Below are 72,089 nucleotides of genomic sequence, written 5' to 3' on the forward strand. Positions count from 1 at the left end.
AGTCATGTTTTGAGGATCCTGGTTTATTATGCAAGTGAAAATGGAGTTATGTTTTGTAATTCGATTATGAATGAGACTTTCAGCAAAGTGTTTTTTTAGAATTAAACGATTATTTTAAAATGAAAAATTGTTTTGAAAATTTCGGTGTTACATTCATGGCCTCCCACCATGGTTTAGAGGTAACCGCCTCTTTAAAATTCAAGGGTTGATCCGCTGCAATCATCAACAACTCACTGGGTTCTAGGATCACATTTCCAGCATCATCATATATATCAGCAAGCGAAAGGAATCCTCTTGGCCCAACTTCATTTCGAGAGGTTTCCGTTTCGGTCAAACTAGAAGAAAATGGGGTTGAAGTCGGTATATTTGGGGTTGTTTCCAGCTGGATAGATTCGAGATGGGGGTTGTCCGGATTTTTCGAGTTGACTGCGGGGCTGTTCGGATTCGCCGAGTTGACTTCATCGATGTCCAGATCGATTATTGTGAAGGTTTTAGAAGTCGTGTCTTCCTCTTCCTTGTTTTTGTACAAATTCCATCCTTTATTTTAGTCAAAAACAACATCGCGACTGACCCGCAATTTCCGACTCTCTAGATCAAATAATCAATTCCCTTTAGTTCCGTCTTCTACTGCATAAATACATCTTTTTTGCTTTGGTCTTCAAGTTTCTTCAAGTGACCACCTATAGTTTTGGCAAAGACAACACTGTTGGATTAGTGTCTAAGTCCATAACTATTTTTGTATGTACTTGACCCGATGGTGCATGGTCCTTTTGGGTTGCCTTCACCAAAGCAACTTGATAGGATGAATTATGGAGAGAAAGGATTAAATATGATTTATTAATATATTATGAGAATAATATATTAAAGGAGAAATCATATTGTTTAATTAATATTAGTCCAGAATTTATTGGTAATTAGTTTTGTGACTAAAAGAGATTAATTAAACTTAAGGGACTGGAATTGTAATTATAAGATAATTGCAATTTGGGCTATGGATTGCCTTATATTAAGGAGTGGACGAATTCTATGGGGAAACCCATTAGAAATCGTCGAAGGCTTTTAAGGAAAGGAGTCCATGGGTTGCTTAGGGCTTAAGCATCCAAATTAGGGTTTCCTTGTTAGATAACCCTAATGGCCTCACTATATATAGAGCCCTTATGCCCCAAAAATGTGAACAAGCTTCTTTCTAGGGTTTCCACATGTTTTGGGCAGCCTCCTTCTCTTCTCCTCTTCATCCTCTTGCTCTTGGTGTTTATGAACCATTAGAGGAGTGACATTTGTGACTCTAAGCTTTCTAAAGTCAATACAAGGAGGACTTGAGATTGTTATTGCTACATAACAATCAAGGTATGATCTAAACCCTAATTATATGTTGTATTGATTATCATATGCTAGATCTAGGGTTTATAGTCTTGGATGAATTGCATGTACAATAGAGAAACCTAGATCCAAGCATTAGGGTTTGTATGAGCACATAGGATGTTCTTATGACCAAAACCCATTAGTGGTATCAGAGCCTTGATTGGTTTCTATTGTATTGATGCCTTGTATGTTTGTTCAAGTTGAAAAATTCGATTTTTGTGAATCTGTCTGATGGACTCGGCGAGTCCCATAGTGGACTCGGCGAGTAGGCTCGACTCGGCGAGTCCAAGCGTCAGAAAGAGTAAATATCGGGATTTCTTGCTGTTTATCTTTGAGATACTTGCCTTTATCATATTAGATCAATATAAATCCAATTTTATGATATATATGAGTATATTCTTGATCTAATTGAAGATATTTATCAATTAATAAAATATTTATTTCCTTATGTGATAATTGATTAATTATTTTGATTAAATTGGTAAATTGTTTTGCAAGAAATTATTAAATTAATCAAATATGGATAATTATGTGATTAAATGTTGATTTAGATTATTTGTTATTTGATCCCCAATGTTTTGAAATGTTTCAAAACTTGCCCTCAAGTTTTGGAATTTAAAAGTTGATTAAAAGTTTAATTTAGGAATGTTAAATTCTAATACCCTAGTATTGTTTTGAAAAGTTCAAATCACACCCTTATGGTTTTATTAATTAATTAAGGTGTATAATTAAAAGAGGTTTAATAAATCCATAAAAATTTAGGTTTACAATTTAATTGAATTAAAAGTATAATTGTTAAATTTGACCACCTAGTATTTTAAAAAGTGTAAAATACACCCTATACTATATATAACATTAAAAGTCTAACATTATATATATGTATGGGTAAAAGTCAGTCTTACCGTTAGTAGGCCTCATTCACGAAGCTGGTCTATAAGGGGTGTTTAAGGAAATTGCCTATAAAATGGCGATTGAATAGGTATCCACTCTTACCCACCGCACTCTTGACTAGTGGAGGGTCGTTAGCCAAACGGGTAGGATAGGACAAAACCTTCCATTATAAGTATAATGAAGTACAAAAGTAACTAAATGTTTTACAAATTCCCAATCTTAGTTACTTAGGCAAAAGTGAATTGATGCAATTCCATGAAATTACACTTTGTGCCCTTGCGAAGACGTTAGTGGAGCGTGTGTGGTTTACCGGCACACTAAATGGTTCTAAGCAAAGGTAGAAAAGGGTGACTCAATGTTTGTCATAGTTCGGTGGAGCGTGTGTGGTTTACCGGCACATCGAATAGGTGACTGTAACATGTGAGGGCACCATGTAAGTTTGCATGGTTATTCACACCCGCTTTGTGATCCTCGGCATCCCAGTCACAAACTAGAGGGGCATGTCGACATTTAAACATGTCATTGAAACATTCAATGAATCTCAAAGGATCTAGGAGTTTTCATAGATTTAAAACTTAAATTTCTTTTTCGTTTTTCGTGGTGGAAATTAGTGAATCGTCATTCACTTACCTTCAAATATTCTACAACTAGATTACGACATCCCTTTTCTAGGTTGTAGCATATTGTGTTGGGTCCTAGCCTTAGTATCTCATTTGGGTGATTTACTAAGGACTCAATCAATCAACTAACTCGAATTCGTTTTCTCCCGTTTTGTAGATGTCAAAGTTCGACAACTATGGTCTTCCCAAATCCCATGGAACAAGCTTTCCACATGAAGATGATATTCCACGATTCGATCGAGGAACAAGAAATCATGCTTCACTTCCTCCACCTCCTCCAATTATTCTCCCTAACCCACATGTTCGAAGACTTGAAAAGTTCAAACTCACTCAAGCCCTTTTGGCAAGTAAACATAAAGAAGGAAAGTCGGTGTGTGCACACGTCCTAGAGATAAAGTCACATACTGATAGGTTAAGAATGTTGGGATCCGTTGTCTGTGAGGAAATGGTTGTTGATTGGGTTCTTCAGTCACTTCCTAACTCGTATAGTGAGTTCGTAAGAGAGTACTATATGATGAACTGAGACGTGACCCTTATAGATCTCACTTATATGCTTATTGCTGCTGAATCAGCAATGGTTTGGCACAATAGAAAAGCAAAGTTGATTGGTGAATCTACCTTCTAGACCTCTATGGATATAGGCAATGGCAACGAAAGACATGCTATGATCAAAAAGTTTGATCATAAGGTTAAGGCAATGTCTGAAGTAGTTCCATGTCCTGTTCCAAAAGAGTCTATTTGCTTTTATTGCCAAGAGAAGGGGCATTGGAGACGAAGCTGCCTTATTTACCTAAGATATCTAAGAGATGGGAGAGTCAAAACGTATGGCTTTGCTTTAGGTAAAATCCATTGACTAACTCTTTTAAGATCCTATTCAAGATTCTTAATACATAATGTGATAAGATTACAATTGATGTTTTGTAGGATCGAAGAAAAGAAAGGAAGCTTAAGGGAAGAAGTGACCAAAATCTAACCGTGAAGAAATGGATTTCGATCGCATTACTTGAAGATTAGATTCTTGAGCTACTACTTAGAGTTAGTATTAGATTGCTAAGAAATATGTATTAGCATAGTTTTTCAATGAATTGCATTGTAAGGACAAATTTTTCCGCAATAAAATAAATTTTCATTTTTATATTATTTATTTATCCTTGCAATGGCGTAAATGAAAAATTGATGTTAGAATGTTTCTAACATTAGCAATAATGCATTTGATTCTTAATTACGGAAATGTCGAGAATTTACCAAATAGGGAGAGTTTCTCATCGCCCAAGTTTCAATTGGACAGAAACTTGGAATCGTTCAACTTGGTTGCACGATGAATGAGAAATTTCATATTTGGAAATTAGACTAATTCATTGACAAAGTGCCAAGTAAAGGACTAGGAGATCGAGTACACAAAGTTGCGTGTTGATCAAGTTCACCATAAGAGTAACAAAGATATTCGTCATGATTTACTAAAGGCTTAGTAAATATGATTATACTTATAAGACTAAGTGTAATTCTGAATTGATTGAAAAAGGTTAAATCAATAGCAGAAAGAATAAGAAGAATCAAGTAGGCAGAAAGATAAAAGTTTCTCCATTCTAAGAAGAAGGGAGAGTACCTTTTATGCTTTATGATAGGTCTTAATGATTAAGAACCATATCTCAATTGATCCTTTAAGTGAGTCTTAGTACAATTGCATGTCTAAGAAGAGGAATCAAGAATTGAAGAAATGGTTAAAATCAAGAAGTCAATCATACTTCGTTCCAAACAAGTCTTAGAGTTAAGATTGTGACAATGAGTGACAAGTATTAAGAAGGTTTATAACATTCATCAAATGAGGAAAGTTGTGATGTCTTGGATAAGACAAAGACCAACTAGGACCTATTTATGAAGTGTTTTGATAAAAACTACACTAACTCTTAAATATTTGTTTGTCAAGAAATGTTTATTGACAAGAGGATCTTATATGTCAAGGAGTCAGTGGGAGTCTTAATGATCTTGAAAGGTTTCAAGAACAAATCAAAATAGACCTTATTGATCATCACTAGCACACGAGTTGAGGTTTACAACCTATCGTGTTGACACTATTTTGTTTCTGTGCCATTCCAATTGAGTTAATTATGCATATGAGCCCTATGAGTTCTTATTTGAATGCATAAAAGGCAAGGACCTTGATCAATGAAAAGTACATTGATAAGAAAAGGTGAGCTGCTTAACTACTTGGAAGACATGGTGGTAAGCTGTGTTACCATAAGGGAAGAAATCAAGATTAAGAAAGTTCGGTCCATATGAGTTTGAATTTGTCGTAAACTTTGGTTTTGAAAAATTCATATGAATAGGAACACATACACCATTAAAATCTAAGTGTCATAAGATTCCCTTCTTCATGAAAATGACTGTGAGGAAATGCTTTCACTAAAAGAGATTTTAAAAGGATAGTGATTGTGAAATTGTATTCTCGAATTCGATTATGGTTACGGTATCCCTTTCCATGATTCGAATTGTGAGATTTGACAATTAGTCTGAATTGTTTAGACACACATATGAGCTATCTAAGGGAAAGGTGCATAAGCTTAGATAAAGGATTATCAAAGCATTAGGTATTAGAAACATGAACTTAAGAAATTCAACAAGTATTGTTTTTCTGGAAGTTAAGCTGTTTCTGAATACATGTCAAAGCTAGTGGGAGCATAAGTGTTATGTTTATAATAATCATCATCATAGTGGGAGCATAAATGTTATGATTGTATGATTATTAAGGCAAGTATTGCAAGTTAGCAATATTAATTATAGAAAAACAAGAGTTACACCTTGCAAATTCGTAAGGGTTGTAAAGTTGTTTTGCTATAATTAAGGGAGAGAATATTATGCTTCATTTCAAATCTAAAGGCTTAGGTTGTAGATTGTTAATAATTTAGTCAAGGAAACATAGTGTGTTCACAAATTTCGATTATGATTACAACATTCCTCTTCATAGTTCGAATTTTGAGAACATAGCACATAAAATATTATGGCAGAAGATTGATAAAGTATCGAATCTTCATGTAAGACATTATGCATCGTGTCCCATACGCTTCGGGAATAGGATTGATTGCAAATGCTATAATATTTGACCATTCTAAAATTTTCCAAATGTCTAGCGCATTTAGAGGGAAAAAGACAAGAATCGGTTTTGAATAAGATAATTAAACAACTATCTAAGGACCATCCAAAGTTCGCCGAGGATTGGTCGCTTGTGAGTAGTTGGAAGTATAGTATTGAATGGACCATATCGACATTATTATGAATAGATAAGATTCTATTAAGAATGAGTTGTCATATGGAAAATATGGAAACTTGTCCATATTGGGAATTGAATATTGAAAATCTATGTCTAGATTAGAAACTTTTATGCAAAAGGATGTTCAAAGGAATGTACTTTGAGTGAGAGACATCATATCTAAGGAATTGTATTGTAACAATCTCCGATAAAGGACTTTGTAATATCGTTGGCAATAGTCTTTATGACTTTTTGTGCTATGACATTACGAAAAGGATCATTGCATAAAATGTTAGAATCTAACATATTCTATAAGTGGCAAGAATTTGATATTCTTTCATTTATGAAAAAGGATTTGGAGTTGTGAAATGAGTATGATTGGAAATGTGCTCATTTGATCTATTTCACAAAGTAAAAACCATAGGTAAACATTGTGTGCATGATAAGAGCATGGGACAAGTGTAATAATTCAAAGTAAGAAGTTGATTACCCGAAACAACAAATAATGAGTAATCGATATGGTGATAAATAAAAGGTGTTTTATTTATACTCAAAGGTTTGAGGCCATATGGGATTAGTATTATCCTTGTGTTTCACTTTGCATGTTTTGACTTCCTGAATAATTTAATTGGTTTAGAACAATCAAATTATTCAAACGGGCCACAGTCGTTCATATGTTGGAAGTAGGTATGAATAAAGACTGTCGTGAATTGGTGTGTGGATTGTCTAAAGAGTATTAGACATAAGCAAATCTTTGCTGCAACGTTCATGAGTGCTTATGAATGTGATTTGAGCATTGGATTAAACCCACGCTCACTTGGATCACTCCATGAATTGTATCACGAGTGATTGGTGAAACGATAACATCTTATATTCTTGAAACCGAGATGTGTGAGTTGTATCTTGCAAATCGGTTGCACATTGATAATATGTAAACGCACCAGTAACTTGGTGTTATAAAACATATTGTTGTGTGTGATTCAGTGAGTAAGTGCAAGCAAGCATTGAATCAAAGTTTATCCGTTCCTTTTATCCAAAGTAGGATAAAAACGATATCTTTGGGCCCCTCGATGATTTAGTGATGACAAACGTAAATGCTCGGCCGGGCTAGGGCTAATTTGATTTGTTCAATTAGTCAGTCATCATAAATCGGAAGTCGAGAAATAGTACAGAGAGAATGATTAGAAATCACGTCTTACGATATCTAGAATGGAGGAATATATGATCCCTTATCTAAAGGACACGCGTATCTGATAGGATCAGAGTTGACAGCGGCTTTGGAAAGCTACGATTGCAGATCAGGATCTAAAGTCATACGCAAAATAGTTATTAGACTTATCCAAGTGGGAGACTATTGGATTAGTGTCAAAGTCCATAACTATTTTGGTATGTACTTGACCCGATGGTGCATGGTCCTTTTGGGTTGCCTTCACCAAAGCAACTTGATTGGATGAATTATGGAGAGAAAGGATTAAATATGATTTATTAATATATTATGAGAATAATATATTAAAGGAGAAATCATATTTTTTAATTAATATTAGTCCAGAATTTATTGGTAATTAGTTTTGTGACTAAAAGAGATTAATTAAACTTAAGGGACTGGAATTGTAATTATTAGATAATTGCAATTTGGGCTATGGATTGCCTTATATTAAGGAGTGGACGAATTCTATGGGGAAACCCATTAGAAATCATCCAAGGCTTTTAAGGAAAGGAGTCCATGGGTTGCTTAGGGGTTAAGCATCCAAATTAGGATTTCCTTGTTAGATAACCCTAATGGCCTCACTATATATAGAGCCCTTATGCCCCAAAAACGTGAACAAGCTTCTTTCTAGGGTTTCCACATGTTTTGGGCAGCCTCCTTCTCTTCTCCTCTTCATCCTCTTGCTCTTGGTGTTTATGAACCATTAGAGGAGTGACATTTGTGACTCTAAGCTTTCTAAAGTCAATACAAGGAGGACTTGAGATTGTTATTGCTACATAACAATCAAGGTATGATCTAAACCCTAATTATATGTTGTATTGATTATCATATGCTAGATCTAGGGTTTATAGTCTTGGATGAATTGCATGTACAATAGAGAAACCTAGATCCAAGCATTAGGGTTTGTATGAGCACATAGGATGTTCTTATGACCAAAACCCATCAAACACAACCAAAAACCTTTAAGTGTTGAAGGTTTGTTTTTTTTCAAACCAGGATTCATACGGTGTGATGTCAGGAAGCGCTTTTGTAGGTAGGCGATTGAGAAGATAAACCACATGTCTAACAGCTTCTCCCTAAAATTCACCTGGTACATTTCATCATTTAAGTAGACTTCTTTCCATATCCATAACGGTATGATTTTGTCTTTCGACAATGCCATTTTGTTGAGGCGAGTATGGTGTCGTAAGATGCCTTTTTACTCCATTTTCTTCACAAAATAATGAGAATTCTTTTGACGTAAACTCTCCCCCTCGATCCGTGTGAAGTGTCTTTAATTCATAACCCATACTTTTTCGACCAACAACTTGAATCGTTTGAAAGGATCCATGGCTTTAAACTTCCTGGATAACATATAAACCCACATCCACCGACTATAATCGTCAACCAAAAGAATCAAATATTTGCTTCCTCCAATAAAGGTGGGTGTGATCAGACCAACAGGTCCACATGAACAAGTGGGAGTGGTTTTTGAGCTCAAAAAATTCTTTGATTTGGGAGAGAGATTCAGGATTCTTTTGCAAGAACACACACACACTTGATTCGAATGTTCGATCCTTCGAACTCCGGTTGCCATATTCCTTTCGGACAACTTTTTCAATGTGGGAAAGTTAACGTGACCAAGTCTAGAGTACCATATCCAATTCGGCTCGTCCTTCATGGCTAAGAGGCATGTTGGTCTACCGGTTCTTAATGGAGTTTTGTATAACCGGTTTGTGGATCTTGGAACTCTTAAAAGTCGATCTTTATTTTTATCATATAACATCAAGTTGGACCCATCCATAATTACCCGACTTCCTTCCTCCGTCATTTGTCCAAGAATAATGATGTTATTTTGAGGCTTGGAATGTAGTATACTTCATTTAGAAGTCTTTGGTTGCTATTTTTACAATCGAATAAAGTCGACCCTTTTCCAAAATAGCAATAGTAAAACCGTAGCAAAATCTCACATGAATCGTCACATTTCCATCTAGCTCATGGAGCTTTGAGCAGTCTCCCATCATATGGTTGCTAGCACTATTATTGAGATACCAAACTTTGGAATTAACTTGACAAGTGGTTGTGGGTGAAGGGGGCACACCCTGGTTCCCGATGGATGGACCCCAAAGAACTGGCAGGATAAGTGGTTGTGGGTGAATTACGACTTTTCGTATTATCTCCCCTTATTCTTCCTCTTCCCCCCCCCCCCTTCTTCCTCCTATTAGGGTTAGGGTTTTGGTCTGCTTGATCCTTACATTTGGTTATGTTTTTTCCTCATGTCTCACCGTTTGCAGGTGTTGAGTCTTCTCTGTCCATGGACAAGGTTCTACGGAAGCATTACCAGGGGAAGCTAGAGCACCGAAAGGTGGATTTGGTCGATCGTCTTCCTCCCTTGCGATGCCTTGACCAGCTTTCCTGAAAAGTGCTGCTTCTGCTTCTCCTATGGTTGGTGGGACGTTGACATCACTTGGGGGAGCCGCTTTGGCCGCTTGTCCAATTTCAACCGTCGTACCCTTGACTGGTGCTTGTTCCAATTCGGCTGAGGTGGATGAGGACAACAAGGATGGTATTATCTCTTATGTATGCCGCATGCAGGTCAAGAGGAAGGCCATCTTAGCTATGGGTGAGACGGTTACTGGTGCACCTAACATCGCTAAACGAGTTCAGACAAGGCGTGGTTTCGCCCGCCTCCTGAATTCGATATCCTCAACAACAGCGGCGATTGTCGTGATCTCCAATGATGACGTTCAACAGTCCGAGGGGATCCATGGGGAGTTTGAGCAGCCCAATATTCTTGTTCAAGCTGTTTCTCAAGTTCCTTCTAACTTTTCTCCATTTAAAGATTTTGGTAGTGTGGAGCGGGCCCCAACTCCTCCTAGTGGGGGCACTTGCGGAGGTTCTTCCGAGCCTTCCACTTTGGTCCCTACCTGGAGTCTCAAAAATGAATCTCGCCTTTCTGTGTGCACCAACGCCATGAAGTTTGCTCGGCACGCATTTCCTCCTGTTGCGGTTGCTGACATGGAGGCCATGGGCAGCTCCGCTCTTTCTCATAATATGTCTTATGTCGCAGCACAAGCTATGTTTTACCTTGTTGCAGGTGCTCGGCTAATCCAGCTGCTCAACGAAATGGAGACTGTTCATGCAGAATGTGATTCTCGTGAAGCTGGGTTAAAGCGCCAAGTGTCTGAGCTTGGAAGTGACATGCAGGGTTTGGAGCAGAAGTGTTAGCTGCTTGTTGCTGAGAAGGATGTTGTGGAGGAAATCAGATCCGCATTGGAGGCCAAGGTGGATTCCCTTACTCAAGTGAATGAAGGGTTGATGATTTAGGTTGAAATTCTGGATTGAGATGTTGTTGACCGTGACAGATTGATTGTCGTCGTTCAAGCAGGTGCTGAAGCTACCCAACATGATTTGGACTGGCTACTGCACATGGGTTTTGTGCGGATTGTGGATAAGCTGATTGAACACCCATACTTTACAAGTGTTGTGAGTCTCATCCGCCATTCTGCTTTCGTCGCTGGGGCGGAATCCAGTCATAGTGCCTTGGGTTCTGAGTCAGTTAAACCTGGTGTTGGCGTCCCCCCATCCTAGTCCCGATGTGAGTGTAAATGAGGCCCTACTTGCATTTGCTAGTATGGACCATGCATCCTTACTAGGATTGGGGGATTTGGATATCTAAGGGGCCCAGGAGCTTTGTGCTTTCACAGGTTCTGAAGGTACTCCTGAGGGTATGATGGTCGATGTTGTAGGTGATCTTGGTGTTGAAGGTAGTGTTGACGATTTCGTTGGTGATGATGATGAAGGCACTGCGGTGGCAAGGGTGCTAGTAATGTTGATAAGTGGGTTGGTGATGATGTTGGCAACGAGGGTGTTGGCAGTGGTGGTGGTGGTCCTATTGGTGGGGTTGACGAGGATGTGAGTGAACATGCTGGTGGGCTCGTTGTTGATGCTGGTAAAGGTACTCATGCACCGTGTGCTACCCCTTCTAGGGTGTGAAAATCATTTATTTACTTGTCTCTTTGTCTTTTGAACAAACAATTTGTAGATTTGGCTTTGTTGGCCTCCTTCTGTGTTTTTTTGTATTGTTGTTGTGGCCCTTAGGCCATGTTGCACTGGGTATGCTTGTTTAATATACATTGGGCCTTGTTAGTTTTTGTTTTTGTATTGCTCTAAGCACCCTTAATTTAGTATGCCAATTTTATGAATGGGAGCATCCTTTTAGTGCTCTGTATGCCAATTCGAGGTTGGTACACTAAGTATGGGAGTTTCTTGCTTAATACACTAAGTATTTAAAATCAATACACTGAGTATGAGAGTTTTTGCGCTTAATACACTAAGTATTTAATCATCAATACACTGAGTATGAGAGTTTTCGCGCTTAATACACTAAGTATTTAACATCAATACACTGAGTATGCACTTAATACACTAAGTATTTAATCATCAATACATTGAGTATGAGAGTTTCCGCGCTTAATACACTAAGTATTTAAGCATGGGAAGTTTTCTCTTTAATACACTGAGTATTACACCGAGCATTACAATTATATAATCTGCCCTTAACATGTTAGGTGGAGGAATCTGGACTTGCTGACTTAAGCGCTAAACAAAGCTGCTTGTCTGGGTGTTTCGAGCCCTTGGTGCTGCTCGTCCAACCTAGTGGGGCTTGTCAGAAGTAAAATTTCCTTAAGTTCCTCGCATTCCAGGACCTTTTTTCCTTTGCCTAGTGGTGAAAACAGGAGGCAAACCTCACACAAGCTAACGAAGACGAACCCATTACTTTGGTTCTGACAAGCCCCACTATCCTGACGTATTTCTCCATCCTTTTGTCCTTTACCTCGAAGCTCCCATTAATTTGGTTGGCGTCCAACCTCGAATCTGTTAACATCATTACTGCTTCCGCCCCAATTTCTTTGGCCAACCGTAAGCCGACAAGTAAAGCTTCATACTCCGATTCGTTGTTTGAGGTGTGGAAGTCGAACCGGAGGGCGTACGTGACCTCCTCTCCTTCCGTGTTGGTTAGGATCAATCCCACCCCTGAGCCTTCTCTATTGGACACCCCATCCATATATATTGTCCATTTCTGGTTATCCTTTGGGGTTTTCCCTGCCACAGGTACCTCTTCTTGGGTCATACCTTCCCCTCCCCCGGGGATTTTGAGCAAAAAATTCGCAAGTGCCTGGCCCTTGATGCTTGTTCGTGGGCGATAGTTGATGTCGTGCTTGCCCATCTCGATTGCCCATTTTGCGAGTCGACCTGAAGTCTTCGGCTTGAGCAATATTTTCTTGAACAGGCAGTTCGCCAAGACCTCGATCTGATGTGCCTGAAAAAAGGGCCTTAGTCGTCGTGCGGCATAAATGAGCGCGAGCACCAACTTTTCGAGAGCGGGGTAGTTGAGTTCAGGACCCTGTAGTGCCTGACTAACGAAGTAAATTGGCCTTTTCTTTCCTTCCCTTTCTACAACCTGCACAGATAAGATGGCTTCGATTGAAGTTGAGAGGTATACCTATAACGTCTCACCCGGGATAGGGCTGGCCAGCATGGGCAACTTATGCAAAGCTTATTTGATCTTCTAGAGGGCCGCCTCTATTGCTGCTATCCATTGAAAGTTGTTTTTTTCAATGCATCCCTTAAGCGTGTGAAAAAGTGTCATGGCCTTGTCAGCTGCTTTTGAGATGAATCGACTGATCGCGGTTAACTTTCCGTTTAGGCCTTGTGCATCTCTTAGGGTGTTCGGTAGTGGGGTCTCCATGAATTCATCTACTTTGACCAGGCTAGGCTGTATTCCTTGCCTAGTCACGTAATATCCTAAAAATTGCCCCTCTTCTACTCCAAAGGTGCACTTGCCTGGGTTCAATTTCATCTTTACTTTCTCCAACGTCTTGAAGGTTTCTTCGATGTCTTCTAGCAGTTTCGCGTCATCTGGGCTTTTGATGACCATGTCATCAACGTATACCTCGATGTTCCTTCCGATATTCTTGGAGAATATGGAATCGACTAGTCGCTGGTATGTCGCCCCCACATTTTTTAATTCGAATGGCATCTTGGTATAGCAGAAAGCGCCATGATCTATGTAGAAGGTTGTCATCTCCTCATCCTCCTTGCTTATCAGGATTTCGTGGTACCCCTTGTATGTGTCCAAGAAGCATTTTAGTTTAAAACCCTATAATGACTCCACCTTTTGGTCGATCTCTGGTAAGGGATAACAATCTTTGGGGAATGCTTTATTTAAGTTAGAATAGTCGATACACATGCGCCATGATCCGTCATGCTTCTTTACAGTGACGGGGTTGGTGATCCATGTTGGGAAAACTACCTCTCTCAAGATTCCTACCCTCTTTAGCTTGGCTACTTATGTATTGATCGCCCTGTTGCGGTCCCCACCTTGGGCTCTCTTCTTTTGTTTAACCACCTTTGTGCCCGGTTTGATCATTAGCTTGTGCTCTATGACTTTCCTATTTATGCCTACCATGTCGGTGGGAGTCCATACGAACACATGCTTGTATTGTTTTAGTAGGCTTACCAGCGCTCTCCTGATGCGTTATGGGAGGTTACAGCCAATGCTGATCGGCTGATCCAGGTATTCGTCATTAATTACCTCTTTCTTGTTTGCCGTCTCGACTCTTGCCTTCTTGGTCTCATGTGCTATTTCGCATGACCTCGAAGCATTGCAACTCCTTTGGTGGTGTGGAGAGGACTGTGGCCGGTCCTTCAGTGGTACTGAACTTTACGATTCCATGCATTGTTGACGGGATCAACCCAAGCTTAAGCATGGAAGTCCTTCCTAGTATGATGTTGTGCTCTGCAGGGTGTCAGATCACCACAAAATCGATCAAGGTTGTCTTCCTTTGTTGTTTGTCATGGCTAGTCAGTGTGAGAGGCAGGTGGATTGTGCCTAAGGGCCATATGATGTGCCCCGTGAAACCCACTAGCCTTCTTGGTGGTGGGTCTGAGTTTCTCCTTCCATCTATCGGGGAGGAGGCGGAAACAATGTTCGTAGATTATGTCTGACGAGCTGCTTGTGTCAATGTATACCTTGTGATTGGTTACATTATGTATGGATGCTTGGATTATGAGTGGGTTATCGCCCTTCCAACCTTTAGGCCTGGGATCTCTTGCTGAAAACGTGAGTCCTTGGGTTGTCGTCGTGAGGCTTATCGGATTACCTTGTTCGTCCCATCGTTCCCTTTTAACACACACCATGAGTATTTCCTTAGGCTGGGCGTATTCCCTTTAACTTTTTTCCTCCATTTCCTTCTTCAGGACCGAGCAATTAACAGTGTCGTGTGTTTTTCTCTTGTGGTACTCGTAGTACCGTCCCTTTGTTGCTTTCGCCGGCTGTGACTTGTCTGCAACTACGTAGACGTCTGGCCGGCAACTCCACCTGTCATCTCTAGCAAATGTCCTGAAGCGTCCCTGCAAGCGCTTTCCTCGCCCAAAGTGCCTACTTCCACCCAACGTTTCTATGCGGGTTGGACTATAGCGTTGCGCGGGGGACGCCATGACGTTGAAGTATGCCTGCTTCGTCGCCTCTCCTTCCTCTTGCCTAAAGTACTGCTTTACCTTCTCCTTTAACTCGGCTCGCATTTGTAGTTTCTAGCCCATGAGTTTTTGGGTTAGGGGCCCGAAAAGAGTCCCCATGTGAAGGCCCCATCTATCAGACCTTCTTCGTGCCCTGAGACGTCTAGCATGGTATTCGTGAACCTCATGAAGTTTTCTCTCACCGTTTTCCCTTCTTTCTGCTTGCAACCAATGATTGAGTGGGAGTCACCTTTGTATTTTTGTAGTTGCATGAAGTCTGTGAGGAACAAATACTTTAGTTGGCCGAAGTTGTATATGCTGCCTGGGCGGAACATTTTGAACCATATGTTTGTGTTGCCATCGAGGGTTGTTGGGAAGTACATACACTAAAATCGCTTATCCAGCTTAAGTGACGTCATTGTCCACTCGTAGGTATCGATGTGGCTATCTGGGTTTGTGGTTCCATTGTATGTTTTTAAGTTGGGGAGTTTGGCCATGTTTGGAATCTCGTAGTCTAGCAGTTCTTTGGCGAATGGTGATGTAACACTTCGTAACAGACAATCTTGATTCGGTATGGCTAGTGGTCCATGCATGTTGTATGGGTGAAACGTGTTGTACGGCTACGCACCTGGTTACCGTAGGATGCATGATAGCCTGGATTAGGACCGTAGAACGCTTGTTGCTGGAATGGAAGTTGAAGCAAATGACTAGAGAATATGGGTTGGCTTTAGGCTTGAAGGTTGTTCATGGTGGTTTGTGGTAAGAACGAGTTCGCCCGTCATACACGACGGAGAGAAGAAAACAGGTGATTGGGTTTCCATGGATTAACCCAATGGTGGCAGGGAGAGTGTTGGTTGCATGCCTATCGGTGCTTGGTTTATTAGTGGTGCTTGGAGTAACGGCTGAGCACAGGTGGTTTGGTTTAATGGCAATATCATCTGAGGGATTGGTGGTTGCCCTTGCGTCATCGGGTTGAAAAATGGTGGCATTTGGGATATTGCAGGTTGTGTCGTCGCTACCTGGCCTAATGGCGGTGTTTGGGGGAAAGTGATTAGTGGCATCGTCATCTGAACTGGTATCTATTGTTGAAGTGGTGTCGACGTTGTGGTATAGGCGCTCGCTCCCAACAACATGAGCGACGGCTGGGGTGGGTGTGTCGAGATGATTGCCATTGAAGCGATTGTTAGCGGGAAATGTCCTCCGAGATTTGGTGATTTTTGGACACCCGGTGGTTCGACTGTTATTGCTGAACGACACTATTTATCGAATCGGACTAGCTGGTGTCCTGTCGGTTCTGACGATGCCGCCAAATGCTATTTTTTTCATTAAACTGTGTGCTTTTGCTTTCGTTCTTTGTCACACGGAAGGATGGCTCCAAATGATGCAACCTTGCTTTTGTTCTTGCTAGATTATGGCAACAATTTTTGAGCTGCTCCTACAAGATCACAGAGAAAGAAGGTCGTCAGCCGTTTCTCCGGAGGAGGCTCCTGAAAAGATGCTCCGACGGTCAAGTTAGTAGGGTTCTATGAGTGTGTATGAGTGTATCTTGGGAAAGACGACCTACTTTCCGGGGTCGTGAGCGTTTCCTTTTATACACAACATTCCTGCTCGTCCGTACGAGACAGTATCGCCTGGGCCGACAGGATCCGGGGCGCTGATTGGAGGATCGTGCTCTTCTATCTGACAGAGCGCTGCCATTGGTCCTGCCGGTAATGCTCTAATCCCTTGCTTTGTCACCTGACCGTATCATTTGTCTTGGAGCTGAGGGCGCCCTTGGCGGGCGCGAGCCTCTGGCGGGCGCTTATCCTTTTGCCAGAGCGCCCTGCCTTAGGGCGCTAGCGGGCGCTAAGCCAGCTAGGTCTGGTCTGCCGGGTGCGCCAGGCTTCTGAGCTGGGCACGAATCTTTCGCACCGGCTAGGGCACGTTATCATTCTCCATAACCTCGAAGACTCTCTTCATGTGTTTTTAAACAACCCACAACCACTTTCACAATCATGTTTTATAAATCACTGAATTGTTCGATAAATGTTACGATTTATATAAATCGTAAAGGGATAGCTTGAAGGAACTTCTTCACCACCATGGTCTTCTCAATTTTCTCTCCTAGAGATCGAATACCGGTCACTATGGTATTTAATCTCATGAAAAAATCATCCACCAACTCGTTGTATTTCATTTGGATAACCTCAAAGTCACTTCTCAAGGTTTGTACTTTAGCCTCCTTTACCTGATCGGCGCCCATGTGCATCATCTTACGTGTTTCCCATGCTTCTCTAGTCGTGTCCTTCTCGGCTAACACAAGTAACACATCCTTCAGAATCGCTTGATAAATAGCCGCAAGTGCCATCCGATCTTTCCATTCTTCCACATCTTCCTTTTGAGTTGCATCCCACACTCCCTATGCTTGTAAATTTACTCGCATTTTTATAGCCCACACCAAGTAATTTAACTTCATAAGCATCGGATAGTGCAACGTAACTTAACCATTCTTCCAGGTTCTTTGAGCTCTTTCTACTTCGAGTTGAGAATTTGACGTAGTCGGTGTTGACAGTCTTGACATATACTTTGGCATACACACCCTCACACAACCTCTATCTAATAGAAATTGTTGGCAATTAGAAAACACAATATGTATGCAATTTTAGATGGCAAAAGATGGTGAGTAAAGATGGGTTTTGCTACTATCCAAAACAGAAAAAGAAAGAAGGGTAGAGGAGCTGCCAAAGGCTTTTTCTTAGATTAAAATGAAAGACAAATTACAAGGTGAAAAGAGATATTAAAATCTGCTACGTTTCATCTTCTATTTAAGCTTACAAATACTAACTACCTAGCATTAAAAGTCAAGGATCATCTAATGCAAATACCACACTTATTAGTCTAGTAGAGGTATAAGGTATTTTTCAAACATAGGGGAACAGAAGTCAAGTTTGTATGGAGGTGAATTAATGTTGCTGAATTTTGTGGCCAGGTTTAATAATCACAATATCCACAAATTAAGTCATGAGTTCAAGTGGTACATGAAAAAGGTTCCTTTATTTTCTATTGTAACCTCAAGTCAAAAGGTCGTTGTGACGCGGCAAAAAGGTAACCACAATGCGGTTATGAGACAGATGAAAGGCTATTAAGCCCTCCAAGCCATATAAGCTGAGATCCGACGATTCCGAGGAAGGTATGCGATCAAGAGGCGATGTTGGGTGTTTACGGCTTGGATTGAAGGTAGATAATGCATGAGGTATTCACCTTCTCCTTAATTAAGCTAGTTAGGGCTTAATAGTGTTTTGATGAATTGATTAAATTGGTTGGCTTGATTGGTCTATAGATGAAGCCAAAACTTAGAAAGTGATTTCCATGTTGGAACCAATGTATGTGAAGTTAGGGATTGAAACCCTAACTAATGTGGCTAACAATTGATGCATTAGATTGATAGATTGTAATGAATTAGGAATTATGGGATACTTAATTCATTAATTGATTAAGAATAAGAAATAGGGAATGAAGAGATAGAAAATTGATCCATTAAGTGGTTATGTTGACTTTAAGAGTCAAAAGCTCTTAATAGGCTAAGACAAGTAATAAGACACTTGAATGCATGTATGATTAGGCCTAAGAGAGAGGAAAATGGATCAAGATGCATCAATGACAGAGTAGAGGAAGATGGGACAATTAGTCATCACTAACTGACAAGGTGAGTTATTACTCTCTCTTTATCTCTCTCTCTCTCTCTCTCTCTCTATATATATATATATATATATATATATATATATGTTGGAGCTTGGGGCACTAAGTGAGTGCCCCAAAGTATTGGGATGAAGATAGATGAAGAATATGTGTGTAAGAGCATGTATCAGAGCATAGGGGTTAATGGTATTTAAATACCCTAAAAAATCTGACATGTGGGCTGGGTCGTAAAGCGCCTTGCTCTCTTTAGTTGTGCTCCTTACTCTAGTTGAATTCCGAATTTAAGTCTCCAGCTTCAAACAATTATAACTTCGTCGCTCTAACTCCGTTTTCGGTGATCTTTATATGCACGTGAAGGTATTGACAAACCCCACAACCCCATTTAATTATTTTTGACTTAAAACATACCAAACTAAACTCATTAATTCATGCAAGAAACCCGAAATATCATCACCATTTTACCCTTTGCTTCACGGCACAATTCAAGGGTTTTAATCACCTAACCAACATTATCAATATCCGATTGGGTTTAAACTCTATTCCTTTGAAGCCTAAAACCTTTAATCGATTAAATTACAGCCCACTATCCCGAAATTAGAAACATCATGGAAACTAGGTGTTACATTTATTTTATCAGTTTGATTTTATTTTTAAGGGAAATCAATTTCTGTTGGTTTGTATTTTTTGTGGTTGTATAAATGTATAATATATTGTTTTGGAAATCTTTGACTGTAGCCTGTACGATTTTTGTTGTGGAAATCATTGGCTGTAGGATTTTTATAGTTGTATTGGAAATCATTTGTTGGAAGTGGTATGGGTTTATAAACGTATAATGTATTGTTACCATATGGGTTGTTCTAGAGTAAAAGATAAATATAAAATTTTCATAAAAATCTCACTCCCTTGTTAATTATTTTCTTTTTAATTTTGTAAAGCCTTTGAACTTGATATGTTCTTGTCGAGATCTACATGTTCTTGTTCATTGTTAAGTTTTATATATCAAGGAATAATGAATTTTTATTTCTATTACCAGAAAATGGAAAGATTTTTAAAAAGTCAAAGGTCGAAGGTAATAGGTTGAGGGACTAAGAACAAAGGTCAACGGTTAACGTTCGATGGTCACCGGTCAACTATGCACCCCACTTGACTTTCGGACTGATCCACCACTCGCCATTGGTCACACATTGATTGAGTTGTAGGCTTTGAAATTATTTTTGTTTCAACATTATGCATAATTTGTACTTCTTTAAATTGTCATAACTTTTTCACTTTGAAGTCAAAATGACATTATTTTTAATTCAAGTGTGGTTTAACATTTGTATTTCAGTTTAGACTATATAAAAATCTTATTTTGTTACATATTAATTAAGTTACAGGTCATATAATATAAAATATCAGAACTGAAATCATCGTGTAAACATTTTTTTATGTATTGGGTTATTTTTTATTGGTTGATTAGGTATTATTATAATCATTTGGGTTTAAAGCATTAATTAGTTATACCAAGTGTATCTCATTTTAACCTGATATTTGACCAAAAAACTAGGATCAGCACTGACATTCCGACACCAGCACCTTTGTAGTCTAACTAGTCCAGTTATAGATTCTCATCTCTTCTCTATGTATATTAAAAAAGAAACTTGATGACATCATCTTCAATAATCATGACCATTCATTGTGTTTTCATGATTAATTTCAATCATTGGCTCATTTTGATGATATAATCATAAAATAAAATAAAATTAATATGAGCTAAATTAAGTTGACTATGTTTGAAAAGTTGAAAACTTTTTAATGGTGACTGAAATTTTTAATTGGAATGTATTCAAGTGAAATAAATGTCAGCATAATTGTCAAAACATAAATATGGTTCTTTTCTTTTTAAAATCAAGTACTTTGTATATACATTTCATAATTATAGAATTTGAAATCAAAGAATTTAAAATAGTATGATATGAATCACAATATTAATTTCTTCAGGTCATTTCCAAAATCCTTGTTCAAAATTATGTATAAGTATAATCTCATTTAGTTGTTATCATAATTTCATGAAATCTGGACTTTGCAGCATCACGTTAGAATACCAACTTCATAAGGTTAGCATTTTTTTTATTTACTGATTAATTTTTTACATCTAATTATAGTTTATGTCTTTAGTATATTTATCAATGGCTTATTAGTGGGTTTTTGATAAACGGGGTTTTCTATTCTCTCTCTCTCTCTCTCTCTCTCTCTCTCTATATATATATATATATATATATATATATATATATATATATATATATATATATATCACTCACTCTCTCTCTCTCTCTCTCTCTCTCTCTATATATATATATATATATATATATATATATATATATATATATATATATATCACTCACTCTCTCTCTCTCTCTCTTTGTATGTGTGTGTTTGTGTGTGTGTGTGTGTTTGGATTGTATTAAGTAAAATTCAATCTAATTAGTTATGTGTTAATTAGATTGGATTATGTGTTTTGATTGGATGAAAAAATAAATAAATAAAAGAAAAAATGGAGTACCTTCCGTTTTAGTGTCTACATATGTTATTTCTTCAGAATGAATTATTTTGGCTTGCTGTAAAACTACATATAATTGGAATGATTCGTATATTCTTTAATATATATGTATGTCTGTGTTTCTCAATCAGCATATGCATTTTTATCCAAAGGTAAAAAAAAAAATCAAATGTAATTTTGATATTGTCATATTATACATACTTGTTGTAAAATGATCCATTTACCTTTCTTGTGTGTGTCTGTTTGTGTTTCAGTGTGTGTTTGGATTGGATTCTGTGTTTGTATTTGATGATGTAAAATTGAGTTTAATTAGTTATGTGTTTGGATTTGATTTTGTGTTTGGATCGGATGGAAATAGAAATAAAGAAAAGTAAAAGTGGAATACCTTCCCGAAAGGTTTCGTATCTACATATATTATTTCTTCAAAATGACTTATTTACCCTTGTAGTAAAAACTATTTTTTTGGGAATGATTCATATATTTGTTTAATATATGTTTGTGTGTGTGTTTCTCAATCGGCATATGTTTTTTTGTCCAAGGCCATATACTTTTGATATTGCCTTATAATACATACTTGTTGCAAAATGCTTTGTTTACATCAAAATGGTAATGCATGTGTTATCATCCACCTACGAATGGCAAAGCTCAAAACTTTAGATGGTAAAAATATTTTTTATTATAAATGTCCATGTCATTACATTAATATTTTATTTATAAGATAAATTAATTTATAACTTTAATTGTTATATATATATATATATATATATATATATATATATATATATATATGATTTTTTTTATATATTTTTAAAATTTTATGATATAGTAAATTGGTTTGTCCATCATTGCTACTGTTATTGGTTTTGATTTAGATGAAGGCTAGTATTTTTTTTATTGTCGTGACTGTTAAAAAAAAAAGGAAGAATGATGATGATACTAAAGTTGAACCATTTAATTGTGATGGTTGTGGTGGAGTTTCTGATGTTTACAGCAAGTAAATTCATAAGTTACATTTGTAAAGTTCTTGTATCATTAATCTGTATCTGAATGTTTCCAATTTTATTTCATTGTCCATTAAAGTGTCATTTTGTAATTTTTAGGTTGAGGGTCTTAATTCATGTTCAATATGAAACTAAGTCTACTTCTTTTGTATTATTTGAAGATGTTATTCAGCGTGGTAATTAGTGGCTGATGGAAAAGATATCAAAGGTAACGTTAATTTTTTTTAATGGTTAACTTGTCTCTTATTTTGTTTTATGATAAGGTTAATCTTCTAAACCGTTCCGGTTCCAAACCGAGGTTAGGCCGGACCACATTTGAATTGATTCATTTTTTTCTTAAGTTGCCTAGATTCATGTAGTACACATTTAATTCAATTCTTTCCATTATTCCATAAGAAAAAAAACTTGCTCAAATCCACATACATGTATAAAATCAACCATATAAGTACACATTAACCATAAAGATTCAACAGATTCACAATACAAAACGGAAGCTACAGCTATAGACCTATAGATCACGAAGTTCCTTGAGATTCATCGGAGACACATATTTTGGGTCACCTGCAATCAACTGCTTGGCGATTAGCACATTTGCAGCCTCGCTAGGGTGGTAAGGATCCCAAAACACATGTTTATCTCTGTCTGTACACAAAGTCGACGTCGGACCACAAGGAATTATCCCTGCATATTGACCTCCGTTCCCGCAGCATGCTTTGCTCGCAGTTTTAAATCCTACAACATTCAAACAATTCCATGTAATTTAGATCTGAAGAATACTTGATGCATTGATTATTTGATTTGATTCTCACCGTATTTGGCGTAGTTTGTAATGAGCTCCATCACTAAGTCGTAGACGTTGGCATGAACAAAAGTAGCTCCGGGGAGATTATCGTTGAGTTGTGCAATCAAATCTTTCAATTTAGAGTTGTATTGAAGTGCGAGTTGATTTGGTAATGCCACACATTCATCCTCCTTCAACTGATTAATCGTCCTCTGATATGGAATGCATCCAATTGGCCCGACGTTTCCGAGGATGAATTTCCTTGCGTCCAATTGATAAAGTCTCTGTAATAATTGGAGTCAAATTTCAACTACGTACATATTCTTCCAATCAAATACAATGTATGTGTGTGTGATGGATGATTGTAACTGTAGACTGAGACTTACAGTAAGCTGGGCTTTGAGGTGACTAAGGAGATCATCGACAAAAGAATCGGGGGTCTGAGTAACCCTAGCTCCAATCGATAGAACAGGGAGCAAATAATTGTTGAGGAAGTCGTTAGATCCGATCGTGATTGAGAAGATTGATTTCTTCATGATGTGTTCTTTTGCTTTTGATGCACCGATGAGTTTATCGATCTGTTTTCTCGTGATGTTGAAGTAATCAATCTGGATGTCCATGGATAATCGATTAACCTGTAACAACAAATTCAGAATAATTGTCATGAACAGAATGATATCCTTTTGTGATTTCAGTAAACTTAAAACTTACAAAAATTCTCCCGGTGGCGTTCATGATTCCTCCACCGCCGGAGGCGTAATTCACACCGTATAATAATGCTTGTCCAGTGGAATTCGGATCCAGAAACGGCACCGCATAGTGCTTTTGTCCTAGCTCCTCCCCTGTAAACAATGTATAATATTTCGTTAGTTCACCATTGATGAAAAAAAAAAAAAAGGAGTAGATATGAGTTGAGGATCATACCAATGATGTCTCCGATGGTTCTACCATTGGTGTAGCGGCCGGTAGGTTTTCCTCCGGAAGCTTTGAAATCAATTCCGTTGGGCTTGATGTTAGCTTTAGATAAGGTAGGCAAAAAGTTATTATTTCCGGCATCTACCAAAGAATCGCCGAATATATAAGAAGCTCCCAACGCCGTGCCTTCATCACCTCCATCAGTAGCAGCAGCAGTGTAAGCAATGAAGAGAAGGAAAGCTGAAGCCAAGGAAGATAGAAAATCCTTAGGAGCCATTGAAGGTGGTGAATGAAGTGAGAATGAAGGAGTAGCAGAGGTGGAGGTTTATATTTGTGGAAGGTCGTTGTAGTAAAAATGGATGTGTGTTTGGTACGACCTGGCGGAGGAGGTTGTTGATCCACCATGGGAATTGTTTGTTGTTGTTGTCTTCACCTGTTTTGACTAATTGGAATGCCAGGTTTTAGGACATCTCGATGGGCGTTATGGACATGGCAACCGTCTGCAGGGTAGTTGTAAGTTCGATCGGTATTCTCTTTTGGTCGAATCCATTTGATTGTTTTCATCTGTAATAATGAAATTGCGAAATAAAAACCATAATAAGAAGATTGTCCTAGATGTGTACGATTTTTAAATATTTCATTTTGTGAAAGTCGATCAAGGATTTTCATGGAAATTTTAAAATTACAATTATTATTATTTTTAGACAAAACAGTAAAAATGTCCCTGTATTTTGCATTTTTTCTAGTTTTGGTCCAAACCTTAATAAACTTATATAAATGATCCTTTTAACCATCTTTAGTTGTAGATTTTTTTTGGAGAACTTCCCAAATGAGGGTTCCAAACTAACTTTCCCGAACCGACTAATCCTTAGTGCAAACATGAAGGTATGTCTCATGTCCTATAGTCATTGCAGACGAACATCCCATGGTCACACGGGTTGAATAGTATCAGGATTTGAACATAGATCAATAGTTTATTCACCATATCTTACACATGTAACACCAAGTCACCACAACCCAAGTGGTTATCTTTAGTTGTAGATTCTCTCTCTCTCTCTCTCTATCTATCTCTCTCTCTCTCTCTCTCTCTCTCTCTCTCTCTCTCTCTCTCTCTCCATATTTCAAGGTTCATTTGTCAAAAATCAAGAACATATACATATACACTCTAGGGGTCTTCGTCGGTTCAAATCCAATGGATTTCGATGGAACCTATCCAATCCAATCATCCATTAGATGTTGAATTTTGTCAAGTGATCCAATCCAATTCAATATACAAAACAGAACCAAATCGATCAAATTGGATGTTGGATTGAATCGATCTTATCCATTAGATATTTTGTATTGGTTTAATCCATTGGTTATCCGTTATCCAACCAATTATAATCCCTTTCTACTGAATAACCAAATACACTTATGATAACTAAAAATAAACCACATACAATTACGCTAAATAAGACTAACAAAGTAACATTAACTTCAAGCATTCAACTTATATTTTTATTGAATAATAATATTAATTGGATTTGGATAATAATCTTGGATATTTATTGGATTAAAATTGGATTGGATTGGTTCGGTTATCCATTGAATTTTCAGGACGATCCAATAACCGATCCAATCCAATTGGATTTTGAAATTTCGCATCCAATCCAATCCAATTGGTCGGTTCGCAATTGGATCGGTCGGTTCTAATTGGATTAGGTAATTTCTGCACACCCCTAACACACTCCATATTTTCTAAGGTTCTTCAAAAAAAACATACACACACACACAAAGCAAGCACACTCATAAATCTAAAACATTAATTCGTAAAATCAAATCTGGAACTCCAAAAAAAACCTAGAAAATGAATATGAAATCATTTGTTCTTCAAAATTGTTTCTGGAACTAAAAGAAGTCCAGAAAACAAATATGGAATCGATTTGTGAGTGTGGTTTTTGTTTATGGAAATTGATTCGTGCTTGTGGTTTTTGTTTATGGGAATCGATTTGTGTGTGTGCTTTTGTTTCTGGAAATCAATTTGTGTATAACATCCCAAAAATAGTAGTAAAATTTTTATTTTTCAAACACCCAAAAGATATAACCAATTGTTCCAAACCAATCATAGTATAAACATTCTCAACATCATAGTGAAACCAATTAAAAATGAGGAATAAAATCAAGGGGATGTCTTGCGATCATGTCAGACCCTTTCCTTTGGAACTGGAAGTACCTGAAAATTTTTAAAACACAAATCGTAAGCGCAAAGCTTAGTGAGTTCCCAAAAATACCACATACACCATATATAACAACAAGTAGCCATAACGGGTTGGTAAAACTCTAAGTCTGTATTCACTCTGAGTCCAAACCAACTCCATCGGGTTCGTATCAACCACGGGTTAGTATCAACCTCGATTTCGTATTGAATCCGAGTCCATATCGACTCCATCGGGTCCGTATCAACCCATATGCATATAACATACAAGCATACCGACAATAGTCACGAAGACTAGGGATGCCAACGGGGGTAAACAGGACGGTGATTGCATCCCCCGCCCCCACCCCCAAAATTTTCCTGTTCCCCCGCCCCCGACCCCGAAATCTCCAACCTTTCCACCCTCGCCCCCGCCCCCGAATTCCCCTTATGACCCATGCCCCTGCCCGTGTTCCCCCGCCTCCGATTGATTTTGGGCTACCTTATTTGGGCTAAAAGAAGTTCTTGTTTGGGCTAAAAAAAACTATTTTTTGGATAACAAATAGATATTTATAACATAATTTTACATGTTACAAACAACTTAAAAACATGTTTTTTGTTGTATTTTTGTACGTAAAAATCATTTTAATGTTTATTATATTTATATAATTAATATATGTTAATTTATATAATTTATTAACGGGGCCCCCATGAGGGTTTCAGGACGGGACTACCAATTCCCGCCCCCGCCCCTGAAATTAAAACGAGGGTTAACCTTGCCCCCGCCCCTGCCCCAGTCCCTGATTTTTTTCAACAAATGCATCCATACGGGACGAGGCCCCTACGGGATCGGGGTCCCACGGGACTTTTTGAAATCCCTAACGAAGACAACATGCACAAAACGACACCTAGTATCTTATAGTATAATAAGAAGAATCACCTTATTCAAGAAGTCAGCTAAACCACTACTCAATGCCATGCAACGGGTGCTACAACACACCTATCAAATCATATAAGGTCGAACCTTAGACTATACCCTAAATCCAACCATTTGACCAAAAGTCAACCATAGCAAAAATTCAATGGTCAAAGTCAACATCAACATCCAACAATACCAATAGTTGACCCTCACGCCATGACCATCCCTTGGTCACGTCGTGAGAACTCACTTAACTCGATTCCAAACTTGGTTTTGCACCGACTCGGCCAACTTGGTCATGGATAACCCACTTAGTAGGTACCACGACGTGAATGCTCCTTGGTCACATCGTGAACACAACAGGACAAGACAATCGAAGAATCCTCCATCGTCATGTCGTGGCACTCTCCATGTCACATCGTGACCACCGTATGAGGTAACATCTCAATGATTTGAGTCCTTAATCCATTAAGTCTTCAACTCCAACTTTCCAGAAATCCTTAAGGGACTCCATAGGTTCATAAAAATTGGCAACTTTATGGACATGCATGCTCCATACATGTCCTCTACCCAACCTAGGTCAAAAGGCAAGAAAATTGCCTACACTCATGCAAGGTTCACAATCCACAACCAAACCTTAGATCCATTATGATGCTCTAAGAACTCTAGAAGACAATAAAGTTGCCAAATTTATTTCATCCATTCAGTCAAATAAAAACTATGAACCAAAAGGGACTAAAACAACTTAGATCTAAGAGAATAAACCATAAAGGTAGAATCTTGAATCCTTACAAATGGTCCAGAAGGTGTTATTAAAGATGGGAAAGTGTTGCTTGCTTGATACTTGCACTAATTCTCCTTCTACTTCAAAGAGCATCAAACCCACTAAAATGAGCCAAAACCACCAAAAAGGACTAAGGTTAGGGTTTATGAGGTCTGAGTGATATGGAGACTGAGAAATGAACCCTAAATCCAAGTTTAGAGTGCTTAAAAACGAAGGAAGCCCTAAAAGATCATAGACTTGGGTTGCAGCCCTTGTTACTTCGTGACCATCATCCATATACGCATTCTTCATTTGGTTGGTCACGTCAGGACCTCCCTATGGTCACATAGTGTCCTTCAGTTTCCCCCCAAAACCAAGTTTTTGACTCCTTAATGCCCTAAATTGATCCAATCTGGAAAATAGGTGTTACGTTGTGTGTGTGTATTCATCCTTGAATTTTGATTTGTGTGTGTGTTTGTGTGTGTGTGTGTGTGTTTGTGTGAGTTTTTTCATTTTTGAAATCGATTTGTATATAAATATGAAAGTGTTTCAAGAAGGTGTGTGTATGTGTGTATGAATATGAAATTGTTCCCTTGTCCTCTAGTCACCGCCCCACCCTCATCCTTCAGTAACATGTGATTTGTGGGTGTCGATGAATGAAGGAATGAGAGATGCCATCAATAGAGACAACGAAGAAGGAAGCACACATCAGTTTTCACTTTTTGGAGCTCTTCCTTCGTAGAACACCAAGGTTTTTCTCATTCCAAATATCATCCTCCTTAAAAATCTCAAAGAGATTGTTGTCCTTCGTCATGTGAAACTTTTCCTTTTAAATTAAAAAAAAGCTTACACCTTTTGAGTAAAACCCAACGACTTTACAACTTATGGACAAAAACCTGCAACTTTAATCTGTAAACACTTGAAAATAGCAAATGGTTTTTTAATGATGGTTTTGAGAGAGAAAGGGAGCTTATTTAAAACCAAGAAAAAAGAAGTCGGTGAGAAAAGAGGGTTAAATTATAATGAATAAATTGGGGTTGCTATAACTATGAGCTAAAAACCAAGGAACATGAGTAATTATCTGAATGGGGTTTTACTCTACGATCTCGAGTGAATTATTGATAAATACCGAAGGAAAATGATTGAAAGAATGGAGAGCGAGAGAGAGAGAGAGAGAGAGAGAGAGAGAGAGAGAGAGATGTGGGGCCCTTTCTTTTTAATGTTTAATAAATATTATAAAAATCATTAAAATATAAGGAATAATTGTATAATAGTAGTTTAGATAGAGACTAAAACCACAAACAAACTTGTTGAAATGACCATTCATCCAATTTTGAAAGGGTTTGGACATGTTTCCGAAAAAAAAATGCATACCATAAGGAGCATTTTTGCACTTTTGTCGTATTTTTATAAGACAATATATTTGATCATTTGGTATAGCCTTTTGATTATAAAGTATATAGGTTGAAGGACTAACCAAATTTAAATAAAATAAATTTTAAATCTACAGTTTTGTTTTATAAACTATAGGCAAAGCAATATGGACTAACCATATTTAAATAAAATAAAATTTAACATTTACAGTTTTGTTTTATAGACTATAGTCAAAGCAATATTCATAATACACACGACCAATCATGGGCATGTGTCGGATGTGCGATTGCATCATACATGTGTCGTTCAGGAGACCGGGAATATTTTTACATACACCAGTACATGAGACACATCAATGACATAAAAAATCATGTTTCCACAAATAGACAAGCATTCCACGACTCAATGGAATTGGGATACCCTCCGTGGAATGACAATTAGGTAAATTAAGGAGGGGAATATGCATAAAAATGACAGATCGATTCCTCGGAGCGAGCTCTACGGAACTGTTCTTCAAATTATTTTTTTGACGGATCGATTCCTCGGTGGGAGCTTTGAGGAACTGTTCTTCAACGTTCATTCCTCGGACGGAGCTCTGCAGAACTGTTCTTCAGCTTTTTTACGGATCGATTCCTCGGAGCATAAGTTCATTCCGCGGAGCCATCGAAGGTAGCTCTGAGAAATCCGTAGCTATATGTGGAAAGAACATTTTTTATGTTTATGTTTTGGAAAATACCCCCAAAATATGTCTATTTTGGTCATAATCTCATTTATTTATCACATTATTGTGGATTTATCTTATATAAAATAATTATGTTTGTGAACGCACATAAATAATAATATAGTCAATATAAATTTAAAGAAAAATTATTGACAAAGGGAATTTTATGATGATGAGTGTAGTGTTATCAAATCATTTTAAGTAATTATATAATAACTTTTTCTAGAACATCAGTGATTTTATTGAAAGCTAACAAGAAACTAGACAAAACAACCAATTACAAGGAGGAAATAGACATAATAGGATCTTGTAGTTAGGAAACCCAATTAATATTAGTTTCCTGACATTTACCTTATCAAACAATAAACATTTTTTTGGTTTTATTTTACCAAAAACCAAAGAATTTCGAAAACACCAAATAAACCACCACATAGTGTAGAAAACGACCTCCAATAACTCCTTACAAACCGAAGACAAACGCGGAGAAGTAAACCAGTCAATCCAATCTTGAAAAGAAAGAATAATAGGAGTTGAAATTTTCCACCATCTACAAAGAAATGTAGTAAATCAAACGCTAAATCACACCCAAGAAAAAGATAACGAACGCTCTCCACTTCCTTGTTGCATATAGGCATAAAATCGAATTCATCTCCAAACCTCTAGAAGAAAGGTTATTTCAAGTAGGAATTTTCTTCAAAAGAAGACACCAAACAAAAACATTCATTTTTATAGGAGTAAGCCACCACCATCTCATACCAATAAGAGCACCAATAAGAAAATGCTTATCAATTTCCGATCTAGCAAAGCCCACTAAATATAACCCCGTGCCATCAAGAGACCAACTCCGTCTGTCAGAAGAAGAGAGCAAAACCGAAGACAATAAGGTGCAAAAGTCGGCCCATTGCTCCACTTCTACCCGTCCTCTCGGACTTCCTCTAAAAGAAATGTTCCACCCTGGTTGTTGCATCTTCAAGGAAACTGTAATTTGCTTATCCACCACAAGAGAATACAACCTATGAAAGGTTAACTTCAATGCCCCCATTACCAATCTATTTATCATCCTAGAAAGAGGTAGTAAACTGACATTCCCAATCACTCTTTTACAAAAAGACAAAAGTTCAATACCTTTAGATCTTAAGGAATCAAAAGTCTTAATGATAGAAACCTAAACAGAACTACCAATATGTCTAGGTAAAGTTTTCCCAATCAAACCATGATTACCATGAATGGCTTCAATCACTTTAACCCATAAAACATTAGGAAACGAAAGAAACTGCAAAACCCATTTAAAAAGAAGAGCACGATTCAAAGCAAACATACTATTAACCCCGCGACCACCATATTGGTTGTGAGCAAAAACTTTCTTTCATCTCACCCAAGTCATTTGGTGTTTTTCCAAATCAACCCCCAAGAAGAAAGAATTTCTAAATGACTCCAATCGATTTGCCACAAACTTTGGAGCTCTAAAAAGAGACATAAATTACGTCGGGACAACACCCAAAATTGATTTTAGTAACATCAATATTCCCCTACCGAGAGGCTTTTAGCCTTCCAATAAGAAAGTTTGGAAGTAACTTTCTCAATCACAACATCCCATGAAGCAATACGAGACATATTACCACCCACCATGAGACCTAAATAAGTGAACGGTGCTTTACTAGGAACACAACCAATAGAACCCGCCACATCCTAATAACCTAGTATTGAACTCCAAAAAAATAGAATAACTTGCTTACATATTTATTAATATACTCACATTTATATGTTTGTTTCAAAAATCAAAATCGACTTGAAATTTTAATCCATTGATTGAGACAACATTTCCAACAAGTTCTTATAACAAACCCTTTGATTAGGTAATGAGAATTTATATGAGTGCCAAATTTAGAACGGTCCTACAAGAGTTCGCATGGATTCATTTGGACGTCTACAAGTTGACATAATTTCAAGTGTTTGCTTCTAAATTAATAAATCATTTTCATGAATATTTTGAACAATAGTTTACGTATTCTCTATGGTTTTTTGGTACCATATTCAAAGCTCAATAAACACAAATTATCCAAATAAGTGTACGATTTATGTGAAGTCAATAAACCACCAATGTATAATAAAATTTGCTTTTTTTATCCTATATTTTACCTTTTTGCATTATTAATTTTGTTTGTATTTGAGGATGTATAAACTTTGCATAGTTTTTACAAACTGTAAAAGTGTTATTTATACCTTCTTTCAAGATTGTCCAAATAGTTATTATCAATGTTCTAGAAACCATTCTAAACATAGTTGATTAATCGTTTGACGATCTATCCGTCCAGAAATAATTTTAATTGGTATATTAAACGGGCTCTGTCAAAAACAGTCAATTGGGTTAGACCGTAAAAAATAGTGTTAGGATAACTGGGATTAATTTAGGGTAGTGGATGTTTTTATATTTATCTGATCGTTAACTTTTTTGATTGGTGTGTGGATATGAGAATAACATTAAATCAAGCATATTTCAATTATAAAAAGATTATTTTAAAGTTTCAAATTTTAGAAAATGGCATTTAAAGTCGTTAACTTTAGATAAAGTCGTCTGTAATAGTGTCGCCGCTAAAGGGTTGTCACCCGAATCCGCACTTTCCCCCTCTATTGCATCTCAACCGTTCAATGAGATATCCAATCCAACGGGTGGGGTGTCTTATCCTGTCTAACCTAATACCGGCGACACAGATGTCGCCGCTAAAGGTTAAAAAAAGTCGCCGCTAATAGCTCACTAAAAATGACGCGGTACCCTTCCCTCCAGTTTGTCGCCGCTATTACTAATTGTCGCCGGTAAAGGGTCTGGTGTCGCCGCTATTACCTCTCGCAGATAAAAAAAACGCACGCAGAAACTCTCCATTCTTCATTCTCCTTTCTGTTTGCTTCCAATTTCCTTCACCATTTCGCCGATTTTCTCTTCAATTTGCTTCTTCCAAGCAAATTTCTCCCCACATTGTTCCAAGAAAATATCTCTAGGTGTGGTTAAAGCCTTTGGGACTAATTTCTACCTCCATTTCTTGAAGAAAAGTAAGTTTATTTGGTGATTTCATTTTTATTTTGTATGTTAATTTCGGTTTGTAGCTTTATCTGGTGATTGAATCGTAATAAATTGTTCATATTCTTGTTTTTGGTGGTGTTGTTTTGGATTAGAAGCAAGTTATTCAATTTCTTGTTTGTGGTTATTGAATTGCAATTAGTTGTATAGCTGTCAGTTGTAGTTTAGCCTTTAGGGACATTTGATGATTATTAAAAGCTGATTTTGATGACTAAATTGCAATAAATTGTTCAATTTCAGTGATTTTGGTGGTGTTGTTCAGTTTTTCCGGTGAGGGTAATTTCGGGTGAAGACTAGTTTTTCCGGCTACATATCCGTTGATTTCCGCCACTACAGGTTCTATTATTTCATTTTTTTGTGAATTTTGTATTTATATATGAAATTATGTGAAAACTGTCATATGTGAAAATTAGATTGTATATTTCGTATTTGTTTGAATATATGTGAATTTGGTATATATATTCCAATGTATGTGTTTGATGTATATGTGGTATATTAGTATTTGGTAGAAATTATATGTATTTGTTATAAGTAGAATGTTATTGTGTGTATGTGAATGTATGTATGTTTGTTGTAAATGTGATATATGATTGTGAAATTTTTGTATTTGGTATAAATAGGATGTTATTATGTATATATGTGAAATTATGTGTATTTGGTTTAAGTAGGATGTTATTTTGTGTGTATGTGTATGTATTTGTATTTGGTGTATATGTATGTAAAAGTATGTGAATTTCATCTTCTTATGTATTATGTAAAACTATGTGGTTTTGATATAAGTAGGATGCTATAATTGAAAAAAAAAATAATAAATTATTGTTATAATTTGAAAAAAAAAATCACAATATATATATATATATATATATATATATATATATATATATATATATATATATATAATTGTTTAAAAACTTATATACAAAAACTAGAAAGTTTCTAGTTTTTACCCAAGCTAACTCCAAATTAATTAACCAATAAGTTATATAGTTAACTTATAATCTTCAAATTAATTCATAAGATTATATTTCTATAACCAATAATAATCGGTTACCATAAAAATATGTTAAAGGATGCTATAATTGAAAAAAAAAATAAAAAAAATTATTGTTATAATTGGAAAAAAAACACAAAAAAAATTATAAAATTGTTTAAAAACTTATATATATATATATATATATATATATATATATATATATATATATATATATATATATATATATATATATTAATCCCGACGGTAAAAGAGAACAATACAACAACATAATATGTATGTAAAAGTATGTGAATTTCATGTTCTTATGTATTATGTAAAATTATGTGGTTTTCTTATAAGTAGGATACTATAATTGAAAAGAAAATAAAAATTAATTATTGTTATAATTGGAAAAAAACACAAATATATATATATATATATATATATATATATATATATATATATATATATATATAAAATTGTTTAAAAACTTATATACAAAAACTAGAAAGTTTCTAGTTTTTACTCAAGCTAACTACAAATTAATTAACCAATAAGTTATATAGTTAACTTATAATCTTCAAATTAATTCATAAAATTATATTTTTATAACCAATAATAATCGGTTACCATAAAAATAGGTTAAAGGATGCTATAATTGAAAAAAAAATTATTGTTATAATTGGAAAAAAAAAACACAAAAAAAATTATAAAATTGTTTAAAAACTTATATATATTTTAATCTCGACGGTAATATGAACTTTATTTGGATTTCGAGTTTAAATAGAAATGTTTATTCCTATCTAAATGTTTATTTCTATGTAATGTGTATCTATAATAAAAATTGTATTTGTATATCTTATAATTTTTCAGGAAATGATGAGAGTGTGGCTTTTGTTTATGTTTACCATGGCTGCTGTCATGGGTCGTGGACATGGGGGAGACGGAGCTGAGGACCCACCTTTCCCAGGTGGTAGAGGTCCTGGCCAGCACGAGCAGGGCGGTAAGTCTTATCATGAATTTTTATTTACTATTTTTGTTCAATTATCATAAATTAAATATCGTTTCTAATAATTTTTAATTGCATTTGTAGTTGAGGAACGTGCCCGAAGGAAAGTTCGAGGAAAAGCAAAAAATATAAAGCTTGAAAAAGCAATCTTACAGAACCAAGGAAAACCAATAGGCATGTAATATGATAGGGATATCACATTTAATCCCGTAGGAGAGGCGGGAGACATGTTTTCCCGAGAAGTTGGAAAAACAATGTGGCAGATGGTCCCTTTTGACAAATGGAGTTGGAAAAGAGTTTCCCCTGATAAAAGGACACTGTATTACAACATTTAGCGATAATTATTTATTTAAATATATTTTATAGGTTTAACTATAATTGTTTTTTACTTGGTTAACTTTTTTTTTTGTAGACAAAGTTTGATCTCAATCAAATCTACCAGGATGCACAAGCTACTCTATTGACAGAGAGTTTTCAAGCAGCCTTGTTAAAAGGTTATCGAGAGCGTAAAGCCGACGCAAAAGAATATTTCAAGATGGTCGGAGGGTATGAAGATATCCCGAGAGCATTGGCCAATCCTCCGGATGGTATGCTTGTTGATAACTGGGCGAAGACAGTTGAGTATTTTCAAACTGACGAACACATAATTGCTTCAGAAAGGAACAAAAAAATCCGTGAAAAGCAAACAAATGTGAATCGTGGGGGTTCGAGCTCGTATAGCAGTACTTGCTATAAGAAGGTACCGTACGATACATGTAATTATTTATTTAAAATATAATCTAATTTTTAAATTTAAACAAAACCTTAAGAGAGTGGAAACATTTCGCAAAGCTCATCCCGATAAGAATGGTGTATTTGTTACCGCTGAATCGGAACAACAATATGTAAGTATTTAATTATAAATTTATCATATATTTAAATGTTTATTTATACTTAATTGTTACTCACTTTTGGGAGTTACAGAATCGGTTAGTTGAAGAGCTTTTAGAACAAACTCAAGGTGAAAGTGAGTTATCGCCCGCTCAAGAAAGAGCTACGTTTGAGAAAGTATTAGGAGAGAGACGTGGCCACATTAGAGGCATTGGCCGCAAACCTTTTGGTCTCCCGACGATTCCACAGCCTTCGCAACCATCACAACCACCATCACAGGTAAAATAGCAATCTACTTTAGCATCATAAAATGCATGTTGATTTGGTAGTTTTGGTTTTGTGGTGGTTGTTTGCTAAAAAGTTTGGTAATTTGGTTTTTATCCCAAGTGCAAAATACATCAATGTACTTTTGTTTTCTATCTTTGTTTAAAAATAGCAATCTACTTTAGCATCGTAAAATGCATGTTGATTTGGTAGTTTTGGTTTTGTGGTGGTTATTTGCTAAAAAGTTTGGTAATTTGGTTTTTGTCCCAAATGCAACATATAGCATTGTACTTTGGTTTTCTATCTTTGTTTAAAAATAGCAATCTACTTTAGCATCGTAAAATGCATGTTGATTTGGTAGTTTTGGTTTTGTGGTGATTATTTGCTAAAAAGTTTGGTAATTTGGTTTTTGTCCCAAGTGCAAGAAATAGCAATGTACTTTGATTTTCTTAGTTTAAAAATAACAATGTATTTTGATAGTTTTTGTTTATGTTTGACGATCTAACTTATAAGTTTATATATATTGTTATTAATTATGTAGTTGGAAAATCTTCGTGTAATGCTCGCCGACCCGGCATGTAAGGATGAGCTTTATTCGTTTTTTCAATCCCAAAATAATCAAGGAAACGATGGGAACGACGATGATGATATGTAAGGATGGGTTTTATTTGCATATGTTGTCTCATTTTGCTACTTGGTAGATTGTAAAAATTTTGTTGTTTTGCTACTCGGATATTATGACTTTTGATATTTAATTGTATTTGGATGTTTGTTTGTAATTTGCATTGACACTATTACGTTTGATATTTAATAGGATGTTTGTTTTGTAATTAGCGTCGACACTATTGGTTTTGATATTTAATCGAATATTGTTATTACCGGCGACACTTTTACCTGCGATATTATCACCGACAACCAAAATCATTATTTAAAAAAATTAAAAATTTGAAAAAAAATTATCGGCGACACTTTTACCGGCGACAGAAGTTATTACCGGCGACACTTTTGCCGGCGACAATTTTACCGGCGACAGACGTCATTACCGACGACTAACTTATTAGCGGCGACAATACTCATTAGCGGAGACATAGTCAATAACGGCGACAAACTGATCAATAGCGACGAGACAGTAGCGGCGACTCAGTCGCGTCGCCGCTATTAGTATTACCGGCGACTTTTGTCGCAGGTAATGACCTTTTTCCTATTAGTCTTACTAAATATGTTATTTTTTAATACGATCGTATATAATAGTAATCTAACGGATTATTAAATAAACAATTATTTGTTGGTTGTCATTATTAAACATGATGATAAAATATTTATTTATTCGTATCTGTCCAAAATTACAGTTTGTATAATATTTTATTGACACAAAAGTGGTTATTAATTTGGCTCCCTTTATCCCTAAAGGACTCAACCAAAAAAGAAACAAAGAGACCGTATGACTTTTGTGAAAATGATTGAAAAAGTTGAAAGAAAAGTGAACATACATCAAAAAATGATGTGAAAGTGAAACGCAACAAAAACATGATTGGAAAACTCACAAGAAGAAATCTCTTTGAAGAAGATAATCAGAGTAGTTCCACTTTCGACATCATCAAACCTCGCCACGTCACGTGTATGAATGTTACCTTGGTTTTTTCTATGTGATTTTTGAACCGTGGATTCTTTGCTAAAATATACTAGTGTTTTACAAAGTTAAGTCGCAAAAACAAAAGTTGATTACTTAAAATATCAAAATTGAGAAGGTTTGTTGTATTGCCATTTTATTAGCCACATTTTAAAAATAGATTTCACTTATTAACTACAATAATTAAGTTAAGAGATAACTACTTTTGTTTTCTATTATAACAGAACTATTTGAAACGTCATGTAAGAAAAACCTTTTTCTTTTTTAGACTTCCCCTAATCCAAAATTAATAATAACTAGAACGTGAACCCATGCTCCACATGGGATGGAGGTGTTCCTTTTTCTTTGTAAGCTGTTTGTTATTACTGTAAGTAACTGTAAAGCTGGAATTTTTTTTAGAAAGTTTTTTTTCACTAAATCCTATTTCCACAAGTAGTCAGTGGAATAATGTAAGTATGTAGGTAAATAGAAAGATCCTACTTCAACCAGAAAAAGTAGAATTTCTTAACCAAATTAAATTTATACAATGTTTATAAAAAGTGTATATGAGATGGAAACAACTAAACAGCCATATGTATCATTCACAAAACATCCTTCTTTCACACATGTTTTTACTCCTGAAAACACAAAAAAAAAAATATCAATAAAAAGACAGATAACTATATGAACCACCAGAGCTAAAAAAAATTAAGATTTGAAGCCTTACATTCTACTGTAAGAATCCATTATTGTGACCCATTTGTACCTTTTACAAACCTGTAATACGAATAAATAAGAATTTATAAAGGATAATAATCATGGGGAAAAAAGGCCATACGATTCCTTAGTATGGATTTCTTTTGAAGTCAGGTAAAAATACTTGAATATTGGTAAGCAATATATGAATCAAGTTGAATTGCAAATTGTGGTGACACATTACATGTAAACAACATGGTAGATAATATCTAATAGAAAAAGATCCAAACTTTGAGCATATACCAAATGAAGAAGTGAATACAACATATTTCTACCAATATGGCCATTGTACTTTATTTGTCACATATTGGCATTATTGGTAAAGATGCTATTATGTGTAAAGAGCTATAGTACATTATCGAGTCACAGTTGCTATTAAGGCTAAAAAATATAAATATATTGCTATTAGGAGAAATAAGTAAAGTACATTGTCTATATTGGTAAAAAATAGTAGAGTAAGTTGGTATTACCTGAAATTTGCAGAGTAAATTATTGTATTAAAGTAAAAAGTACAAGGACGTTGCTATTACGGGTAAAGAATTGCAAAAAATGGAGAAACCATGGTGGCAATTAGAAATGGGGGGATCACACCAAACCATATGTAACCGTTTATTCAAACCTTATTAGTAAAATTTCAAAACAAATGTAGTGGATTTCATAATCTCAAGAATCGAAATGATTTTTCCAAAAAAGCAACATAACAAATTTTCGAAAATAGCACATATAGGTTGAATTTATTTATGTTTCTAATATAAAACACATAAATTTTACCTACTTATCGAGAATTGTTGAAAAGTCTTTTAGGACACATCTTTCATAATTTAATAATGGAAAAAATACAAAATAAGTTCGAAATTTAATCTGAAAGAGTTGTAATTTAATAAAATTCAATTAAAAAGTTAGAAAATAATTCAAAGATTTAAATAGAGTTGTAATTTGATAAGGGTATTTTTCTACATTTAAATCACAGACAATAAGAAATCATGCATATGAACTATAAATGTTGACACCTGAGGTTATATAGATTCTGAATGAAATCAAAATAAAATAGTGACTTTTTAGACCTACTTGATGTGAAACTTATATTTGTCACTTACCTTCTGTAAATCGAGAGATGAAGAGAGATTATGGTGGGTTACCCATAAAAAAATGTATTAACAATAAAAATGTGTTAAATACCACAAAATATTTATGTATTTTTTATTTTTTACCTACCGTCTGAGAGACCTAACTCAAAATGTTGCAACATATTAATCAACTTCTTAAACCATCAATTTGTCAATTTTTGTTTGTTCTAAAGGATCCAGCAATGCATTTTACCAACAAAACGTTAAGCTTGAAAGTTACAAAAGAAATTCACTCTTTCGTGAAAATCCCAAGTATCTTCATCTTTAAAAGTCAAGAAAAAGTTTAGTTTTGGAAAGACTAAAAATCATGGAAGACGTTATATGATAATGTTTATAAAGAAACCATTTTACATAGGGATAAATTTGGTATACAGATATATGTCAACAATCTACTCCACATCATAATCATGAAAAATTCCATGAAAAATGTATAAACAGAAGGCATGTAGAATATAATCATGGCCAAAAAAATACAATTGGTAAAGCTTGTTTTTGTATCTCTGTAGGCATAAGGAATACAAGTTCTTCAATCCTAAAACAAAGTCAGAAAAATCAATCATCATACTTTTAGCACCGGTCAAAGCAAGCAATATTTACTACTATATTTATAAGCTTATGAACTGATAAAAAAAAGTGTGCATCATATCACAAGGAGAAAAAATTGTTAGAAAATTTGGGTATAGAAAGGCTTGGAAATTCTGAAAATTATGATATCACTTTCAAATTAAAGTATTTGGATGGTACTCTAAATCTTTAATCGGATAAGACCCAGAATATGAGAGCAAGAACAGAGAATATGATTGTTATGATTTCCGAGTATACCATAAAACAATGAAGACCAAAATTGGTTAAGTACTTTTTCCATCATAAAAATGTCACTAAAATAGTTTGATGTCTAAAAACTGTCACTAATTCGGGTTCTTTCTATAAAGGTCAAAACAAAGTCCAAAACTGGGTTTATTTCTAGCTAGGGGCAGATGCCTCTTGGATCCCGCCAGGGGTTGCCGCCCCTTCGACCCCGCTCCCGGAGGTGCTGCCCCCACAACCCCATTCGTTCAGCGGCTTCGCCTCTAAATGATAGTCTACATTGAATCTTGAATAAACTTAAATAAGTGTGCACTCTGCACTTCCTTGTTTAATATTAATCAAGATTGATTTTGGTCAACAAGTCAATCCATTACACTTAAATACACATTGATGATCTAAAAACACCAACAAAAATTGCAATATAATTATGAGAAATTCCAATATCCACGTTTCAATGCAATTTAAGTATTTAACAGGCCACATGGTGGTACTCGTCAAGTTCACATGTTGATTGGAATTTGTAATTATTTTACAAATAAGTTGATGAAATTACACCGAGTAAAATGAAAATAGATCAATCTTAGAGCCAATTCAATTCCGTTCATTCTCTTGTTTGTTAAAAAAATGAAAACCCCCCATCATATATATATATATATATATATATATATATATATATATATATATATATATATATATATATAGAGAGAGAGAGAGAGAGAGAGAGAGAAAACGAGTTAGGTTCAAATGTTTTTAGCAAGTATTGTGTTCCTAAACGCACCAATGAGAATTTAGGAAATAATAAATCATTAAATAAATTAAAAAGGGTATAATGGTAAACTTGGTTTATCTAATTATGGTAAAAAAATATTTCAATTAATATCTCCTTAATTAGTTAAACTCTACCAAACTAATATCCCTTTATCAGTCGGCCGTCGATCACAAAATCATCTCGTCTCAAAATAATTTCTCGAGGATTTCTTGTAGGAGAATGGAAGTTTTAATCGAAGATTTACAATGAAGAAGACAGTGGTGTGTGGCAGGGAGCCACCCTTGAAGCCTTAAACCCGACACGAAAAGGAGTGGGGGATGAGAGAACTTGGTGGTGGTCGATGATTCTATGGGGGTTTGGCTGCTGTTGATTTACAGAAAGAACGAGGGAGGAAGGATTTGCAGCCAATAACGTGGGTGGTGACAAACAGCATCTCCGATGAGGGTGGTTTGGCAGTGAGGATCGACGAGAAGTAAGGGAAAGGGTCTCCGATCTTTGATTGGCCGCAAGAGGTGTTATCATTCGTCGATCAAGGGGTGTTTGGCTGGTTTACTGGTCGTCGATCATCAATCAGGTAAAAAAATTCTTTTTTTTATTTGATGTTTAATAGAAATCATTGGGGTGTTTGGGTTTTCCTGGAAAATCGATATAATGAAGGGGATATGGGTTTGAGTTTTGAAGGAAATCCATGGGTGTTTTGATTGGGTGTTTGAGCTTTGGTGTTTTGACAGTGAAAATGAAGGTGTGATGTCCCATTTTCTTGATTGATTTGTCAAGAACAACATCGTGTTCTTGACTGGAAAATGATACTCAGAAGAAGAAATAAGGAAACTGGATGTTGCTTCTTTGGTGATTCATTGACTATCAATCAAAAGGAAACACATGTTGAAACAGAATAAAAGTTAATTTAAAACTCAATTAGGTATCTTATTTTCTTTATTGATTACAATATTCTATTATCTGAGATTTGATCAATGTGCTTCGATTTTAGTACAATTGGATGGTTTTGTTAGGACCAAATTAACAGTTGCCCTAAAAGTGTTTGATGAAATGCCAAAGAGAAATATTACCGTATTGATCGCTCAACATGTCATGGCTTCAAATTGTATTCATGGTTAGTGATTGAATTTTTATCGAATGTTTATCGATTATGCATATCATCTCCATTGTTCTACTGATTTATGCATTTTTCACTTTGATATTTTTCCAATAGAATGCGTACGGTAACTGAATCTTGAATTCAAATTCTATCGGAATGGAATCAAGAATTCCAATTCTGTTGGAATGGAATATGGATATTTTTTATAGTTTTTATTCTCTTAAAAACCGAACACAGGAGGTATACCCTCCTGTGTAAGTCATTTACTTTGCAAACTTTATTAATTAAAATGAACCCTCATCTATGAATTTTTCATCCAATTGCCTTTTGATTTTGATTTTGAATCACGAATTCCAATTCTGTTGGAATGGAATATTGATTAATTGTTTTATTCTATTTAATGCACTAAAATTTTTAATATTTTGAAAGTTGATTATGTTTTCCTTGTGAATTTAGGTTTTGAAGATCTTGTCATTAATGTGGAAAATGAAGAAAACATGGAGAACGATATTTGTATTCTAATAGAATGTATTCTGTCAGAATATATAAATTGTTTCTTAGCAATAATATTCTTTCGGAATAGAGCAGTGTTTTTGTTAGATTTTGATGTTTTTTTTTCTTTTTTAACCATTTTTAGTTTTAATCTTTAAGAATAAATGTAATCGTTAAACCATTATTAGTCATAATTTTTTTAGAATGATTGTAATAATTGTTTATAGTCTTTTTCTTTACCGATGAATGTAAATAGTGATTCTTAAAGAATAAAATCTGTATTCTTTAGAAAATGTTATTCTTGATAATATGTTGTATAGTTCTTTAAGCATGTTTAATATAAAAAGTATATTAAATGAAACAATATTCTGCAAGAATAAAACCGCAATATGTTTATTAGTTTATTGCTGACTTTTTTATCATTCTGACAGAATAAAATCGGTTATTATTAAAAGTAATATTAAAATTTGAATTAGAATTAATTTAAAAAATTCAGATTTTTTAAAAATAAGGGAATTAATGATCCCTTAAAATCCAAAATTTTCCTTTTTTAAAATAGGTTAATTGACCAAAATACCCTTTTGCTGAAATTTGTGTGATTATAGGATACATGCTACCCTATTGTAATATCATAGACCCTCAAATAATGATTGTTGATTCTATTCATCTCATGGTCCAGATCTGTGCATTCTGGCACACAATAGTTACTAGAAACAATATAACCTAACCCTAAATATATATATATATATATATATATATATATATATATATATATTGAAAGATCTAGTATGTTCAAGAGTCATATTAAAATGATATTGTTAAATAACATATGATCCAAATGGTCACAGTAACAACAACTTGATACAAATGATTATTTATTAGAAATTGATTTTAATAAATATTCATAAACTCTTATAATAAGTTGGGAAAATATTTATTTCAAGGAAATAATTATTTCATAATGTACAAATTAATAAGGCAGGTACAACATTTTTGACTAGTTGAGTCTTTTGTCTTTTACCTAAAGACAAAGTTTATATTTTATAAACTTAGAGTTTATAAAATTTAAACATTTTGTCTTCTTTTAAAGGGCATGGCCGAAACTAGTGTAGATTAGTGAAGGGTATGGCCTTTTGTATTTGTTTAATGTAAAGAATACAAGCTAGAAGAAACATACTCATGACATAGAGACTTGCTTGCAAAAAGTATTAAGATCTAGTGGATATTGTCTTCACCTTATGACTATATAAAGATTGCACTCTTGCAATCTCCTTCTTGTACTAAGCAAGAGCCGAGAGCTCCTCTTCCCTTCTCCATATTCTCTCAAGTTTTGAATCTTGAAGATATTTGTTGCTTGCGTCTTCTCTTTAAGTCATAATCTTGTTTTGACTTAAAGCTTAAGAGTTGTAACTAGCATTACATCAAGTTGGAACACTGTCGGTGTCTCAAGGGTTCAACCTCACTCCATCAACTTCCAAGCCTCCCTTAGAGGACTCAAAGTGCTTCAAAGGTTGTTACAACTTCTTCTTTTTATGGTTGTGTTTCAAATCTTTCTTTTACTTGCAAGATGATCCTTGGTGGGTGATAAAATGTTTATGTTATTTATAAAACTCAAGTCTTCCATTTGCCATTATTTGAAGTTTTTGAAACTAAGTTTTTTACTAAAACCCAACAATTGGTATCAAATCCACATTGCAAGTTGGTTAGATTTTTTTTATTTATGGAAATCTTAGTTTTTGGAGAATATGGATAACTTGTTTTTGTATAAAACAAGTTCATACATATTTTCTTTAAAAACTTTATAATTCTTATTTTATGTGACAACTTTATAATTGTTATTTTATGTGACAAAACTTACATGCATTTTTGTCACTTAAAGTTGTCTTAGAAAAACAAAGGTTGTTTTATGTTTATATGTATTTTAGAGTGCATAAACAAGCTTTGGGCCATTTGTGTTGTTGTTTGTGTGATTTGGTTGAAAATGGTTTGTAATATTCTTTTATTCATAAAGTGTGTAATAGAAGTAGCTAGTTTTTATTCTTGTTATTTTTTTATGTAACATATTAGTTTTACACTAGATTTATTTTATGAAAAAGTGTAACAAGATGAAGGTGGAGGTCATTTCTTGAAGAACCATGGGGACCCACGGTTTTATAAAGGTTCATAGCTTTTATAAAGTTTTTATAAAATTGCAACAAAGTTGGTTGTCATTGCAAGTGGGAGCTTGAAGATCACATGAAGAACAATTTGTAATATTTGGTCTCTTTGTCCCTTAGGAAGGACTTAACACTTTTGTGTTGGCTCACAAAAGTGTTATATAGTTTAAGGCTTGTTTATGTCAAATGCATGCTTGTGTTGTTTATTTTTCAAGTAAATATTTTTCATAAATCCAAACTATTTTTTGAACAAAAATAAACATCACATGGAGTTTGGATTTCAAAAATATAAAATATGGACATCGGATGAAACATATTTTAGCCAAAAATAAAAACCGATTTTATAAAACTGTTAATTACGGCAACTTTTGAAATATTGAATTATAAGTGTAAAAAATCATGTTTTTATAACTTATTCAAACTCCAAGGTATTATTTAATAAAAGGAAGTTTTATTAAACAATATTAAAAGGTTCTACATGGCTCAAACACAAACTTAATACTAGGTATTAATTTTAACTTGAACAAAGCCGAAATATTTAAAAAAAGAAAGAAAAAAAAACGGTTTTTTATAGGAACCTTAAAACTGATTTTTTAGAAAAATTGATACCATGACATATTAGAATGATGCAATTGTCAGGATATCACATGTTTTAAATAGAATAATAAAACATTCAAATCTTTTTTTCAAAATACAAGTCTATGTCATCTAACTTTAGAAACAATTTGCACATCACTTGTATGATGCTAGTGGGATAAATGATACCTAACCATTAGTATCATCTTTTGGTGGCCAAAGTATTTTTGCGATTTCTATAACCATGTTATAAGTCAATTATACAAGTTTTTCTAATTGGATGACTTGATTGGAAACCTCTTGTGATAAAGGTCACCTAAGCAAGATTGTTCCAAGGCATAGATAAGACCAAACATGTCAAATTAACAAATGGATTGTTAAGGGTCTCATACATCTAGGAATTACAAATGGTGTAATTAATACAAGTTATTTACCTTGTGAAAATTGAGTAAATGAGATAAAGGATACCTAACCATTTATTTGATTTGTAACTTGGATCCTAGATTTTAAATAAATAATGTTTCTGGAAACAAAAGGGTATTATTATTTAAAGAATTATATACTAAATGAAAACTTTGTTAAACTTTGTAGATGGCACCACCAACTACTGTAACACACCACCCAATGAACATCAATTCTTGACAAAGAAAAACTCAACCACTCCAACTTTTTGGATTGGCAGAGAAATTTGAGAATCATTTTGAAACAAGAAAAGAAAGACTATGTCCTTGAAAAACAAACCCCTGATGAACCAACTGCTCTCCCAAAGGCTTCACATGATGCATGGCTAAAGCATATAGATGATTCACTTGATGTTCTGTGTCTTATGTTTGCCTCTATGGTTCCCGATCTTCAGCGGGATCTAGAGCACTACACTGCCTTTGACATGATTGAACATCTCAAGGAGATGTTTGGTAAACGAGATAGAACCGAAAGGTTTGACACTATAAGATCACTCCATGCCATGAAAATGGAGGAGAGTGAGAATGTGAGCACACATGTTCTCAAGATGAAAAGTTACGTGGATCAATTGGATATATTGGGCTCTCCATATCCACAAGACTTGGCTACAGATATCATTCTGAACTCTTTGCCAAAGTCTTACAATGCTTTCATCATGAACTATAACATGAATGGGTGGGAGAAACCTATCTCTAAGTTGCATGGGATGCTAAAAACTACAGAAAATAATATCCCAAGTAAAACCCCCCAAGTGTTCATGATTAGGGAAGGAAAGGTCAAAAAGAACAAATGAAAGAACTTCAAGGGAAGGCCACGAGCTGGCAAGGGAAAAGAGAAGAAAGCTCCCAAAACCCACCTCCCAAAAAGAAGGAAAAGGTTGTCAAAGATGACACGTGCTTTGAGTGTGGAGTTGTCGGGCATTGGAAAAGGAATTGTCCTAAGTACCGTGTTGAGTTGAAGAACAAGAAGGTCGGGATAGGCCCTTCAGGTATATCCATTTTCATGATTAAAATGAGATTATTTACTTTTCATCTAACACTTGGGTATTAGATATTGGTTGTGGAACTCATATTTGTAATTCATTACAGGGGTTCAGCAAGAGTAAGGAACTGAAAGTAGACGAGATGGTATTGCATGTCAGAAATGGAGCACGTGTTGCGGTCCAAGCTTTAGGACATTTTGATTTATGTTTACCATCTGGTATGTACTTGACATTAGACAATGTGTGTTTAATTACTTCTATTACTAGAAATATCATTTCAGTTTCACGTTTGAGAAAATCTGGTTGTGATTTCAAATTTATTGATGATAACATTCACCCCTTCTTGAAAGGAATCTTCTATTTTGAGGCTAAAACAATAAATGGAATTTATGAATTAAACCTAGATGACACCTCAAATAATAAGTCCCTTTATCATGATAACACCAAAAGGCTCAAACCAGATTTGAACCAAATATATTTATGGCATTGTCGCCTTGGACATATAAACAAGAGGCGCATATCCCAACTCCAAAAGAGTGGACTTTTGGGGGCAAATGACACTAAGTCATTTGACATATGTGAATCTTGTTGATGTGGAAAGTTGACAATCCCTTTTCTTTGGAGCAAATGAAAGGGAAAGTGTTTTATTAGGCATCATACACACCGATGTATGTGGACCTTTCAAAACAATGTCTAGATACAGTGAGAGATATTATATCACCTTCACTGACGACAACAGTCGTTTTGGTTATGTGTATTTGATGAAACATAAACATGAAGCATTTGAAAATTTTAAATTGTTTCATAGTGAAGTTGAAAATTAACTCGACAAAACAATCAAAATCATTCGTTCGGATAAAGGAGGCGAGTACTTGAGCCAAGAGTTCCAAGACCTTCTAAGGAGTCGTGGGATTTTCTCACAACTCACTCCACCTAGAACACCACAGCTTAATGGTGTTTCTTAGAGGATAAATCAGACCTTACTTGATATGGTTCTATCTATGATGAGTCGAAGTACACTTCCTTTGTCATTTTGGAGTTGTGCTTTACTCACCGCATCCCGTATCTTGAATATGGCACCAACTAAGAAGGTAGAGAAAACGCCATATGAGATGTGGTATGGAAAACCTCCATCCTTATCTTATATGAAAGTTTAGGGATGTGAAGCTTATGTTAGACAAGAGACTTCCAACAAACTTGAGCCTAGATCTACCAAATGCATCTTTGTAGGATATCCTAAAGATTGTTTAGGATATTACTTCTACATCCCTAGTGAGAATAAGATCTTTATTTCATGAAAAAATGAATTCTTAAAAAGAAAGTTTCTAATGGTTGAGGCTAGTGGGAGGTGTGTGGAACTTGAATAAGATCAAGAACCTCAACCCGATGCATCTTTAGTTAGCACTAGTACTGAACAAGAGGTTGTTGAAGGTGAAGAGATCATTGTCCTTCAACCTACTGAAACACAAGACGTTTGCAGATCCGGTAGAACTCGTCGTGAACCTGAGAGATATGGATTTCTCATTGACGAGTGCTTCGTAATGACGAATGATGATGAGCTGGTCAGCTACCAGTATGCAATGACAGATCCTGAATCTGCCAAATGGCTTGAAGCCATGAACGGTGAGATGCAATCCATGAGAGAAAATCAAGCCTGGAACTTGGTTGATCTTCCTCCCAATAACAACACTGTTGGAAGCAAGTGGTTCTTCAAGAAGAAGACTAACATGGATGGCAACTTACACACATTCAACACAAGATTGGTTACTAAAGGATTCACTCAAACTCATGGGGTTGATTATGTCAAAACCGCTTTTCTCAATGGACACTTGGAAGAAGATGTCTACATGGATTAACCCGAGGGTTTTATCGACAAAAGCATCCTAATAAAGTGTGTAAGCTCAAGAGATGCATTTATGGGTTAAATCAAGCATCTTGTATCTGGAATCATCGTTTCGATGATGAAATCACAAGGTGTGGTTTTATCTGAAATTAAGATGAATCTTGTGTTTACATGAAAACTAGTGGGAGCTTGGTGACATTCTTGGTCCTATATGTGGATGACATATTAATCATGAGAAACCACATTCCAATTTTACAAGGTGTAAAGACTTGGCTTGGAAAGTGTTTCTCAATGAAGGACCTAGGTAAGGAACAATACATTCTTGGAATCAAAATCTATATCGATAGATCAAAATGACTAATAGGTCTAAGCCAAGGTATATATATTGAGAAAGTATTGAAACGGTTCAATATGGAAAACTCTAAGAGAGGATTTGTACCCGTGGCAGATGGAACTAAACTAAGTTCATCTCAATGTCCTAACATAAAGGCTGAGCTAGACAAGATGAAATATATTCCATATGCTTCTGCAATTGGATCCATCAAGTATGCCATGAATTGTACATGACCTGATCTTGATTTTGCTAAGAGCATGGTAAGCAAGTTCAAACAAAATCCAGGTGTGAGTCATTATAGAGCTGTGAAGAACATTCTAAAGTACTTACGAAGAACTAAGGATTTGTTCCTCGTCTATGGAGGCGTCGAAGATAGCTTAAGTGTAAAGTGCTACACTGATGCTTCCTTCACAACTGATCGAGATGATTGCAAATCACAATCAGGATATGTGTTCATTATCAATGGGGGAGCGGTGTCTTGGAAAAGCTCCAAGAAAAGTGTTGGTGCACAATCCATTACATAGTCAGAATACATTGTTACTTCTGAAGCTACACAAGAGGTTGCGTGGATGAAGAAATTCATTGGGGATCTAGGGGTAGTCCCTACCATTCAGGATCCTCTAGACATTTTCTGTGAAAATGAGGGTGCTATTGCTTTGGCAAAAGAACCCCGAGCACACAAGAAGACCAGGCATATTAGCCGCAGATTCAACTTCATCCGGTATAATGTTGAAGAAGGTGTAATTAGTATTCGCAAAGTTCACACTGATCAAAATTTGGCGAACCCTTTCATGACAGCTCTTACTCAAGAAAATTAGGGTTTAAGAACCCTGTTTTTCGAAAATCCATTTCGAAAATCCCTAAGGGTTTTCGAACCCTTTCCTTTGGCCACATTGGAGTCGAAATCTAGGGTTTCCTAACCTTAAGGTTTTTGATTTTTAGGCAAGGTTGAAAGCCTTGCCTTCCACTCCAAGCAGAAGATTTCGAAATCTAAGGAATTAGTTAGTAGGTTGTTATTTTTGGTAATTATCTTGTTAATTGTTTAATTGGATAATTAAAGATATCCCTACCCTAAATTTTGAAATCCATGAATAAAGGATTAAATTAAGTTAATCTGTTTATTTAAATTGGTAATCCTTATTTGATTTAGTAATTTAATTAATTGTTTAATTTTTGGATGATTATTAAATCAAAGGTTTTTTGAACTTTAAAATTTTAAATTAAATGGTTTTAGTTTTCGAAAATTTTAATATAATTAGAAAAAGCCCTAGTATTTTAAAAGTATAAAATACACCATTATATTATATGTAACATTAGAGGTTTAATATTACTATATATATATAAGACGAGTCAGTCGAACTGCTAGTACGTCTCATTCACGAAGCCATACTATAAAGGGTGTTTAAGGAAGTGGCATGTAAAATAACCTCCATTGGGTATCCATTCTTACCTAATGCTCTCTAGTACGCCTCATTCACGAAGCCATACTATAAAGGGAGTTTAAGGAAGCGGCCTGTAAATGACCGCCATTGGGTATCCATTCTTACCTAACGCTCTCTAGTATGGTGGGGGGGGGGGGGGTCGTTAGCCGAACGGGTTCGATAGGACACTTAATCCTCATTAAAAGTATAATGAATTATCATATAACTAAACTATTTTCTAAAATCTCATTCTTAGTTACTTTAGGAAAAATGTGAATTTGATGCTAACCCATGAAATTGCATATTGCACCTTATTGGTCATTAGTGGAGCGTGTGTGGTTAACCGACACACTAATATGGGACTAATATTGTTGACATTGGGTTTCTCGTAAATTATTGATCAATGGAGCGTGTGTGGTTAACCGGCACATTGATTAGGTGATAAATGACAGCGAGAGTACCAAGCTAATTTGCATGGTTATTCACATCTCGTTTGTTGTAACGCTCGTGTTTCTAGGTTAGGCATTAATGTTGATGTAATAGTCTAGGTTAACCTTTGTAACTCGTTTTGAAATAATAAGAATGTATTATTTGAGTATTATGTGTTTTATGCTTAATTGTGTGACTTAAATGAATTAAGTATAAAAAAATAAGCGATAAAATAAAATATTAGATAAACTCGATATCTATGAAGAAAGTTGTAGTGGTCGTGACAAGGATTCTGGATATATAAAGAATGTCAAATCCGAGTTATAACGAAAAAGTTATGGCTTGTTGAAGTTTCGCGACAGAACTGGTACGGCACTGTGTGACGTAAATCGTGAATTTACGTTAGAACAATATTTCACCTTAGTGATCTAAACGAAAGTCATAGAATATGATAAACCGAGAACGTGCATAAAAAGAACGTCTAAATCTGACTTCGTATGAGGAAGTTAAGATTTTTCATTTTTCTAAGTTTCGACTTAGCGGTATGCAGCCCAAAGTTCGAATTTGAGATCGAGTGAGTTTTAGCCGAAACAATCTAAACGAGAATCGAAGATCTCGTCGATAGTAGTGCAACGGAAGAAAGACAGACGAAAACGGACGTCGGATGAAAAAGTTATGAATTTCTGACGGAGTTTTCCTGTCCCGGCCTACTAAAAAATAATATAATAAAAATAGAGTGAAAATTAGCCGACGGAGTCTAAACGAGATTGTAGAGCATAATCTCACCTACGTGTGGATATAAAGAACATCGAAAACGGAGATCGTATGCGAGAGTTATGATTTTCTGAAGTTCGAGGCACGCATCCCAAAGGGGAACGCCCCGCGTTCATATGCTAGGACTGGGTTGGGCCATGTCGATGCTAAGTCAAATGGATAAGGGATTGGGACAGAACCCCGCTCCTACGCGCAGCGTTCGGGGAACGCGCTGCGTACCAAGAGGGAACGCGTCGTGTTCGACGGCCAGACCCCTCCTATAAATATAAGTCGATTCCAGCCGTTTATGGTTGTCAAATATCTTCTCTCTCACCCATATTACCTCGTTTTACGTGCAAGTTATACCCCCGAAACCCCAGTATCATCCTGACACCCGAAGCCCTGAAGATCCCGAGAAATAGAGTTCCTGAGCCGAAACTTTGCCCGCGAGAAGCCCGGTTTTCAAGGAAGCATCCCGGTTTCACCGGAGAATACTACATTTAGAGTCGTAGTGATGTCCGATCATCGTATTATCATGTGAGTGCATAGTCCCTTTCATATACACGATTTTTATACAAGTATTGATTGAATGTGTTAAGTATATGTTTTATGTGAGTGTATATTCATTTTCTTCTAACACATAAATACGAAGTATTCTCTATAAAATATGTGCTATGTGTTTATATATTATTTATTATTTGAAATGAGTATTGATTGAATGTTTTATACATGTTTTAAACTGTATATATATATATATATATATATATATATATATATATCTACAAATGTGTTGGGTAGAACATGGGTAGATAGCTAATGTGTGATGAAATAAAATGATGAGAGGTCTTGATGTTGTTGTTGATCTAGTCATCTAGCAGAGTATGGATGACGACCACGAACTCTTTCTAGACTATCCAGTGGAACGTTGGCAGGTTCATAACATGTAGGTGTTGTGAATGATGTGTTCACCGGGGTACTCTATCCACCTCATGGTTGCCTTTAGGACATCTATTGTTGAGAAAAACCCTTTGCAGTAATGTCCATCCCGATGAAAATCCTAGATTAGGTCCCTGGTAATAGTTGTTGCTTTAGGGACGTAAAGTGACGATAACGGGAATAGTTAATCGGGTTATTATTGGTTGGTGAAATTAAATATAATTATTTATTGTGGGTTGAAAACCCTATATGCTCACCAGGCTCCCAAGCCTGACTCACTCAGTTTCATTTGTATTACAGGTAGTGGTGCGAAGGCATAAGATGGATGAATCATCAACTTATTTTGTTTATAGGCTTGTAGTTGTATATAACTGTTGTAAAGCTTATAATGTGCCGTTTATGCTTTTGGTTTGTATCGGAACATGACATCCCGAGTTTTGGTATATAATGAAAAATACATTTCTTTACGAAATGCTTTGGTAAATATTATTTTATCACATTTTTTTGGGAACAAATTATGCAACTCTTTTAATCAAAGGATTACTCTGAAATTATTTTAAGAGCATAAATTAAACCGGTCTTTTCTGGCCATGATTTTGGGGATGTCACATTTGTGATCCTCGGCATCCCAGTCACAAAGTGAGAGCATAATCGAGATTTAACATGCAATTGAAAAGTTCAATGAATCTCAAAAGATCTAGGAATTTCATCTAAAACCTAATTATTTAAAATTTCATTTTTCGTGGTGGAATTGGTATATCGTCATTTACCTACCTTCAAATAATTTATAATTGGATTACGACATCCCTCTTCCGAATTGTGAACTATTGTGATGGGTCCTAGCATTAATATTTCATTTAGGTGTTATATTAAGGATCTAAATCAACTTACTTGAATTTTCTCCCTTTTGTAGATGTCTACTTTTGACAACTATGGTCTTCCTCAATCCTTTAGAAAAGGATTTCCCTTTGAAGATGATCTTCCACGTGCCGATCAAGGTGAAAGATCATTGCATTCTTCGCGCATTGGTGGAACTGGAAATCATTCTCATCCTCCGTCTCCTCCAGTGATTTTCCTTGACCCACGTTTTTGTCAACTTGAAAAGTTCAAGATCACTCAAGCCATATTGGCATGCAAATACTTAGATGGAAATTCTATGTGTGCACATGTTCTAAACATGAAGTCGTACATTGACAGATTGGGAATGTGGGTGTCATTTTCCCAAAGGAGATAGATGTTGACTTGGTTCTTCACTCACTTCCTGATTCGTATAGTCAGTTTGTTAAGGACTACTATATAACTAAAAACGGCGTGGCCCTAATTGATCTGACATATTTGCTAATTATTGTTGAAGCAGCAATGCTTTGGTGCACTGGTCAAGAAAATTTGTTTAGAGGATCCATCTCCCAAAGTTCCATGGACGTTGGTGGTGGCAAAGGTGATAGTCCAAAAATGGTTTCTCTTCCTAAGGGAGAGAAATGGGTCAAGGTCAAAAAGTTTGACCATAAAAGAAAGGTCAATTCTGAGATAGTTCCATGTGTTAATGCTAAACAGTCCACCTGTTTCTATTGTCAATCGAATGGGCATTGGAAGCGAAGCTGCCCAGGCTACCTGAGAGATCTTAGAGATGGTAAAGTCAAATTTTATGACTCTAATTCAGGTACATCCACTATCTAAACTCTATTAGGTTCCTAGTTATAGATTCTGATTACATGATGTGGTAATCACATTTTGATGTTTTGTAGGATCGAAGAAAATGAAGGAAGCTTAAGAGGAAGTAAAGGCTAATTCTGATATGAAGAAATGGATTTCGTTCGCATGGTTTGATGATCATAATTTTAAGCTGCTGCTTAGGAGTTATGATAGATTGATAGGAATATGTAGAAACATAGTTTTCATATGTATTTACATTGTAAGGACAAGTTTTCCGCATTTTATCAATAAAGCAAATTTTGGTTTTTATCTTATTTGCTTTATGATTAGTTGCAATGTCAGTTATGAAAAATTGGTGTTTATATTTCTATTAATAGCAATGTTGAGAATGGATTTGATTCTTATCACTTGTGGAAGTCTCATAATTTACCAAGTGAGGAAATATTCTCATCACCCAAGTTTCAATCGGATAGAAACTTGGAGTCATACGATTTGAATTGTGTAATGTATGAGAATCTTAATCATTGGAAAATTAAAACCTAATTCCTTGTTCACATGTATATGTGAGTCAAGTAAAGGATTAAAGGATCCAATACACATTGATGTGAACTAGTCAGATCCATCACAAAGGACAAGAAGTCTATTCGTCATGATTTACTGATAGTTCAGTGAATGTGGTTATGCTCATATGATTAAGTGTAATTTCGATACCTTGAAAAGTTCAAGGTGTAGCAGAACGAATAAGAAGAATCCATTGGGCAGAAAGATAAAAGTTTCTCCAATCTTAAAGGAAAGGAGAGTACTTTAGAATCATGTTTTATAATCATCCTAATGATTATGGAACCATGTCACAATTGATCCTCTAAGGATACCTTAGTTCATTTATATGACTGAGAAGAGGAACCGGGTATTGTTGAAATGGTTAAATCAAGAAGATGAGTCATACTTCGTTCCAAAGTCAAGTTTTAGAGTTATACTCTAATTACTCCAAGTTGTACCTTGAGTAACATGTTCTAAGTAGGTTTACAACACCTCATGAAATGTGGAGTAGAAATGTTTTCTTGCTCTAGTACATTTGAAATTGGTAGTTGTGATGTTTTGGTTAAAACAAAGACCAACTAAGACCAATTATACGAAGTGTTTTCTTGATAATAACTCACACTAACCCTTGAATATTTGTTTGTCGAGAAATGTTATTTGACAGAGAATCTTATATGTCAAGAGGTCAGTGGGAGTCTTGTTGATCTTGAAAAAAATTTCAGGAGACAATCGAGAAGAAACCTTTTAGTTATCACTAGCACACAACCTAAGGTTGATAACCTATCATGTTGACACATTCTAGTTTCTGTGCCTATTCCAGTTAAGTTAACTATGCATGTGAGTTTTATAAGTTCTCATTTGATTGCATAAGGCAACGCACTTTGATTAGTGAAAGTACATTGATCTGTATGGGTGACCTGCTCAATAACTTGGACGCACCGGTAGGCCCTTGTGCTACCGGTTAACAATAAATTAAGATTAAGCAAGTTCAGCCCATATGAGTTTGAATTTGTCATAAACCTTGTCTTATGATAGTTGTTGGAAATGACAAATTAACATGAATAGGGACACATACACCATAAAATCTAAGTGGTAAGAGGCTTCTCTCTACTTCATGAAAATGATCGTGAGGAAACGCTTTCACTCATAGATTTTAAAGGATTGATTAATATCATTAGAGTTAGCAGTTGTGATAATTGCGTTCTCAAATTCGATTATGATTACGACATCCCTTTTCATAGTTCAAATTGTGAGAAATGGAAAATAGTTTGAACATTCGGGACTTATTGCCATAAGCTATGAAAGGGTTTAGACACACACATAGGCTATCTAATGAAATGTGTATGAGCTTGAGAAGTCTAGATAAAGACTTATCGAAGCACCACACATCATAAATCTAAACTTTTGTAAGAAAGTAAATAGGTATTGATTTCTAGAAGTCCATCTGATTTCTGGGTACATGTCAAAGCTAGTGGGAGCATAATTGTTATGCTAGAAAGAGTATAGTTGTTATGCTAGTGGGAGCGTAATTGTTATACTAAGTGTTGCAAGTAGGCAATGCTGGTTGTAGGAAACAAAGGTTACAAATTTGCAAGTTGCAAACTCTGGAAATTGTTTCGCTATAGAAAGATTTAAGGGAGAGGATACTTATTCTTCAATTTCAAATATAAAAGTTTAGATTGAAGTTTTAATGGAAATTAGTCATGAACGTATATAAATATCGTGTTAAAGTGATTCAACATAGGAAATTCTATATATGGAAATATTATAGCAAGACACTGATTGGGTATCATGTCATTATGTAAGATATTATTTATCGAATCATATATGCTTCAGATATAGGATTGATCACATATTTTATAATAATAAATCGTTCTGTTTTTCCAAATTCCCAGGGCATTAAGAGGGAAAAGGACTGGAACCAGTTATGACTAAAGTTGTTAAACAACTGTTAAGGACAATCTAAGGTTTACCAAAGATTGGTTGCTTGTAGATAGTTGGAAGTATAATATTAATTTGGACGGACCATATTGATTTGTTCTAAATAGAGGTAACTCTTGTTCAGAATTGATAGTCATATGGAATATGGAAATGTTTCATCATGGGAGTTGGATATTAAGATCTATGTGCGAGTTAGTAACTTTAATGCAAGAAGGATGTTCAAGGAATGCTCCTTGAATGTGAGACTTCATTTCCTTGGAATTGTATTTGCAACAAATCTTCAATGAAATGCTTTGTAATATCATTGGCTAAGTCTTTGTGACTTCGGAGCCTAGACATTACAAAAGGATCATTGCATGAAAGGTTAGACTCTAGTACATTCTAGTAGTAGTAAGAATTTGGTATTCTTACACTTGTGATAAGGATTTGGAATTGTCAAAACGAGCATCATTGGAAATGTGTTCAATTGATCTGTTTCACAAAGAAAGGGCCATAGATAAACATAGTGTGCATGCTTGGAGCAGGGCATGACTATTGTTTTAATTCAAGTATTAAGTTGATTACTCGAAACATTATACAATGAATAATGTCTAATTAATATGTTGATTAAATAATAAGTGTTTTATTTATATTCAAAAGTTTTAAGACCATAATTAATTAGATTATTCTTGTGTTTCACTTCGCATGTTTTACTTCCTGAATAACTAGGTTATTCAAACATTCACAGTCGATCATACTTTTGGAAGTAAGTAATGAATTAAGAATGTTATGAATCCGACTGTAGATTATCTAAGAGCTTAGACATGACACAAGTTTGTTGTAGTGTTCATGAGTACTCCTGAAATAGGAATTTGAGTATTGGATCAACCTACGCTCAGTGAATTACTTCATGGATTTTATCACGAGTAATTTTGAAATGATAATATCTTAAATTCTTGAAACGGAGACATATGAGTTGTTGTTTACGAGTCGGTTGTGCATTGATAATACGTAAACGCATCAGTAACTTGATGTTATAAAACATATTGTTGTGTGTGATTTGATGAGTAAATAGTACAAGCATATGAGTCGAATTTTATTCGTTCCTTTTACCCTTAATGGTATAAAATCGATATCTGTGGGCCCCTCGATAATGTAGTGATGACATCTAAAGCGCTTGGCCAAGTCTGGACTAAGTTGATGTCTTCAATTGTAGTCTGAGTCAGTCGTCATGAATCGGAAATCGGGAAACAACTCTTGGACAGAGATTGATTATAATCCATGCCTCATGTCCATATGATATCTTGTAGAACGGTGGGATCTTTGATCACTTATCTCAGGACAAGTCACTGACTAGGTCAGTGTGACATCCCCAAAATCTCGGCCAGAAAAGACCGATTTCATTTATGCTTTTTAAACATTTTCAGAGTAAATCCATTTGATTTTAAAAGAGATGCGGAATTTGTTCCCAAAAACAAAACATGATAAAATAGATATTTATCAAAACATTTCATATAGAAATATGATTTCATTTCATAATCAAAAGTCGAGATGCATGTTCTGATATAGATCATAAAGCATAACGATAACATTACAAGTCGTTCAACAAATATATACATATATACAGACTTGTAAACAAAACAACTTGATGATTTGCCCATCTTAAGCTCTTGCGCCACTTCCTGTAATACAAATCAACTAAGTGGGTCAGGCTTGGGAGCCTGGTGAGCATATAGGGTTTTCAAACCCACAATAATTATATTTAAATAAACCCGATTACCCATTCCCGTTATCCTCACCTTACGTTCCTAAAAATAACGTCTAATATAAGGAACTTATTTCAGGATTTTCATCGGGACGGACATTACTGCAGAGGGGCTTCCTCAACAATAAGTGTCCTAAAGGCAACCATGTGGGGGATAGAGTACACCGGTGAACACGTCGTTCACAACACCTACAGGTAATGAGCCTGCTAGTGTTCCACAGGACAGTCTAGAATAGTCTGTGGTCATCATCCATACTCTGCTGAATGACTAGAATAACACCAATAACACCGAGGCCTCTCATCTGTTTATTTCACACCAATTATCTACCCATGTTCTACCCAACATATTAGTAGATAAAAATATACATTTTTATACATTGTTTAAAAACCTGTATAGCATGCTTTAATCAATACATATTCCACATAACAGATGAGGCATACACACATAACACGTATTTCATAGAGAATATATCATATCTATGAGATAGAAGAGAGTGAATATACATTCACACATATAACCAAAAAATATATACACGTAGCACGTATTTTATATTAAATACTTCATAATATTGTGTTGGAAAGAAAATAACTACACACTCACTTGATCAGCAGATGATCAGGCAGCACTACGGCTTGCAGAAGTAGTGTACTTCGATGGATTTGGAAGATCTTCACCAAAATCGAACTCCTCGCGGGCAGGGCTTCGGCTCGGGAATAACGCTCTTCGGGATCCTCGGGGCTTCGGATCTTGCTTCGGGGCTCGGGAATGATACCGGGGCTTCGGTATATGATTGGCACGCAAATCGAGGCAAAACTTAGAGAGAGGGAAGAGTTTGAACAAGAGAAAATGGCTGATTTCGAGTTCTATTTATAGGCTGAGGGTCTGGGATTACGCGGGGCGTAATCTCAAATTACGCAGGGCGTACTCAGTACGCGGGGCGTACTCGGTTATGCGGGGCGTACTTTGACGTCACTGCATGCGTCGATCTGTGGCACTCGAGTATTGGTCAGGCAACTTGCATCCGACTGAGTACGCGGGGCGTACTCAAATTACGCGGGGCGTAATTGACTCGTCGAACTTCTAAATTGCGTAACTTTCGCATACGAGCTCCGTTTTCGACGTTATTTATATCCACGCGAAGGTCAGACCATACTCTACAACTTTCATTTAGACTCCGTCGGCTAATTTTGACTTTATTTTTTATTATTTATTTTTAGAAGGCCGGGACAGAAAAACTTCGTTATAAATTCATAACTTCTTCGTCTGACGTCCGTTCTCGCCTAACTTTTCATCGTTTCGCTACTAACAACGAGATCTTCGATTCTCATTTAGATTGTTTCGGCTAAAAACCGCTCGATCTCAAATCGAGTATTCGGGCTGCATACTGCTAAGTCGAAACTTAGAAAAATCATAACTTCCTCATACGAAGTCAGATTTGGGCGTTCCTTTTATGCACGCTCTCGGTTTAACGAAATCTACGACTTTCGTTTAGATCGCTAAGGCTAAATATTGCTCTATCTTAAATTCATATTTTACGTCACTCGGCGTCGTGCCGGTTCTGTCGCGAAACTTCGACAGGTCATAACTTCTTCGTTATAACTCGGATTTTGGCATTCCTTATATCTATGGAATCCTTGTTTCAACCACTACAACTTTATGCAAAGATATCGGGCTTATCTCACACTTTAATTTTGACGCTTATTTTATTCTTAATTTAATTATATCACATAATTAAGCAAATAAACACATAACTCACATAATTCACAAATTCACAAATAATACATTTTTATTATTTCAAATTGGGGTTACAAAGGTTAACCTAGACTTATTACATTGCTAAAAATGGCAAGCCCAGAAACACGGGCGTTATAATTCTCTCCACCTTAGAATGATTCCGTCCCCAGAATCACACACCAGCAAACAAATGCGGATAGCGACTCATCATGTCACTCTCCATCTCCCAGGTGAGATTCGGCCCATTCGTGTGTTTCCATCGGACAAGCACTAACTCAACCATCTTACGTCGCAATTTCTTAGTCTTTCGGTCAACGATTGCCTCCGGTTCCTCAATCAACCTTTTGTTCTCATCGATCCTCAACTCCGAAAGTGGAATTATGTCAGGAACTTCTCCCGTGAACTTCCTCAAATAACACACATGGAAAGTGTTATGAATTCCATTCAGTTCTTCTGGTAGTTCGAGCTTGTAAGCTTGGTTCCCAATCCACTGAAGAACTTTAAATGGTCCAATAAACCTTGGACTTAACTTTCCCTTTTTACCAAATCTTATAAGTCCCTTCCACAGCGAGACTTTAAGCAAAACCGAATCTCCAACTTCAAAAGTCATCGGTCTTCGCTTTTTGTCAGCATAGCTCTTTTGACGATCCTGAGCTGCTAACATTCTTTCCCTAATTATTTTCAACTTTTCAGCAGTTTGATGGACTATCTCCGGTCCCATAAACTGTTTTTCCCCAGTGAAACAATGCTTGATAAGGTGCCATACAATGCTTGATAAGGTGCCATCTTTATGCTCGAGTGAAAACTATTATTATAGGAAAATTCTACCAAAGGTAAATGTTCATCCCAATTACCTAGGAATTCCAAGGTACACGCTCTCAGCATATCTTCAAGTGTTTGTATCGTTCTTTCGCTCTGACCATCAGTCTGCGGATGGTAAGCTGTACTTAAACACAACTTGGTACCCAATTCCTCTTGTAGACTTTTCCAAAATCGTGAGGTGAAACGACTATCACGATCCGACACAATTGTTAACGGAACACCGTGAAGCCTCACAATTTCCTTCACGTAAGAATTTGCAAGCTTTTCCATAGACCATTTCTCCTTTTGGTGCTATGAAATGCCCACTCTTACTGAATCGATCGACGACCACCCAAATCATGTCGTGACCACTTTTTGTTCTGGGCAGTTTAGTGACAAAATCCATAGCAATGTCTTCTCACTTACCCATAGGCACAGGTAATGGTTCTAAACTCCCGTATGGTTTCTGATGTTGTGCCTTGACTCTTGCACAAGTCACACACTCGGCCACATACTTCGCCATGTCGAGCTTCATCGTCGGCCACCAATAATAGGGTTTCAGGTCCCTATACATTTTTGTGCTACCGGAATGAATCGAGTACATGGTTTTGTGAGCTTCTTCCATCAGAAGATCTCTGACTCCTCCTGTCTTAGGTATCCAAATCCGATCTTGGAACACCTTCAGTCCGTGACTGTTTACACCGAACACCAACGTTTTGCCCAAACGTTCCTCCTTTCGGTCATTTTTCTCAGAAGCTTCGCTTTGAGCTTTCTTTATACTTTCCAAAATAGTCGAGACAACTTCAATTCTCAACGCTCTTGGCCTTTTCTTTTTCAAGATTGACCTTCCGACTGAGAGCATCAGCAACAACATTGGCTTTACCGGGTTGTAAAGTATCTCATAGTCGTAGTCTTTAAGTAATTTCAGCCAGCGTTGTTGTCTCATATTCAACTCTTTCTGACCAAAGAGATATTGGAGACTCTTATGATCAGTGAAAAGTTTGCACTTCGTGCCATAGAGGTAATGCCTCCATATTTTCAGAGCGAAAACTACCGCTGCCAACTCCAAATCATGAGTCGGGTAGTTCTTTTCATGCTCTTTCAGCTGTCGAGACGCATATGCGATCACCTTATCCCTTTGGGTCAAAACGCAACCCAATCCAACCCCATACGCATCGCTATAAACAGCGAAGTCTTCAACCCCATCGGGTAGAGAAAGTATCGGTGCCTCGCATAGTTTCTTCTTTAGCTTCTCGAATGCTTCTTTATGCTTATCACTCCTTTGTGCGTCAAAGCTGTTAATGGACTAGCGATCGAAGAAAAGCCTTGGATAAACCTTCGGTAATATCCGGCTAATCCTAAAAAGCTTCGAATCTCTGTGGGACTTTTCGGTTGTTCCCACTTCATCACAGCTTCAATCTTCGCTGGATCAACCATTATCCTTTCTTGGTTGACCACGTGACCCAAGAATTGGACTTCTCGAATCCAAAAATCACACTTAGAGAACTTTGCATACAGCTTCTCCTTCTTCAAGACTTCTAACACTTCTCGCAAGTGTTTTTCATTCTCTTCTTGGCTTTTTGAATAAATTAGAATGTCATCTATGAACACTATCACAGATTTATCAAGGAACGGATTACAAACTCTGTTCATTAAATCCATGAATGCTGCTGGAGCATTGGTTAGTCCAAACGACATAACCAAAAACTCATAGTGTCCATATCGCGTTCTGAATGCAGTCTTCTCTATATCCTGCTCTCTTACCTTTAACTGATGATATCCTGACCTTAGGTCGATCTTTGAAAAATAACTTGAACCTTGTAGTTGATCGAATAAGTCATCAATCCTTAGCAACGGATATCTATTCTTTATTGTTGCCTTATTCAGCTCTCAGTAATCAATGCACATCCTCATGCTTCCATCTTTCTTCTTTACGAATAACACCAGAGCTCCCCAGGGTGATGAACTAGGTCTTATGAAACCTTTGTCCAATAACTCCTGAAGTTGCATCATTAGCTCCTTCATCTCCGTCGGTGCTAATCGATAAGGTGCTTTTGCAATTGGCGTTGTTCCGGGCAACAAGTCAATACGAAATTCTACTTGTCGATCGGGCGGTAATCCAGGAAGATATTCGGGAAATACTTCCGGATAATCACACACAACAGGAATATTTTGCATCACCTTCTTTTCCTTCTTAGCGTCGATCACGAATGCTAAGTATGATGTACACCCCTTGGTCAAACATTTTCTGGCTTTCATTAGAGAAATGATTCCAGAATTTACTCTGTGTTTATCTCCATACACCATAAACGATTCCTTCCCAGGCGGGTTCACTTTCACTATTTTCTTCTTGCATAAAATTTCGGCATCATTGGCGCTAAGCCAATCCATTCCCAAAACGATGTCGAAACCATTAAGTTCGATAGGCAATAATTCCTCGTGGAACTTATTCCCATTCAAGTCAATTAAGATGTTTTTCATGCGATAGCTAACAGGTACAAACTTGCCACTAGCAACTTCGACTAATAAGGCATTATCTAGTCTATCAACAGGCAAAGCTAGTTTTCTACCAAATTCATGCGATATGAAGGAGTAGTTGGCTCCATAATCAAATAAAATTTGGGCAGACAATTTGTTAACGAGAAAGGTACCTGAAGCGACATCAGCTTCATCTTTAGCAGCTTCCAGTGTCATCTGGAATGCTCTTGCCTTTGGCTTTGGCGGAATGTTGGGTCTTGCTGCTTCCTTCTTTTTCGGACAATCCCTTGAGATGTGCCCCTCCTCACCACAACCATAACAAACATTTTTGGTGAAGGTGCAGTCATTGGCATAATGTCCTAGCTTTCCACATTTGAAGCATGTGGTTTCCCCGCCACACTTCCCATGATGCTTCTTCTTGCACTTGTCGCACCATTTCTCCTCTACCTTTCCTCCACTTCCTCTCGAACTAGACTTCGAGAATTTACTTTTCTTGCTAGACCCTGAAAATCCATCGATTTTCCTCTTTTCACCAACCTCTGACCTTTCCAGACCTTTTTCCCTGATCTGGGTCTCAACATTTCTAACAGCCCAGATGACGGCTTTCAATGTGGTTGCTTGCTTAACCATTGGACCATAGTCCGCTGGTAGTCCAAGGGCAAACTTGTTGACCTTAGAGAGTTCTGTAGGCACCAAATATGGGATAAACTTCATCTTTTCTATGAAACTTGCAGCGTATTCAGTAACGCTTAATTTCCCTTTCTTCAAATTCTGAAACTTATTACTGATTTCCAAAAGGTCCTGCTCGGAGCAGTATTGCAGTTTTAGTTGTTCCACAAAGTCTTCCCAAGACATTTTGCTTGCTTCTCCCTTGGGCATAGAGTCAGCTAACAGCTTCCGCCAACTCAACACGCCATATTTTAGCAGAGGGATCGCAAGAGCGGTCTTCTGCCTGTTGCTACATTCGCAACTTTCAAACATAGTCTCCATTTCAGAGACCCAATCCATAACTTGCACCGGCGTCGGGCTTCCGGATAGACATGGTGGTTTGGATGCCATGAAATCCTTATACTTGCACCCATGACCATCATTTCCTCCATACTGGTTATTGCGTCTAACCACTGGTTGTTCGTCTTGACCAATGATCCCACTAAAGTTTTCTCCTTCAGACTGCCCTCCATTCTCCTCGGGCTCTTCCGCTTGAATTGACGGTTCTTCACGATTCTGCCTAAGCAGGTGCCTTGTTTCTTCCATCTGACGATCCAACATCACTTGAATTATCATTTGTACACCAGCCATTGTTATCGGCTCAGGTGCATCAGCTACAACAGGTACTTGTTGAATTACAGGCGATTGATTCCTGTTTTCATCAGCATTTCCAACTCCGCTTCTTGTTCTCACCATTTTTGATCTACACACCGAATAATTTCACCTTATTACTCCAAACGATTACATGCTAGTTCTAATATCGTATACATACGCTTAATTCCTAAACACATAAACCTTCATATCCGGTTGGCAACAAACCGTAGATCCAAACAAACAATATCATATATGGCAACATATAACATTTAGCACATAAAAACATTTTAGGCAACTTTCCTAAAATAAACTAGTGCTCGTGTCTAAAATTTATCAGACACACATCTCACAATCTCCACTTAGCATACTAAGTTTAAGTCTAGAAATCCTACAAATTCCTAGTTCGCTTAAACTAATGCTCTGATACCAACTGTGACATCCCCAAAATCTCGGCCAGAAAAGACCGATTTCATTTATGTTTTTTAAACATTTTCAGAGTAAATCCGTTTGATTTTAAAAGAGATGCTGAATTTGTTCCCAAAAACAAAACATGATAAAATAGATATTTATCAAAACATTTCATATAGAAATATGATTTCATTTCATAATCAAAAGTCGGGATGTCATGTTCCGATATAGATCATAAAGCATAAACGATAACATTACAAGTCGTTCAACAAATATATATATATATATATATATATATATATATATATATATATATACAGACTTGTAAACAAAACAACTTGATGATTTGCCCATCTTAAGCTCTTGCGCCACTTCCTGTAATACAAATCAACTGAGTGGGTCAGGCTTGGGAGCCTGGTGAGCATATGGGGTTTTCAAACCCACAATAATTATATTTAATTACAACAATCAACAATAAACCCGATTACCCATTCCCGTTATCCTCACCTTACGTTCCTAAAAATAACGTCTAATATAAGGAACTTATTTCAGGATTTTCATCGGGACGGACATTACTGCAGAGGGGCTTCCTCAACAATAAGTGTCCTAAAGGCAACCATGTGGGGGATAGAGTACACCGGTGAACACGTCGTTCACAACACCTACAGGTAATGAGCCTGCTAGTGTTCCACAGGACAGTCTAGAATAGTCTGTGGTCATCATCCATACTCTGCTGAATGACTAGAATAACACCAATAACACCGAGGCCTCTCATCTGTTTATTTCACACCAATTATCTACCCATGTTCTACCCAACATATTAGTAGATAAAAATATACATTTTTATACATTGTTTAAAAACCTGTATAGCATGCTTTAATCAATACATATTACACATAACAGATGAGGCATACACACATAACACGTATTTCATAGAGAATATATCATATCTATGAGATAGAAGAGAGTGAATATACATTCACACATATAACCAAAAAATATATACACGTAACACGTATTTTATATTAAATACTTCATAATATTGTGTTGGAAAGAAAATAACTACACACTCACTTGATCAGCAGATGATCAGGCAGCACTACGGCTTGCAGAAGTAGTGTACTTCGATGGATCTGGAAGATCTTCACCAAAATCGAACTCCTCGCGGGCAGAGCTTCGGCTCGGGAATAACGCTCTTCGAGATCCTTGGGGCTTCGGATCTTGCTTCGGGGCTCGGGAATGATACCGGGGCTTCGGTATATGATTGGCACGCAAATCGAGGCAAAACTTAGAGAGAGGGAAGAGTTTGAACAAGAGAAAATGGCTGATTTCGAGTTCTATTTATAGGCTGAGGGTCTGGGATTACGCGGGGCGTAATCTCAAATTACGCAGGGCGTACTCAGTACGCGGGGCGTACTCGGTTATACGGGGCGTACTTTGACGTCACTGCATGCGTCGATCTGTAGCACTCGAGTATTGGTCAGGCAACTTGCATCCGACTGAGTACGCGGGGCGTACTCAAATTACGCGGGGCGTAATTGACTCGTCGAACTTCTAAATTGCGTAACTTTCGCATACGAGCTCCGTTTTCGACGTTATTTATATCCACGCGAAGGTCAGACCATACTCTACAACTTTCATTTAGACTCCGTCGGCTAATTTTGACTTTATTTTTTATTATTTATTTTTAGAAGGCCGGGACAGAAAAACTTCGTTATAAATTCATAACTTCTTCGTCTGACGTCCGTTCTCGCCTAACTTTTCATCGTTTCGCTACTAACAACGAGATCTTCGATTCTCATTTAGATTGTTTCGGCTAAAAACCGCTCGATCTCAAATCGAGTATTCGGGCTGCATACTGCTAAGTCGAAACTTAGAAAAATCATAACTTCCTCATACGAAGTCAGATTTGGGCGTTCCTTTTATGCACGCTCTCGGTTTAACGAAATCTACGACTTTCGTTTAGATCGCTAAGGCTAAATATTGCTCTATCTTAAATTCATATTTTACGTCACTCGGCGTCGTGCCGGTTCTGTCGCGAAACTTCGACAGGTCATAACTTCTTCGTTATAACTCGGATTTTGGCATTCCTTATATCTATGGAATCCTTGTTTCAACCACTACAACTTTATGCAAAGATATCGGGCTTATCTCACACTTTAATTTTGACGCTTATTTTATTCTTAATTTAATTATATCACATAATTAAGCAAATAAACACATAACTCACATAATTCACAAATTCACAAATAATACATTTTTATTATTTCAAATTGGGGTTACAAAGGTTAACCTAGACTTATTACATTGCTAAAAATGGCAAGCCCAGAAACACGGGCGTTATAATTCTCTCCACCTTAGAATGATTCCGTCCCCGGAATCACACACCAGCAAACAAATGCGGATAGCGACTCATCATGTCACTCTCCATCTCCCAGGTGAGATTCGGCCCATTCGTGTGTTTCCATCGGACAAGCACTAACTCAACCATCTTACGTCGCAATTTCTTAGTCTTTCGGTCAACGATTGCCTCCGGTTCCTCAATCAACCTTTTGTTCTCATCGATCCTCAACTCCGAAAGTGGAATTATGTCAGGAACTTCTCCCGTGAACTTCCTCAAATAACACACATGGAAAGTGTTATGAATTCCATTCAGTTCTTCTGGTAGTTCGAGCTTGTAAGCTTGGTTCCCAATCCACTGAAGAACTTTAAATGGTCCAATAAACCTTGGACTTAACTTTCCCTTTTTACCAAATCTTATAAGTCCCTTCCACGGCGAGACTTTAAGCAAAACCGAATCTCCAACTTCAAAAGTCATCGGTCTTCGCTTTTTGTCAGCATAGCTCTTTTGACGATCCTGAGCTGCTAACATTCTTTCCCTAATTATTTTCAACTTTTCAGCAGTTTGATGGACTATCTCCGGTCCCATAAATTGTTTTTCCCCAGCCTCAAGCCAACAAGACGGCGTACGACACTTCTGTCCATACAATGCTTGATAAGGTGCCATCTTTATGCTCGAGTGAAAACTATTATTATAGGAAAATTCTACCAAAGGTAAATGTTCATCCCAATTACCTAGGAATTCCAAGCTACACGCTCTCAGCATATCTTCAAGTGTTTGTATCGTTCTTTCGCTCTGACCATCAGTCTTCGGATGGTAAGCTGTACTTAAACACAACTTGGTACCCAATTCCTCTTGTAGACTTTTCCAAAATCGTGAGGTGAAACGACTATCACGATCCGACACAATTGTTAACGGAACACCGTGAAGCCTCACAATTTCCTTCACGTAAGAATTTGCAAGCTTTTCCATAGACCATTTCTCCTTTTGGTGCTATGAAATGCCCACTCTTACTGAATCGATCGACGACCACCCAAATCATGTCGTGACCACTTTTTGTTCTGGGCAGTTTAGTGACAAAATCCATAGCAATGTCTTCCCACTTACCCATAGGCAAAGGTAATGGTTCTAAACTCCCGTATGGTTTCTGATGTTGTGCCTTGACTCTTGCACAAGTCACACACTCGGCCACATACTTCGCCATGTCGAGCTTCATCTTCGGCCACCAATAATAGGGTTTCAGGTCCCTATACATTTTTGTGCTACCGGAATGAATCGAGTACATGGTTTTGTGAGCTTCTTCCATCAGAAGATCTCTGACTCCTCCTGTCTTAGGTATCCAAATCCGATCTTGGAACACCTTCAGTCCGTGACTGTTTACACCGAACACCAACGTTTTGCCCAAACGTTCCTCCTTTCGGTCATTTTTCTCAGAAGCTTCGCTTTGAGCTTTCTTTATACTTTCCAAAATAGTCGAGACAACTTCAATTCTCAACGCTCTTGGCCTTTTCTTTTTCAAGATTGACCTTCCGACTGAGAGCATCAGCAACAACATTGGCTTTACCGGGTTGTAAAGTATCTCATAGTCGTAGTCTTTAAGTAATTTCAGCCAGCGTTGTTGTCTCATATTCAACTCTTTCTGACCAAAGAGATATTGGAGACTCTTATGATCAGTGAAAAGTTTGCACTTCGTGCCATAGAGGTAATGCCTCTATATTTTCAGAGCGAAAACTACCGCTGCCAACTCCAAATCATGAGTCGGGTAGTTCTTTTCATGCTCTTTCAGCTGTCGAGACGCATATGCGATCACCTTATCCCTTTGGGTCAAAACGCAACCCAATCCAACCCCAGACGCATCGCTGTAAACAGCGAAGTCTTCAACCCCATCGGGTAGAGAAAGTATCGGTGCCTCGCATAGTTTCTTCTTTAGCTTCTCGAATGCTTCTTTATGCTTATCACTCCTTTGTGCGTCAAAGCTGTTAATGGACTAGCGATCGAAGAAAAGCCTTGGATAAACCTTCGGTAATATCCGGCTAATCCTAAAAAGCTTCGAATCTCCGTGGGACTTTTCGGTTGTTCCCACTTCATCACAGCTTCAATCTTCGCTGGATCAACCATATATGTTCTCTGCATCTCGTTCTTCCCTAATTTGCTCGATTCTGACTCCCCCCTGCTCGACTCCGACTCCGACCCTGATGTCGTTAGTCTTCTTCCATCGTCTTTTGCCACGACATTAAAGGAACGAAATCATCTTCTACAATCGTCTTCTGCCATCGTCAACTCTGACAGGTCTTATTTTCTTCTTTTCTTCTTCGCTTCTTCTTCACGTCTTCTGCCATAGTCGACTGCTAATCTGTCGATTTTGTTTTCAAATTTCGATTAATTCATCTTAATCTGAGTTTTTGATGTAAACGATGGGATATGATTGAAGTTTTAATTGGTTAATCGATTTCAGAAAATTGATTAAAAATTTGTTAGGTTTGGAAACCAACGATATGATTGAAGCTTTAATGAAGAACATATGAAGATGATGATTATTGTAGAATCGATTTGTTTGATCTAAAAATCGATTTTAGAAAATTGTTTTGCTAAAATGGCTTTCTTCTAAACATATGATGCAATGGCTTTCTTCTCTAAGCATCTGTTGCTTGGTTTAAGATCAATTAGGTTGCCCTGTTTTACACTTAATGTAAGATCAATTAGGTTGCTTGGTTTTACCAAATCTGTGAATCTTATTATGAATCTGATCAGCGTCTATTCAAATTGTGGAGTACCAAATTTTAGTTAATAAGTTCTTTGTCAAGTACCAAAGCTAAAATTGATCAATATATGGAGGCCAGCTAGTTTATCCAGGCGTTTAAATTCATGTTTTATGGTAATGATTCATATTGTTTTCTTATACTTGTAAACATATAGTGGGTTGTTCCAGGAGCTGTTGATGTCAACAAAGCTGCAAATCCTTCTGTAGAAAGAGGTAAAGATGATGAAGGTGTTGATGATCAAGTTGTGAAGGTTGTTGATGATCAAATTGGTGTTAATGTAATGTATACTTATGTGTAGTTTTATGTTATCTTGGAAGTCTGTGAGATTAGTTTTATGTTATATTGGATGTTTGTGAGATTGGTTCCAGATTTATTGATTCTTTTTTACAACAATATAGTTTTTTCAAGGGTTAAGTTAAGAAGTTAAACGTTTGGATTGTTACTGGTATTTTGAGCCCATATTTTAACTTAATTTTTGATGTTATATTTATTAATATTGTATTTAGTGTTATATTCTCAGGATTAATGTTATATTTATCAAATTTTTAATAATTTATTAATAACTAATGGTCCCCGATTAATCCCCACCTAGCCGATTAATCCCTTGACCCCGGTCGACTGTCGAGCTACCGTCGAGCGACTTCTGCAACCTTGCCATTATTAATAGGGAAATCTTCAGAAAAGTCCTAAAATTTTAGTCTAATTTATGAAAAAGTCACAAACTAAATTTTATTTACAGAAAAGCACAGAATACCGGTTAAAACTTCGAAAAACCCTTTTCGGGCGGTTTCGCAAATTTTGTCGGTATTCTGTCCTTTTTCATTAGTTTGCTCAAAATTTTAGGACTTTTCCAAAAATTACATGATAACCAAAATATTAGGACTTTTTTGAAAATTACCATGAAATTAATGGATATTATTATTAACAAATCATTTATAAACATAAAAAATATTTTTATTATAAAAAAAAGAAAATACATTTGTTGCTAATTTCTAGGAATAAATTGGTGGTCTAAGTACTCTATTGCTTCCTGACCACTCAAACTCTCCACGTCTTCTTATGCATTGTTGTGGGTATGATGGTGAGATGAACTTAGTTAGCATTCCTCTAATGTTGGTGTTCCTCTTATGTTGGTGTTCCTCTTATGTTGTTTAACCTAACTACCAACCAACATTCATATCTTACATGTTAACAACCATCGGCTAACACACATCTATAAAATGTGAAAAGTGAACTGTGAATGATAATTTATATGGAAACAAGTGAAGGGTTATTATCTATTTAAATTGTCATTCAAAGTTTACTTTTCAATCTCAATAGATGTGTGTAATTTTATGGTTGTTACCGAGTAATATTTGGAGGTTAGGTGGTAGTTAGGTTATAGAACATAATGAAAGATCTATATGTTTGTGTTATGATATTTTCTGATAACACGTGATCATATAGCATCATGCCTAATAGCAAGTAGACACTTATTGATTGTGTATTAATAAATATTATCAACTTTTGTGTTGGTCACGACTAACAGAGTACTTCTCACTATGACATCCACAACGATACATAGGAAGAACATAGAGACTTTGAAGTGGTAAACAAATAATAAAGAAGTTCATAGTCGACTATTCTATTCCTAGAAATTAGCAATAAATGTATTTCCTTTGTTTATAATAATTTTTTTATGTTTATAAATGATTTTTTTAATAATAATATCCATTAATTTCATAATAATTTTCAAAAAAGTCCCAATATTTTGGTTATCGGGTAATTTTCAGAAAAATCCTAATATTTTGAGCAAACTAACGAAAAATGACAGAATACCGGCTAAATCTACGAAACCGGCCAAAAAGGGTTTTTTCGAAGTTTTAGCCGGTATTATGTACTTTTTTGTAAACAAAAAATAGTTCGGGACTTTTTCATAAATTAGACTAAAATTTTAGGACTTTTCTGGAG

The 72,089-nt window shown here is 36.2% G+C and overlaps 3 protein-coding genes across 3 annotated transcripts; 1 reads left to right on the forward strand and 2 right to left on the reverse strand.

Moving 5' to 3' along the window:
- Nucleotides 1-12,029: 12,029 nt before the first annotated feature.
- Nucleotides 12,030-12,536, reverse strand: LOC145089829 (uncharacterized). Its single transcript, XM_079028222.1, has one exon. It carries the CDS (start codon nucleotides 12,534-12,536, stop codon nucleotides 12,030-12,032), a length of 507 nt encoding a protein of 168 aa, XP_078884348.1.
- Nucleotides 12,537-22,410: 9,874 nt separating this feature from the next.
- On the reverse strand, nucleotides 22,411-24,049 carry LOC145087563 (GDSL-like Lipase/Acylhydrolase superfamily protein). Its single transcript, XM_079025529.1, has 5 exons — nucleotides 23,751-24,049; nucleotides 23,538-23,668; nucleotides 23,213-23,461; nucleotides 22,855-23,110; nucleotides 22,411-22,777 (listed from the first exon to the last, which is right to left on the reverse strand). Exons 1-5 carry the CDS (start codon nucleotides 24,016-24,018, stop codon nucleotides 22,554-22,556), a joined length of 1,128 nt encoding a protein of 375 aa, XP_078881655.1. The 5' UTR covers nucleotides 24,019-24,049; the 3' UTR covers nucleotides 22,411-22,553.
- Nucleotides 24,050-45,865: 21,816 nt separating this feature from the next.
- Nucleotides 45,866-46,529, forward strand: LOC145089830 (uncharacterized). The gene is made up of 2 exons (XM_079028223.1): nucleotides 45,866-45,883; nucleotides 45,957-46,529. Exons 1-2 carry the CDS (start codon nucleotides 45,866-45,868, stop codon nucleotides 46,527-46,529), a joined length of 591 nt encoding a protein of 196 aa, XP_078884349.1.
- The last annotated feature ends 25,560 nt before the right edge of the window (nucleotides 46,530-72,089 follow it).

The sequence above is a fragment of the Lactuca serriola genome, chromosome 2, assembly GCF_051521515.1.
Source record: "Lactuca serriola cultivar US96UC23 chromosome 2, Lser_US96UC23_V15, whole genome shotgun sequence".
NCBI lineage: Eukaryota > Viridiplantae > Streptophyta > Magnoliopsida > Asterales > Asteraceae > Lactuca > Lactuca serriola.

Bases quoted from the DNA above. Each gene is read 5' to 3' on its own strand.
- LOC145087563 (XM_079025529.1), bottom strand. From the start codon at position 24,018: ATGGCTCCTAAGGATTTTCTATCTTCCTTGGCTTCAGCTTTCCTTCTC. The intron at 23,462-23,537 runs GTAAGTTTTAAG...TTGTTGTTACAG, and splicing joins ACGCCACCGGGAGAATTTTT to GTTAATCGATTATCCATGGA. The intron at 22,778-22,854 runs GTGAGAATCAAA...TGAATGTTGTAG, and splicing joins TACAAACTACGCCAAATACG to GATTTAAAACTGCGAGCAAA.
- LOC145089829 (XM_079028222.1), bottom strand. From the start codon at position 12,536: ATGGGCAAGCACGACATCAACTATCGCCCACGAACAAGCATCAAGGGC.